General features: G+C 40.9%; 1 long non-coding RNA gene across 1 annotated transcript; it reads right to left on the minus strand.

The window, feature by feature from the left end:
* Positions 1-26945: 26945 nt before the first annotated feature.
* Positions 26946-31683, minus strand: LOC129059293 (uncharacterized). The gene is made up of 2 exons (XR_008525086.1): positions 31494-31683; positions 26946-27192 (listed from the first exon to the last, which is right to left on the minus strand). It is a non-coding gene; the product is annotated as an uncharacterized LOC129059293 (long non-coding RNA).
* Between the last annotated feature and the right edge of the window lie 40406 nt (positions 31684-72089).

Consider the following 72089-nt stretch of genomic DNA (forward strand, 5'->3'; position numbering starts at 1 on the left):
CAAGTGGAACCGGTTTTTTGCCCGGGTTTGGTGTTGAATACAGTGCCTACTTGGGATTGTGTTCAGAGTATTTCCTTACAGTTTCAAATGATCTCATAATTTGACCACAGAATCTAGATGGCCTTCCAAGGACTTAAAATGCCATATTAGCCTGGATAGTGTTTGCATCTACAGGCTTCTTTATCATGTGGTACAAGGGGAACCAGTTAATGGCAATAACCTACTTCTTCCTTGCTACCTCTTGGCCCCCTCCTAACTTGCATAATTTGCCCCCATGTGTTCATGGGTGTATGAAGAGCTGCCTGTTGTGCCTACAAATAATCCCCTCCCATTTTTCCCTTTTGTCTTCACACTCCTCAGTGATGTCCATCTTTGGTCATTATTGGCAGTGACCTTCATAAGAGTTCATCATGAATCTGTTATGTTTCAGTCAATGCGCCAGGGTTCCTAGCCTTATGGACATTCCAGTGAGGGGAGGCACACATTAAACAAACATATCCCTGAAGAAGTTTTCTCTTGAGATGCAGAAAGCTGCACATCCTCTCCATACCTGAATGGGGCTGTATTTCCTGCCTCAAATGTTCTATTTCCCTGCTACACTGCCTATTTTTGCCTGATCTCTAAATCAGCTTCATGCACTGTTTAAAAGCACTTCTAGCTTCTGCCATCTCCAGGTTGCTCAGACACTAATCCATGTCCAAGTCTGGGGTAGGTATGGAGGTAGGTGGAGGTCAAGGGTACAAAGACACCTACTGCCCTACTTGACTGAGTGTTTTCCTCTAGGTGCTCTCAAGCATCATAACTTCTAAGGTCCATTTCAAAGTCTTTGACAGCCATGCTTAGAAGTTGGGTTAAAATCGTGTACATATGTACATGTGTATATGTGTGTACATATGTATTGGTGTGTACATACACCTACATGTGTATATATGCATGTGTGTAGGCACACACACACACATATACATTGTCTTACTTTTTAAAGGTAAATTTCAGGGTTCTTCTGTGAAAAGAGACTCTGAAATGATTAAGGAACATCCTATGTGGAAGAGGCAAAATGAGGCTCTTGATAATTTGTTGATCTATCCCAAGAGTGTTCCTGGGCTCCAGGGGATTAGAGGAATAAGCAACTTTGATACTATAATTCCTGAAGTATTAATGAGCTGTGTATGGAGACTCCATCATGGAAACACTATTTCAAATAGAGGTGGTGGGGTTTCTCATGATGACATGCCTTCCACCCTGACTCTTTCTGTAGAACTTTGCACAATTGGATCCTTCTTATTAGATCTTAGTTCAAATGTCACTTCTTTGAAGCAGTTTTCTTTTACCCTCCAACTAAAGCTGTTCTCCCATTATACCCTAAAATCTCTATCATATTACTCTGTATCTCTTTTTTTTTTTTGAGATGGAGTTTCACTCTCATTGCCCAGGCTGGAGTTCAGTGGCACGATCTTGGCCCACTGCAACTTCTGCCTCCCAGGTTCAGGTGATTCTCCTGCCTCAGCCTCCCAAGTAGCTGGGATTACAGGTGTCCGCCACCACGCCTGCCTAACTTTTGTATTTTTAGTAGAGACTGGGTTTCACTATGTTGGCCAGGCTGGTTTTGAACTCCTGACCTCAGGTGATCTGCCCACCTCGGCCTCCCAAAGTGCTGGGATTACAGGCATGAGCCACCATGCTTGGCCCTACTCTGTATCATTTTTAATGACCTTGAGCATTGTCTGAAATTATCCTAGTTTTAAAATTAATTTCTCCATTTTTCTCTCCCTCTTGCCCCCCAGTGGATGTGTATGTATACACACACCCACACCTACACACAACCACACACACATGCATACACAACTATGTGCACATACACACATTCCCCAGAAAGAATACTCTGCAGTAGTGGAGCTCTTGTTGGTTAGGTTTCCACAGCCTGAAGCAATACCTGGTACATAGTTGGGGCCTGATAACTATTTGTTGAGTGAATAAATGAATGAACGTTTTTTTCCCCCCGATTATGTTTGCTGGATGACTGGCGGGTATTAGGCATCCAGCATCTGTCGTCTTCGACCAGTCTTCCCCATTTTTGGGAGAAAATAATTGGCTCATTAAGAACTGCATCTACATTGGCTTCACATTCTGTACTGCAGAGCCATGCCACCAGGCCTGAAATATTAATAACATGGGGAACTGGCCGTCCCTGTTTTGCAACTGCTTTAGCATCAATGACTCTTGAGTTGAGAAATGTTTGCCATTTGACTTCTCATCTGCCTCTTCATCGGGGATTGGGGAGGGCAGAAATGCCTTAGGAGCTCTTTGCTGTCCAGGAGACAGGGGCTGAACTTCCTGAGAACAGAAGCTTATGGAAGGTGTCTGTGAATTCAGGGAGGTTTCTGCTTCTGGCTCGAGCCTTGCCAAGTCTGTGCACATGACAGGTTAACTGAGTGACTAAGGCAGTGATACATAGACTCTGAGAGGACTGGAAATGTGTCCTCACAGGGTTGAAGGCTGTCATTTATCAGCGTCTGAGAAACATCAAGAAATAAATCTGATTTTTTCCCCTTTCCCTGCCTCTCTTTTCCTCTGATCACACTCTGCTTTACAGAAGGGCTGAAGTCACACTGAAAACTAAAACTTGACATATTCTTCACTGGTGTGAAAATCGGACAATATCCCTGGGTTTAGGTTAACTTCTCTGCAATAACTTTATAGAACAAGGGTGATTCCTGAGCACTTTACAGCTTCCATAGCTGTTCCATATTCATGATTGCTTTGAATTCTTAGAAGAACCCTGTGAAGCATATAGTGATTTTTATCCCCATCTTCAGGATAAGGACACTGAGATTCAGAGAGGACGACTTTCTCAAGGACAGGCAGCCAGAAAGAGGCAGGGCTGGAATTGAAACCCCAGTAATGAGAGTCCATGGCCAGTGTTCTTTTCGTTATGTCCTAGCTGCCTTCTAGAACTCAAGTTGGAATATACAGTTTTTAATATTGACCCATTAGGGAAGTGTGACTTTTGTAGTTTAAGCCATTTTAAAGACATAAGCAAATTATGAGAAAAAGCAACATTCAGAGAGCTCCCTAAATGGGCTGGGGAGGAACATGTGTGTGCATGCGCTTGTATGTATGTTTGTACATGCATGCATGTGTGTGTGTGTGTGCATGTATGTGGCAGAGGGAAATGAATAGGAGAGGGAAGCAGAAAGTATGGCTCTGGGAGTGTGCAGAGGGTCGGTAGTGGAGAGGACTCACATTCAGGAAAATGTGGTAAATTTTTTGGTACTGTAATTCTCAATAGGCCCCAGGCTTAGACATATTTACCATTTCTTTCCTAAAATGCTTCATCCTGCCTGTTGCTAATTTTAAAATAGAATTATATATGTGATAACTATCTTTGTGAATTGAATAGTTCAATTTACATTAGCCAAAGTAACTCAGCTCTATAAAACTATTCTGTTACTCCAAGGAAAATTCATTGTAGATTTATATCTTTGTGGCTGATGCTTTTTTTTTTTTTAGTGAAAATCTGTGAGTGGTCATTATGTGTTGTGTATTATGCTAGGTGCTTGAAGGGCTGCAAATATCAGGTAAGCATAATACTTACCTTCAAGGAGATTGCAATCTGTTAGAGGAATTAATGCAAGGATATAAATATGGTAATGTGTGATAGGATGAGTTAAGTTTCACAGGAATTTGCAAGGACCACCTAGGGTTCAGACATTAGCGTTATATCTGATGAGATGAGGAGGTTTTGAAATGAACCCAGAAGGAGGTACATTTATATAGTCAGATATAGGAAGGGTATCCTAGGCAGAGGAAGCCGAGTTAACAGAGGTAGAGAGGCAGAAAAGCATACAGGCTTATTCAGAGAAAACAGTGTCTTAGTTTGACTGGTATTTAGATTACTCCTAGAGCAGTGAACTCAAACTTTTTAAAACTAGGGACCATTTAGGCAAAATACCTCACAGTCCACCCATTGCCTATCCACAGGAATTTCACTTATCGACATGTGTGCATGTGGCTTTTGTACAATAGCCAGACTGTTTAGAATACTGCATTGGAGTTCTTGAGGAACTCTCTATGGTGTTCATGAGAGCTTATGACTACCTAATTTTGGTCCCCTTGCCAAATCCACTTAGTGGATTTTCAGTAAAAATGTTCAGTTATAGGTTTAAACAATCATCTGTGAAATTGCTCATAATTAGCTTTTGAGGTCTGAGGAAAAGACTAGCAATTTTGGATCAGTTTCTGGTCCTTATTTCCAAGGGCCATATTTTGAGAAGCTGTGGTCTGGGAGGATGATGGGAGACACAACAATCTGGAGACATATTGTAGAGATGCTTTCATGCCGGACTGAAGACCTGTCCTTAATTTGTACTTAATTGCCATTAAGGGTATTTAAACAGCAGTGGAACCTTTCGAGGTTTCCTTTTTCTCTCCTTTTTTTTTGAGACAGGGTTTTGTTTTGTCATTCAGGTTGGCAGGCAGTGACATGATTATGGCCCACTGCAGCCTTGACCTCCTGGGTTCAAGTGATCCTCTCCTGTCAGCCTCCTGAGTAGCTGGGACCACAGGCACGCACCACCACTTCCAGCTAATTTAAAAAAAATCTTCTGTAGAGATGGGATTTCCCTATGATGACCAGGCTGGTCTCAAACTCCTGGGCTCAAGAAATCCACCTACTTTTGCCTTCCAAAGTGCTGGGATTATAGGTATGAGCCACTGCACCCGGCCTAGGGTTTCCTTTTAAGGAGGAAACAATGTTTGTGAAGGATTGGAGGAGAGAGCGATTGGAGTCAAGGTCACCTGTTAAAAGAGAGATGATGCCTGTGAGGGTAGAAATGAGGAAACAGGTTATAGCAAACTTGCAGAGATAGAATCAACAGACTTGGCAAATTGAGGGGATTTAAACTATGGGAAATGGAGAGCAGAAGAGTGGGTGGCTCAGAGGGCTGGGAGCAGCACCAAATGAAAATATGCCATGAACACAAATTGGCAAGTGAGGAGAAATAACTCCTTTGTTAGGGAAGACAATACATTCTTTTAAAAAATGATTCCTGAGGAATTCAGAACTGAAAAAAGATTTCCAGAAACTTTTAGGTAATATGTGGTGAATCACAGGGAAAGAGTTTTAAATTTCCAACCATAACTCCATCACAACATATTTGTTAACCTTAAGAAACAGATGTCATAGAGCAAAAAAAACTTTGCTTTGATGAATGTGACTCATATTAGATACTAAGGGTATCAGAAGTCAGGATGGGTAGATGGGTCAGGGAGTACCCCGCCTTCTGGACTACATCACATATGGAAGTTTCATGTCCACTTGGTACTCTTAATTTTTCACTCAGAGATCTCTAGAAAATCTTCTGAAGTGTAGAAGAATCTCCATCAACAGCCCAGAGTGGGTTTACCTGCCCAACAGAGTAGGTGGAACTGGCTGCTAAGTTTTGAAAGAGCCTCTTGTTAACTGTGCTGTCTCCTCCTAACAGCATCACTCTGTGGCACACCTCCAGGAGCTCCATTCCCTTGGATGAATGGTGTGGCCCCTGGACTTGTGCAACATGGCAGCCTGGATTCCCATTGAACTGTCTCTTTCTTGGGTGGTGATAATTTGCTGTGGGCCCTTTTGCATTAAAAGCAAATGCAAGAGTTCTGAGGGGACAGTGCCATTTGTGCAGTTGGTGACCCCAACTCTGCTCTCCAGTGCTCTGCTGCCATCACTTTTATCGTCCTCACCCCATGGCATTGCAGTGTCTCTCTTTATAGGGCCTATTTTCCCAACTAGACTTCTCAAGAGTAGGGCAGAGCGGATGACAATGTGGGAGGACGTCCTCTTGTTTTTAGCAGGACACAGGCTGAATGGAAGAGTGGGGGGAAAAGGTCAGGTTTTCTCAAGTGGTTATTGTCTAAAAGCACAAAGCTGTATCCATGTGGCTGTGTTGGATGGATAAGTTTCTGCCTAGTAAACCATGGAGTATCCAAGGCTTTGTTAATAGAGGCAGAGAGGAATTACTCAGAAGGAAATGAAAAGGACACAGATTTCATGAACTGCATTTGACACGGACTGCTACCTAAAAGGACTTTCTTTTAACTTTCCAATGCCTTTGAGAATGTGTATAATCAAGCTCTTATCAGTAATTAAAGCCACGGTATGAATGAACTCATCAAACCACAGTCCTCTTTGCTTGCCACCTGGGAGCATGGCACTGAGGTGATAAGCGGGTGGGTTGGAAGACAAGGAGAGAGTTAACACATGTCGGGGTTTTAAATTGTCAGCAGAGAGCAGCAAAGGTGAGGAAGGCTGTGATTGCAAAGAAGGAAGGAGCTCAGGACATTCAGGTGCTGGGCGAGCCAAGGTGATGTTGTCTACTTTATAATTTGGGCAGGGCAGGAAGTGTTGATAACTCCTTTGCTGCCAGACAACTTGCACCTAGTACAGGCATGTATCGGACCCAGCCGAATGCCAACGCACTATTATACACATCATGAGGCTGCTTCCTGGGTAAAGACCCAGAAGGGCTGAAAATTTGCCTTTTTTAGATACAAAAAAATGGATAACCAGGTGATTCACTTACTCATGAGTAGCAGTGAGAAACAAAACCTGCCGATGTTCATGGATAGAAGGAAACTTTGTCAAATCAGGGCTGGGATAACCAGCTCCTGGAGATTTGCATGAATCTACCTGACTACAGAGTTGAAGCCACCAATTTTTGCCCTGCGTTTTGTGGTAGGCCATATGGTATTGGTATCTGACTAGTAGGAAATACAAGCCTCTGGTCTGTGGAAAAGAAGAAGGTGTTAAAGGAGTTTAGAGATTTTTCTAGAAGACACACCTTGAGAGAGTTCACCAACACTGTACAAGGATCAGGACAGGAAAAGTGGAAAGTGATGCCTTGGTTGGCAAGTGGCCCAATGCTGGAAGTGAGATGAACAAGCTCTTTCTGTAGAATAGCGAAAACCATTAGGTTAACCTGAGACAGAGGAGACGAGGCTTGGAACCTCTGCTCACCGGGTTGATGAAATCTTATCTTAACACGAGAGGACCAGGATCCCAATGACGAGTGAAGGGAATATGGCTGACAGCTGCTTACAACTCCAGTATGTGGAAAAGTCACCTCCACTCATATTTTTTTGGCTAACACTAGCCACATGGCCCCAGGACCTTCCTGTCTTTTGCCCAGAAGAAGAGAAATATTCTCTAAAATTCTCTAAAATTCCTGTAGCATTTCTTAAGTGATGATTATGTGGCCATTCCACTGACCTGAGATTAGAGACCTGAAAACTTGGACGTGCTGGGTAGTATTCCAATGGGAGAATCTGCCTGAGGAGGAATCAAATGTGGGCGAAAGTAAAGCTGGGAGAAGGACAGAAATAGAATTCTGATGGCATATTGTTGGAGGTGCTGGATCCAGTTGTGCCCGAAGCTACCCCTGAGCTTCGAAGGTATGTGAAATACTACAACCCACCTTTTTTGTTTTCTTAGGCCAGTTTGCATTGGGTTTCCGCCATTTGATACCTACAAGTTTCTTGACTAATACAGTGATGATAAGTGTCTTCATGTCTGAATTCTTGAATACTTATTGTTCCTTTAGCACATGCTGTGCTTTTCTGTTTTCACATTTGTACTATTCCTTCAGCTCAAAATACCTTCCATTTCTTTTTTCTTCCATCTGGTGGTCAAAATCTGACTTCTCTTTCAATGTACACTTGCTTACTGTCTCCTGTGCAAAATGCTTCCTGATCTACATCCCTTCCCTATCTTTAGTTAAAATCCATCTTTTTCTCCTATGTTTAGTAATAAACTTGAACTTCTCTTATAGCATTTGTCATATTCTGTCTTGTACTAGGCAGCGCTTATGGAGCCTATCAGGGCTCTGGACACATCACCCCAAAATATGACTGTAAGAGTCAAAATATGCCACCCCAAAATATACTTCTTTGGTATATTCTGAGCTGGTTATTCTGAGAAACTGTAGACACAAGAGTGGCTCTGAAAAGCTGCCCTGTCATAAAAGAAAATTTACCACTGTAAGAGAAATCTACATTAGTAACTGTATCTGTATTGGGAAAAGGGCTGCTTCAGGCAATCTTTATTACCTGAGAGACTTTTTATCTGCATAATGAGACAATCTTTATTCAACATACGTTTCCACCCTTGACCCTTCCATAACTTGTTGCTACCTGCTTCCAGAAGCCCCAGCCCCTGTTCGTTTGTGTGGGTAGCTCAGGATGCTATATAAGCTTCAATCATCTGACCCTTCTTCAAGTCTCATATTTTGTGGGACTCCATTGCATACATATGTAATTTAATATGGTTCTTCTCCTGTCTTATGTCAATTTAATTCGTAACCCAGCCAAAGAACCTAGCAGGAAGTAAGGAAGCCAATATTCACTCGCCTGCAAGTGCTTACTGGGTACTTTATATTCTTATAGGCATACATGCTTTTATTCTTCAAATAATCCTATGAAGTAGGTACTGTTATCCCCATTTTGCACATAAAGAAAGGGCAATTTAGAACAATTGAGTGATTTGGCTTAGATCCTATAACTGTGATCTGGGATGGGGAACCCAGGTGACCGGCTCCAGAGCTCACATCATTCACCTCTGTGGTTATTTGGAGGCCTGGCGTGTCTGTTCTTCTAGACTGTATCCTGTCTTCTAGGGAGCCTAGAGTCAAATTGAGGATCACACCTAGCAAGCTACAGAATCTTACAGGCTGTAATTTGGGTGTTAATTTCATTCCTAGCTTCACCTTATGTTTCTTGTCCTCATTTTATTTCTTTCCTGATTTCTTCACCAGCTTATTCTGAGTTTCATTTTATCTCATTTGTAGGATTTGCATTTCTGTAAGCCACCTCAATCCTTTTCAGGCTGAAAAGCAAATAAATAAATACATGAAAATAAAATTAAATGCTAGATTGTAAGTTCCTTCAAGGTAAGAACCAACTTTGTTTATCTAAGCATTTTCTGCAGGTCCCAGCTCTAGAACCCAGGAAAATGTATCTTAAATGTATTTGAAGTGAAATCTCCGGATCCTGAGGATTAAGAAGTGTCAGGCATAGGGAAGTGTTCGGTGGTGTGACTGTGCCCAAAATTTCTATGGAGGGGGTTGCAGCAGAAGGTGGTGGGGGTGGTCCCTGCTCTTTTCTTACCAGAGAGAATAAAATAAAACATTTTGCTGCAGCAGAAAAGAATTCACTTTTCGGTCCTGCTTTCTGGAGAGCTGAATATTTTACCTTCAGCAACATTCTGAATTTCTTGTGGAGACTCAAAATGGTGTCTGAAAAACTATTTTTGAGTCTTTTAGTTACCCAGGAAAAACCAAGGTGCTGACTGCCAAGAAGGGCTGGAGGTGTCTTTTATTACATCCTTTGTGGCTTACAGGTTTGTGGCTCCTTGGTGTGAAGGAACAGAATGCAGTGCAAGCCACCCTTTCAGCTTGCTCCATGCTGTGCCCTCCTCTGAGAATAATTTAGGACTTATTTTCTTCCATTGTTAAGCATTTCTTGGTCAAAGCAGACACAAATTGAGTTGAAATGCCTGCATTAATGCTCATTTACAGCTAGAATTAGGAAAGTAGCCAAGTTTGGTGGGCTGTAGAAGTAGCAGCTTCTGAGAGGGTGACTCTTCCGAAGGTGGCTGGAGAGAGAACAGGAAGGTGAGCACAGAAAGCCATCTGACAGCACATCCTGCATTGTCTCTTTTCTCTTAGAGCCCCTCCACCTTCTTCCATTCTTTCTCTGACATGATTCGACTGTTTTGCATTTGCAAAATCCTGCAGGCATTCATTTTTATCCAACACATGTCCTGAATGTGCACTGTGTACCAGGCACTGTGCTGGATCCTGGGGCAGTCATGAGACATAGGAAAGCTACTCTGATTGAGTAAATTTGTCATTTGGAGCATGACTGTTGCTAGTGTTTTGAGCACAGTTGGCTGACAGGGATCAGTAAACACCAAAATAGCCATACAGAGTAATTTGCATGGGGAATATTGATTTATTATGTATGTATATCTGGGTGAAGAGAGAGGAATACGGTGACCCACTTAACACCCTCTGTATTTAGTCTTATGCAGAATCAATGTCTCAGAAAATAAACAGTTGACTGAAATTCAGGTACAATTCCTGCCTATACACAGTCAGTATGGACTGGGCTGTCTCTTGTGGTTGTGCAAGTTTGTAGTTTTATGTGCAGTCTATCAAGCTGTCTTCCTCTCTCTGTTTTTTGGTCACTCTTCTCTGTCTCTCAGTCTCAGTCTTTTTTCCCACGTGTCCTTCAAGGAAGGCAATTCCTTTACGTATTTCCTCTTCTTTTGAGCTTCCTGTGTGGAGGAGTAGAGATAATCCCAAATGTGGTAGACAGGAACCATGGCAGTGAGTTCCAGCTGCCCAGACTGCCTACTTAAGGCTCAGATCAGTAAAGGATGTTTCCTTTGGCGTGGATGGAAAGAAGCTAGAATGTAGGATGGAAAAACTTGTAAGCTCTGACTAAAATCAAAAGAATATCTTTAAGTAGTGAGTTGCAAGTAATAGGTTGTAAAATCTGTTCTTTTAAAGGATATTATTTACACTATTAAAAATAATATCTACATAAGCTTTAATCACACAATAATCAGGAGTTTAATTCACACTGTTTGTTGATCAGTGTTTTGGCAGGAAAAAGATGAGACACTCAGAGTAATTCAGGTGAGCTGAAGAGATGGAACGGGTAAGGAAAACCAACAAGGGGTGGTATAGCACCTTAGGGTTAGTAAGAGTTAAGCGATATTACCACACTTAGCCCTACGAGGTCAAGAGGAAGAGGGAGTTACTGAAACCTAGAGAAAGTAGGGGCTATCCAGTAGGAACTGTGGCCTTTAAGAGAGAGAGATCTTGCAAGAAGGAGTCCAAAAAATACTCTGACCTCACTCTGATTTCTTGCTGGTGCTTCCTATTGACTGAATTCACTAGAAGCCAGAGGCCAAGGAATTCTGTGAATTCAACTGATAAAGTCATCCCCCTGGAGCACCAAACAGGACGGAGAAGAGTGGAGGATAGCTCTGGAGAGGCAAAGGGAAAAAGATCCAGTAGTTCATAAAGAAGCAAAGTGATATAGCAAAACGGCAATTGGATCATAACTGGGAAGATGTGAACTTTAGTATTGACTACCGTTTACCAGTCAGTTGACTTTGGGAAACACTTCATCCTTCTGAACCTCAGTTTTGTCAGCTATAACATGGCAATAAATAGCCCTTGGCTTGTTATACCAATTGAGTGATTAGGTAATACTTTTAGAACAATGCTGTTTGAAGAAAGAGGCCATTATGAGAATTCATTGTCAACACATCTGGCATTTAATCCTATTTATTCTGTGTTGTGTAGATATAAATCAAGTCATGGTGAGCTCCTCAGATTTTATCTGTGGCTTTCTTCCAAAGCAAAAAAACAAACAAACAAACAAAAAAAGTACATTGACCTCAAATGGGTGCTTCCATCTTTGCTGTAATTTGTGCTCCATAGGTAGTCAAAATACTTGTTTGATGTCAAAAGGAAGTACGCCAAACTGAGTCATTAAGGTAGAACTGAAAGGTTAACTCCACCGCATGCCTCTTTTGAGTACGTGAAAGACGGTTTTTGAAATGGGAGCATCATATACCTGTTGGCTCCATTAAGGCTGAGGAGAGAGTAAACCATGCATGGATAAGTCCTCTCTGTGTTTGTTAACATTTTAATTCAATAGTTGGGCTTCATCTCTAGGAATTAAAAACTTACTGTCATATCTTTATACCTCAGTGCATTAGAGACCTATTAGGGTATCTGTGCCACCTATGACCCTTCTCTGACTACTGCATCAGAATGCCATGACAGCCATGTTGTTACTATGTGACCCAATAGATAAAGATGGTGGATACCTGGCCCAATGGTCTCTCAGCTAGAAAGCCAATCCTTTGCTAGATGTTTGAGCTTAAGTCAAACTTGAGAGCTGGGGTGCAATAATCTTCCACTATATTTGTGGAGGAAAGGAGGAACCAGTCTACTAAAAGACAATGGGGCAGATGTAAAGGAGATGAGGTGGAAGAGACACCAGAAAACCCACAGTAGAGAGGGAAGGCACACAGTGTGAAGTAAGGGCATGAGAATGAGAGAGCCAATCTCCTGGTTCCTGAAGGCTTTCTATGTCTCGGTTCCTGTCGGTTTGCAAGGCCTGACCACAGTGAGATTAGCTCTTCCCCAGCAGAGCTGTGTAGATGGGTTTTCTGATATTTGTAGTTGAAAGAACCCTAAGAAACACAGGCTTATGGGTAATGGACACCCTTGGGAATGTGGAAACCAGCCTGGGAAAACAACCAATGGGCCTGTTTCTATCTAAAGAGCTTTCTTTATTTCCTTCTCTTGGTCCCTTCAGAGAAAACCCTGTACCCAGAAACTGGATAGTCATGGCCAGTGGCTGTAGTGCCAGGGGTGGAGGGGGCGTGGTGGTGGGGTTCGGGCTCTTCAGGGTTGTGAAGCAGGAAATACTCCCTGCTGGAAACACAGAAAACCTCCAGTCCAGTGATTCTTCTAGTTTCACAATTACATGAAATTACCAATAAAAAGCCTTCCTGCTATAAAACAGTGTGAACTTATCTACCTCCTGAGCATATTTACAATCAACAGCTTTAGAGTATCAATTACATTCTCCACACATTACTTCAGCCTCCCTTTTAAACATCCACACTTTATGACTTTGTACACTCAGAGAGCAACAACAGAAATTATCCTTTATTAAACAAGCCAACCCCATACCTTTCTCAAGCACATGTGCACATTGACACATGTCAATTGCAGAAAGGCCTTGTGGGGTTTGCACTTGCTCCAACACAAGTCATTTATTTGTTGCATCATTATTTTTCCTAATAACAATAACTATTCCTTATGTGTTTATATACTTTCTGGTTACAAAGCATTTTCTCAATCGACTTATATAATTGTACCACGAAGTGGAGGCAACTGAGATTCTTCATTCTCTTTGATATTCATCTTAGCAATAGGATCTTCCATTTAGAAAGGCCTTACACTATGATGGGCACTGTGCCAAGTCTTTTCCAGGCATTTTCTTTTTTAAGCTTCCCCAAGGCTGATGAAGTGGGTATTATTTGTCACATTTACAGATTAGAAAACTGGGGGTTGAGCAACTTGTCAAAAGGTCACATAGCTGGTTATTGGTGGGGTCAGGGCTCAAAGCTAGGCCTGAAGGATCCATTCTTTTAACCACTATTCACCAGGCCAACTTATTTTCCTTCAACTTACCATTTTCTAGTCTTCTTGGCTAAGCAAACATTTCATTAAAAATGATTTTCTCAATAATAATAGTTGCCACCTATTGATTATACACTCATTCATTTAACACATTTTTATTAAATGCCTTTTATTGAATTTGCATTGTGGAATATTTTTCCTATTTAACTTATAAGTTCTTACAACAAATTGCTAAGTGATTACTAGTCTCATTTTATAGAAAAAGAAAACAAACTGTCAAATATTGTCTTGCCCCAGGCTGCTAAGTAATGAGGAATATTGGATTTGAACCCCAGATTATACCATCTGACTTCACAGCCTGTGCTTTTTCCATCCTATTAAAAAAAAAAAAGAGAAACAGGAGTGGTTCACTGACTTACCTAGATCTTCTAGGACTCAAACCGGCTTCTCTCTAGTCCTTTTCCCATTAACTCCAGAAACTCCTCATTCTTATTTGTTAAATGAATAAGTCTCAGTCGGGGAAAAGCTAGAGGAGGTATTGTGGACCTTCTGTAAAGATACTACCTCTTTATTTTTATTTTCTGAGATGGAGTTTCGCTCTTGTTGCCCAGGGTGGAGTGCAATGGTGTGATCTCGGCTCACCACAACCTCCGCCTCCTGGGTTCAAGCAATTCTCCTGCCTCAGCCTCCCGAGTGGTTGGGATTACAGGTATGTGCCACCACGCCTGGCTAATTTTGTATTTTTAGCAGAGACAGGGTTTCTCCATGTTTGTCAGGTTGGTCTCGAACTCCTGACCTCAGGTGATCCACCCATCTCAGCCTCCCAAAGTGTTGGGATTACAGGTGTGAGCCACCACACCTGGCCTTATACTACCTCTTTAGAAATGAAATGAGATGGACCAATGGTGACACAAATACAGGGCTGTGTGTCCAGTGAGAGGACTCAAGAATGTTCTTGGATCGGAAAGGTGGGATGGTTGGGGGTGGAGGGGAAATGGGCAGAGATGGTCAAAGAGGTGAGAAAAAGGTATAAAAGTAACAAGAAGACAAGAATGGGAATGAAGTGTCTTGAAACATGCAGGCTAAGAACTGACAGTGAGTCAGCATGTATCAAAGAATAGGATTCAGGGTGACAGAGATTAGGTCAAACAAGCAATTTCTTCCATGGTTTCATTGGGGGCTAGAAATAAAAACCTCATCATTATCCAAACACAACACTAACATGAAAAGGTGAAATAATTTATCCTTAAATAACACGCTGACCTATTCAGAATTGTAATTTTAATGTAAGACTAACCTTTGAAAATAGATCAAGTGATATAAATTATTAAGGAAAAGACATTCATCAGATAGATGGTGTCTATTAGTAATTTTATGCATGAAGAGTTATCTCCTAAAAGTACAGTTGCAGCTGCCTCTGCACAGAAAAAAATGAAGAACCCAGTTACCCTTTTGTGACAAGTTCTGCTGATTTTAATCAGTATTTCTCCTGTCAAATGAAATGAAAAGACTGAAATATGATCTCTCCTGTGGATGTACATTCACTGCCTCCCACCTTCTTCGAGGCACCAGGAGTTTTCCGGGTGCTAAGGGACTGGAGACACACATTTCAAGCAGTTTTTTTTTCTTTCCTTCTGTAGGGAGAAAATATCTAAATCAGTTGGTAAAAGCACAAAACATTTACTGAGAATCTTCTAGCTACCTAGCACTAGGCTGACTGGGGGTGGGAGGAGGCAAAGTCTAAGACATTTCCTGTTCTCAAGGAGTTTAGTGTAAAGACCTGAAAGAAATCTGAATTACATGTAACTCTGCTATTCCATTCACAGCTAAATGAGTCTGGGCAATTCAGTGAGCTTCTCTGAGCCTCAGTTACCGTGTCTGTAAAATGAGGATGACATTGTTACCTATCTCAGGGGGTTGTTTTGAGGAGTCATGGAGTTATGTCTGAAAAGAACAGCTCTCAGTAACTGGCATATATTCAGCTATCTATAAAACTACATAAAAATATTGTTACCACTGTTTCTGTTTCACCGCCATCTGAAGTTGGTGTGAGGGTTGCTTTGTCTTTCACACCACCATCAGCTCTATTCCTTTAGGTATTTAGGGTTCATCCTTTCTCTCAAGAAGCTGTAGGCTGATGATGGGCATCCCAAGCTGTTGAGGAAGAGATTGTGCGTGTGAGTTGGATGGCGATTGAGCAATTTCTCAGAGCTCAGAGAGGTAATCCTCCTGCCGGCTGCACTAGTCAGTGGCAGTGCTCGGCCGGGGCTCCCCTAGATGAAGACTGGGAAGCCAATGGTGCTGGTTTGGCTCCCTCTGGGCCCCAGGGGCAGGAAGAAGATTGGTGCTTTCTCAAAGGGAGGCTTGGTCTCCACGATGCTGCAGCCAATCACCCTCAAGTGGTTCCTCCAGGCCCATTCCCTTCAAAATGCCAAGCTTCACTCACACCTGCCCCCCAACATACCATCCTCCCCTTTCCTCTTAGTCCATTTAATCCTTATTTAGAGGATCACTAGCTGTAGCAATTTCTCTTTCAAATCTATTTTGTTGGGGCACAAACTTTGTCCCTAATGCTTCAAGACTTAAATGCCTGAACATCAAAAATCCTGGCTCTTATGACTCAGAAGGTGGAAAAGAGAAACTCAGAAACAGGTTCTGTGCATTTCTGCCCTCTCAGCCATCCCTGAATGCAAAGCATACCTCAGGGTACGTGGTGTTGGTGGTGGAGTGATCATAGGGTGTGAAGAAATTGGGAGGGTACATTCTGTTTATACCTCAGAATATTATCCTCAAAAACTGGTGGTCCCTTCTCCTACTTCTTCGTCCTCTTCTCTTTTAATGATGATATTGATGATGATGAGGAAGAGGAGGTCCATTTTAAAAGAATAGTAAGTAGGTTTAGAAAAGTGAATACTGTGTCAATTGGGTGTTCCAGGAAAGAGATGTTGAGACTGAGATAGGAGCATGAGTGAGTGGTGACTCCTGCAAAATGTATAAGGAAAGGAACCTGATGGATCAGGGCAAGCTGTCAGACCAGCATGCCCATCTGACACCTATGGAAGGAAGACAGGGAGGGAGCAGGATTTGGGGGAGTGACAGTCTCAGACCACAGTGCATATCTGACAGGTGGAGAGCTCCAGAACAAAGATGGCCCAGTAGAGGAGCCCCATGTTGAGCAGAAATGGCGAGGCCCTAGGATCTGTGCCATGTTTGGTCACTGGCTTCCTACAAAAACATGGCCTCAGCTTCAAAGCTGAAGCAGATCCAGAGGTGCTGCCACTGCAGACTCAAATAACTGCATTCCTTATATCTCCTTTCCTGAAAGGGGATCCACATGGCACACCTCACGGCTGCTGTACGTGCCCATGGCCGTGTGAGCACCATGGAGGATGTCTGATGGAGGAAGAGCTCAGAGCTGGGCCTGGGGTCTGGTGTTCTGATTCCTACTCTAGGGTTCTCTTCACTCTCCCTTGAAACTCATGAGAAGTCAGAGACTACCATCAGATGGTGTATAATTAAGCATTAAATGTCATGGTGCAACCACAGAGAGCTGCTGAGTTTCAGAGACTGGAGGCAGCTGGGTGGATAACTCAACCAGATCCAGTTTCTTTTGGGATATATGCCACCTGGAGGCCAAGAAACCAAGTGACAAAGGAGCCACTGTACCTACAATTAGCTACAATTATTTATTTATTTATTTATTTAATTAATTTATTTTTTGAGACAGAGTCTCGCTGTCTCCCAGCCTGGAGTGCAGTGGCGTGATCTTGGCTCACTGCAAGCTCCGCCTCCCGGGTTCATGCCATTCTCCTGTCTCAGCCTCCTGAGTAACTGAGACTACAGGCGCATGCCACCATGCTTGGCTAATTTTTTGTATTTTCAGTAGAGACAGGGTTTCACCATGTTAGCCAGGATGGTCTCGATCTCCTGACCTCATGATCTGCCCGTCTCGGCTTCCCAAAGTGCTGGGATTACAGGCATGAGCCACTGCACCCGGCCTACAATTATTTATCTCACTTCTCTGGTAGTGCCAAATCCCATGCCATATTCCCTCTCTTGGGAGTTTTATACCCTCTGGTCAAAATCAGATTTCTGGCCAAGCAGATGCTGTTAGGTCATGAGGTTTGCCAGACTTACTCTTAGGCTGAAGACCTGTGGATGACAAAGCATGCTTTCTCTTAATCATTTGGCCAGAGTCCAAATGATAACGGATGGTCCTTGAGGGAGAACAGCCCTGACTCAACATGCAACAAAAGTATAAGCTTCTGGCAAGGTCAGCTTAAAGGTAATATGAAGGTTGTGCTGGAAAGTGGCTGGGCTCAGCAGCATTGAAACCTGCCCATCTGTTGGCACTCAAAGTTTCACATGAGTCAAATTGAGGCCAAGTCTTTATAATGTCAACATATGCTAGGGACTAGTCGGATATCCTCACATCCTTGCATTTTAGTAAGAACAGTGATGATTAAAAAAAAAAAAAGATTTGCTATTCATGGCTAAATCTTTATATTGCCAACATTTTCCAGGAAGCTTTGTGATATGGTCTTTGATGAGGACATTATTGCTCCTGTAGTTATACAGAAATTTAAACCTTATTAATAATGCTAATGAAAATAGTGATGGTTAATCTTTTCACTTCTCTCTTCATACTGGGCAAGGAACTATGCTAAGTGTATTTCCCCCCACTCACTTAACTCTTGTGATAGTTCTAAGAAGTAGGCAGTATTTATTTCACGTTACAGATGAAGAACTAAGACTTGTGAGGTTAAGCAACTTGTTCAAGGTCTCATCGATGGTGAATCACAGAGCTCTGGGTGTGGATGCGGCTCTTTCTGATTCCAAAGCCCATGGTTTTATTCCTTATGCTATATAACCTCTTAACTATTAGACTCCAATCAAAAATATATGGTCTTCTCAAGTCATTTTATAATTGGCAACCTGAGGCTCAAAGTTAGTTAGTGACAGTCTGAACTAGAACTTCTGCTCCCAGTTCCGAGTTCTCTCCCTTGATTAAACTGGTTAAGCCAAGCAATACTCATGACTAGTGTGTGTCTTTGATGTGCTTGGGAATACCAATAGGTCTTTTAATTCTTTGAGGCCTTGGTTCCAGCATGGCACAGTCTCCTTGCTTTCACTGCATTTCAAGATTGCTACTTATTCCTTCATCAAGGAGTTCCTGAGTCTCTTGTAAATTGCTTTGAAACTGAACAAAGAGAGAAAATTACCCAGATGAGGTATGCGTGTCAAACTGTCCTCATTGCCAGTATTTACTTTATTTTATTTTTAAATTTCCAAAGCATTTAGGAAGTAGCAGCTGTGGCTCACTGTGCCACCAGTGTAAGATTTTTTTTTTTTTTTTTTGTGATGGGCAAAAACACACTTTAATTAAGAAAAAGATTTCTAAAATGACCCTGAAGAGTGGTTCAAAACTTCTTGTATGCCAACACAGAAAACATTTGGTCAGGATCTCCTCTTTCCTTCCCTCCTATCCCTTTTAGCAGCTATGTAGTCTTTGCTTCTATGCATTGTTATTTTTATCTGTAATTTTTGGGAAAGTGAAGTATCAGCAGTTGAAGGATGACTTGGAAAGAGACATTTTTATTGCTTAAATGATTCCTTTCATGGAGACAACGGAAGCCAAAAAGGGATCATTGCAAACCTAAAGGAGCTTGAGAAAATTTACACCCTTTAAGGTATTTTAAGCCTTCAGAAGTATTTTGAGTAAAAAGGCTTATTTGGGGCTTGTGGAGAGTCCTGTTTCATAAGAGCAGACTTAGACTCCAGACAACTGTTGAGGTGGTTAGGAATGCTGGCTCTAGAGCTACACTGTCTGGGTTCAAATCCTGCCTCTACCAGCTGGGCAGGTTGATGTCACCTCCCTGGGCCTCAATTCCTCATCTAACAAATCGGGGGTGGGAGAGAAAACAATACGATATGAATAATACCTACCTCATGGTATTTTTGTGAGGATTAACTGAGGTATTTGTAAGTGCTTATATTGATTAAGGCTTCCTCCATTGAAAATGACCAACACCTGACCCAAATAAGCATAAGCAAAAAGGTAATTTATTGGTCACCAAAATGCAAAAGTCTGGGGCAACGGCTGGATTCCAGGCACAGACAATGTTGTCTGAACTTTGTACCTTTAATAAGATAGCAGTGGTAGTTCCAACCCCTGTTTCCTTTCAGGGAAAAAGTCATATCATTGGCTCTGATTGGTTATCATGTCCATCTCTGAACCAATATCGAGGCCAGTATTGGTTCATATATGATGCTCCAATTGTCATAGACCTGGGTCCCATAACTCACCCTAGGAGCTGGGCTTGTGTTCAGCTTTGAGAGAACCATGTAGCCTGAAAATGTGTGCATGTGATTACCCACAGGAGAATTGTGGTTGGTTACCAGAGGAGGTAATCAAAACAGATAATTCACCATGAGTGCTCAGCCTAGTGATTGGCTCAAGTTTAAATTGCTTGGTGAATGGTAGCTGGCACTATCATGATCATCATCATCATCATCAACTGCCCATGAAGAAGGAAGCCCAAAGCAAGTGTCTTTGTGACACTTCATCAGTGATTATATTCCATACTGGGAATTAAGAGACCAGGATCATACCTCACCCAAACAGCTATTTATTATCCACCTCCCATACTTCCAGTTTCTTTCGGGAGATATGCCACCTGGAGGCTGTTTTCCCAATCCTATGTTGCCTTCCTCACTCTCTTGCTAATTATTAAAATATAACCCATCCTCTGAAGGCCATGCCATCTATAGAATCTTAGGTGTTGTCTCCAGCCCCTTATCATTTCTTTCATCTCAGAAGTGCTACAGCTTTCACGGTCTGTACAGTAAAGCATTCTAAGTGTGAAATCACTTTGCAAATTATAAAGTGCTGAAAAGCACTATGTCTTCCGCTCAATATGTGACTCTAAAATATTTATGATATAATCATTTTATTATATTATGGTGATTGAGAATATGGAGCTTTGAGATCAGAACTGTCTCTTTCACTAATCTAATGTTGGAACCTGGGGCAGATCCTGAAACCTTAGCCTCAGTTTTTTTTTATCTGCAAAGGGAGGATGATACCGTTCACTGGTATTGAGATAATGCACATAAAGTGAGATAAGATCATGAGATAATGAGATAATGCATATAAAGTGTGTACCTAAAACTTACCGCACACTCACATGCACACACCCTCATCTTCTTGTAAGTAACTTGGAAGCAGGCGATATATACCCACCCCACCATCTTTATCTCTGTCTTTGCTCCTCTAAACATTAGCTATTTATATAATAATTTAAGCTGTAACAACAGGAATCACTGAGTTTACATAAATATTAAACATTAAAACTTTATAGCTAAATCAAAGGTTTGACCTAAAAAAATACAAAAGTTCTATGACTTTTTAAACTGTCAAGATCTTTACCTCTAGATCCAGGATTCTAAAAAATGTCAGATTAGGAAACGTTGGCCATGTTGGCTCAGTTTTTGTCCTGGCATCTCACTCCCTTTTCCATCTCTGAATGATGTGCCTAACCCTGCACCTCGGAAGTGGGTGAGGGAAGGTACACTGACAAATACCTGAGCGATTTGTCCATCCTGTGCTGTGGAGCAAAACGATGAGAAGTGATGTATTACAAAGGCTGCAAATGTTCTTCCCCTGGAAATGACATAAATATTAGATTTTGCTGAAAAACGACGTATGTGCATTGGAGCCATTAAGAATTCTCACAAAAGCAGGGAAGCAAAGAGGTCTGCTAACATCCTCTTAATAAAGTCTGTTTTTTGCTGACAGGACCCAAAGTAAACACACTTGGATGGGCGCTTACGACCCATTGGCAGGTTTTGGGAAGCAGCCAGCTATCTTTTTAAGAGATGCAAAATCTTTCCCCTCCAGGTTAAGTAAGGAAGTAGTGTGGAGAAGGAGTTAGATTGGCAATCAGCAGGACACAAGACCAACAATCCGAGTCCAGGCTGTGGATTCTAACAGTTGTGTGCCCTAGAGAAGGCATTAATATACCCATTTATATTTTAGTGATTTTTAGTTATGAGGGACACAAACTTACTGAAACCAGTTTTTTTTTTTTTTCAAAAGAATGGCATGTCACCACTATCTAGTTCCAGAACATTTTCATCACCCCAAAATGAATCCCCACATCCATTAAGCAGGTATTCCTCATTCCTCCTCATTCTACTACCTGGGAACCACTAATCTGCTTTCTGTCTTCTTGGATTTGCCTATTCTGGGTATTTCACGTAAAGGTCATCCTATTGCCTGTGGCATTTTGTGTTTGGCTTCTTTCACTTAGCATAATGTTTTCAGGGCTCATCTGTGTTATATTAGATTATCAGTACTTTATTCCTTTTCATGGCTGAGTAATATTCCATTATATGGATACAGCACATTTTGTTTGTCCATTCATCAGTTGATGAGTATTTGGGTTGTTTCCACATTTTGGCTATTATAAATAGACTATTGAATTTTGCTTCTTCACGAATGTGGGAGAAAGAGCTGTCTAGGTAGCTCTCCATAACATCTCAGCCCAGGTGGTCCATAGAGAGTAAAATAAGTGTCTGGTCTCAGTTCCCAGTTCCTAGGTAAGAGACTCTGATAGGTATGGTCATGTGGTGGCTGTCCTGTGCAGAGGCTGTGAGGCAGACTCTGTGGTGTGGGGGTGGGGCAGCTTCTCTTACAGGGATGCAGGAGGGCAGAGTAGACAGGTCAGGCATCTCTATCATCAAATAATTACGCCTGGCTATCCCTTATCCAGTGTCCAATCCAGTGCCTCATATGAGCTTTATTCCTGTTTTATGAATGAGTACATTGATGCCTGGGCCTCAGTTTCCTCAGCGCTGAAGTGTATATCCTATTGAACCTAATGAAATTACGAGATTCAATACAATGCTCAGAAGTGCTCCTAAGTTGTAAGGAACCAGCTGTAGGATCCCATATGCACTAGTTGCCCATCTCTGACCCTCCCCAGGCACATTAATTATCTCTTCCTCCAAGTCCCCACCCTATGTGGTTTGTCACCCTCCCACAGCCCTGGCTATGCTGTGCTCTCTGCAGTCTATTTTGTTGGCTGGTGTGTGAGTTCCCAGCTGCAAGGAGGGAAAGCAGTGCATCTGAGCACCCAGGACCCAGCTAGGGGGCCTGACACACAGAACTTGCTCGGTAAATGGGAAGCCAGTGAAAGGTAGAAGAACTTTTGATCTCTTCCACTGCCATAAACAAACCCCTCATGACTCACAATTTCATTTCTCAGTCTGAGGGAGTGATGCCACACTATCTAGGCAGAAGTGACTGATAGTTTTCTCTCAGTCCCAGCTTTGTTTTCCCCATGGTGAGGCTACCCCTCTCCCATACGGTGTGAGGATTGCCAGTCCCTTTGGAAACCAGATCAATGGACTGACAAGCACTCTGGCCTCAATATATGATGGTGGCCTCAATGGTTGCAGGGCCAGGAGATGCTGTGAAGTGCAGGAAGCAGGAGGATGTCTGCTCTGGCTGCCCAGCCCTGGCAGCAGCTGGACACTGAAGCGCTACCCTTCCACGTGTCTGCATGAAGCTCCCTCACCTCACAGGAGCACCTTAGGTCATGGCCACTTGGGCCTTGGAGCACTGTGATCCTGGCAGGGCTGTCATGAACCATGGTTACCGCATATTTAGAAGTGATATTTATCAGAGTGTCTAATGGGTAATTCTCAAGTCCCTCTATAGCTGTTTCCTCTTTTAATGACTGTCCAGGTTCCAGTCTTTTTGCAATTCCACGGTTTGCTTATTTTGGCAAACAAATGGAAATGGGGTCAGCTGATTTCTGTCAGAGCTGAGTGTGAAGTATCAAGAGTGTGTCTGCAAAACTGAACAGGAGAATGTGCTATTAAAAGCTGGTGTTTGGCTGCCAGTGAGCCTGCAGCTTTGCAAACAACTCACTGGAGACCAATGCTTCACACAGTTCCTACTATCTGGGGTTTTTGTCCCCACCCTGTTCCAGCACACCTTTGCTGTGGTCGCCTTTCCCACCAGCTTTTCTCCCTCAAAGCCTAGCAAAGATATGACATCTCAAAGTAGCCAAGGTGAGCAGACACTAATAACAATGGACATTGCATTTGGGTTTAAATATTCTGGAACTACTTGAAGGAGGAGGCCACTGGGAGTTAACAGGGATGAATGAAATATGACAGAGAAGGCTGGGCACAGTGGCTCATGCCTGTAATCCCAGCACTTTGGGAGGTTGAGGCGGATGGATCACCTGAGGTCAGGAGTTTGAGACCAGCCTGGCCAACATGTTGAAACCCCATCTCTACTAAAAATACAAAAAATTAGCCGGGCGTGGTAGCAGGCGCCTGTAATCCCAGCTACTTGGGAGGCCGAGGCAGGAGAATCACTTGAACCTGGGACGCGGAGGTTGTAGTGAGCCGAGATTGCACCACCTCACTCCAGCCTGGGCAACAAGAGTGAAGCTCCATCTCAAAAAAAAAACAAAAAAAACAAAAAAAACATATATATATATAAATAAATGACAGAGAATTTTCCACTGTGGTGAAATCTGAGGACCAGGACCTGGGCCCAAGGGGATATTCGACAGAGCATAGTTTAGAGCTGTACTGTCCATTATGGTGGTCACTAGCTACCTGTGACTGCTGAGCATTTTTAGGTGGGCTAGTCTGAATTGAGACGTGCGGAAAATGTAAAACGCTCACCAAATTTCCAAAACTTAGTACAAAAAAAGTTTAAAAGAACCCTCATTTTTGATTGATTTAATTTCAGAATTAATTTTTACATATTGAAATAATATTTTTGATATGTTGGGTGAAATAAAATGTATTAAAATTAATATTTTTTAACTTTTAAGTTGAGGGGCACATGTGCAGGATGTGCAGGTTTGTTACATAGATAAGCGTGTCTCACTAGGGTTTGTTGTATAGATTATTTCATCACCCAGGTATTAAGCCTAATATCCATTAGTTATTTTTTCTGATCCTTTCCCTCCTCCCACCCTGTACACTTTAATAGGCCCCAGTGTGTGTTGTTCCCCTCTATGTGTCCATGTGTTCTTATCATTAAAATTAATTTTAATAGTTAATATTTATTTATTTGTTGAGATAGAGTCTTGCTCTGTCACCAGGCTGGAGTGCAGTGGTATGATCTCCGCTCACTGCAAGCTCCGCCTCCCGGATTCGAGTGATTCTCCTGCCTCAGACTCCCAAATAGCTGGGACTATAGGCGCGTACCAGCACCCCAGGCTAATTTTTGTATTTTTAGTAGAGACGGGGTTTCACCATGTTGACCAGGATGGCCTCAATCTCTTGACCTCATGATCCGCCCCCTCGGCCTCCCAAAGTTCTGGGACTATAGGCATGAGCCACAGCCCCTGGCCTTAATAGTTAATTTTTAACGTGGCTTTTAAAAGTTCTTAGATGTGGCTACTAGAACATTTTTCATTACATGTATAGATTTACTTTATATATCTACTGTACAGCACTGGTTTAGAGGTGAAGAGTGTGGGCTCTGGAGATAGTCTATCTAGATTTGAACCCTGGCTGCGAATCACTGGCTGTGTGACCCCTGGCAAAGTGGCTTTCAGACCTTCCACAGAGACCCACTGTAATCATTTCATTTTATAACATTTTACACTCACATACACATAGAGATAAAACGGATGAAATAATACCCTTACCACATGTGATGCATTCTGATATGTTCTGTTTCATTTCATTCCCCTCCCGCCTCCTATAGTCTTTCCTCTCTCATCTATTTATTTAAAACAATGCTTGTCACGACCTCCTGAATTAATTTCAAAACCCAGAAATGGGTCACAAACTCTGGTTTGAAATTCCAGTCTTAACCTTTCTGTGTTAACTCTCATCTGTAAAATGGAACAAACACTTCCATGATCTCTTAAAGTCATTTTGAGACTATATGTAAGATAGTGTATGTAAAGCCCTTAGAACAATACCTGGTATATAATGAAACGCTTGATGAATGGAAGAAAGTATTATTATTCCAAATGGGTCTTCAGTTTTCCCTGGAACACTTAGCAGTGTCTGTTACATAGGAAAACACACTAAATATTAGCTGCTCTTCTTATTGATGTTGTTTTAAATAGACCTGCAAGTTTCATACTATTTTTTTTACCCCCAAAGAGAAGTCACTTGGCGTGAGCAAATGCAGCGTTTCCATAGTGGGAAAAGAGACTTCCAGCCTCCTTGTATGTTGCTTTATAAGATCTCTTAAGTTGTTTTTCCCTGTGTGTGTTCTCTCTTCTCTATGTAGGCTGTAAATTCTCAGCAGACAAACTTTGTGCCATCTGTTGTCTTGGATCCCCCTCCGTCATACCCAGGACACAAAGGGAACATTTGTAGCACAGGCTTTGGAGCCACAAAATCTGGGGTTCACACCCTAGCTGTGCTACTCAGTGTGTTCTTTGACTTTCATCTTCCTCCAAAACGAAGGCCTTGTGGCCTCTGAATCCTCATCTGTGACACAGGAATAATGATACCCTCCTCTCAGCTCTGCCATGAAGCTTAAATGGCAGCCGGGCATGACGGTTCATGCCTGTAATCCCAGCACTTTGGGAGGCCAAGGCAGGAGGATTACTTGAGGCCAGAGTTTGAGACCAGCCTGGGCAATAAAGTGAGACCTTTTCTCTACCAAAATAAATAAATAAATAAATAAATAAATAAATAAATAAATGAATAAAAATAAAAATAAAAATACAAATTAGCCGAGCTTGGTGGTGCACACTTGTGATCCCAGCTACATGGGAAGCTGAGGCAGGAAGATTACTTGATGATCCCAGGAGGTTGAGGCCACAGTGAGCTATGATTGCACCACTGCACTCCAGCCTGGGCAATAGAGCCGAGACCCTGTCTCAAAACAACAAAAAAAATAGACATAAAAAATTAAATGGCATATTGTACACACTGAGACTTCTACAGAGCTGGATGCAGGAAGTGGAGGTCATGGTTGTTGCTGCATGATTTTTATGGTATGAGCTTGGTAAGGGCTGATTAGATCCCAAATTCCCTGGTGTCACTCCTGGTGTACAATCAAGGCACCTCGGATTCAAAGCACTTCATCCTGATGCTTTGCACATTGGCCAACCCTCTTAGAACTCACCATGTACTACTTCTGGAATTATGAGAATATACACAAAGGTCATATGCCTTGAACAGAGCTTCCTGGAGATGAAATTTTTCATTGCATTGGGCCCAACTGCTCATATTTGCACTTGCTTAGGCAGAAAAGGAAGGTGGTTTGAAACCATCCTGGGCAACTTCCTGTAGCCACTGAGCCCCTGAACTGGAGTGCATTTGGTGTGACAGGGTTGCCCACAGAGCTAATGGGTCTGCCTCCAGGGTCCTGTTTACCAGCAAGGGAAACTCTGTGTTCTCCGCTGACATTGTCCTTCAGCTGTGGGCCGACAACAGGCCCAGCAACTCATGTCAACCCTCCAGTCTCAGTTCCTCCATTGGTCAAAAAAAGAGCTGGGAGGGTTGTTATAAGGTTTTGAAGCAACTCAATCCCATGTGTCTTTAATTCACTGTTGCCATGCTGTGGGGCTGTGCCAGGCTATGGAGAGGACAATGAGCAAGATGGACAGAATGTTCCTCTCATGGGGCTCATCATCTAGGGTGTTTTAATCCACTCCTCTTCACCCCAGTGGAAGGATTCCCACCCTAGGGCTATGGAGATGACTGAATGCATAACACCGGACACTGGACAAATAGCATCAACAGCATTTTATTAGTCATATATACTCATCTATGGGGTTGTAGTTGGCAAAAGAGTGAACAACCAGGGTCTGTGAGAGGTGGGCTTTGTAGTATCAAGAAGGTGTGGTGCCCCTTGGTTCCCATAGGAGGATATGATTGGCTTATTTGAATAATTCCATGGGCTGGCCAGGAACTGGAAGCTACTACTCAGGAATCAGGAAGAACAGCATCTGGTCTCTCTTGATCAGTAGGACCTTACCTGTGGGGGCAGAGTTGGGAGAGTAATTTGTGATTGGTCATTTGAAGCCCTCCTGGTTTCAGATGTCAAAGGGGCACATAATATTGGACCTTAATTTTAAGCCTAACATTGTATAGAGGAGGAAACACATAAAACAAGTCTTTATAATGCAGTGTGATGCTGGTTTTGGAGGGGAGAGCACATCTAACTCCAAGTTCAGGAGGAGTTTGGAGAGAAGATTCCTGGTTTGGTCAGAGGACAGGGGCTGGGTCAAAAAGTACTTCACCTGTACAGGGGGTGATGTCAGAGCCTCAAACTGCCTTGTGCTATGAAGTATCTTATAAAGTGTGTGCCACAGAGCAGCTGCTGTCTAAGTATTTCCATCTCTTTCCTCCCCATTTTCATCTCCATTGCATTTCATCTTCCTCCCACTTGCACATTCATCTTTCATGCCAGGCTTCCTGGATCACCTGTTCTTAAAGTGTGATTCTTGGACCAGTAACATCATTTTCTTCTGAGAACTTGTAAGAAAGGCAGATTCTTGGGTCCCATCCTAGATCTATTGGGTTCAGAAACTCTGGGGATGGGGTCCAGTAGTCTGAACTTTGACAAGTCCTGCAGATAATTGTGATGAGGGCCAAAGCCTGCCCTGGATGACTCCATATTTGTTCAATGGATATGGCCCTCTCCACCTGTTGCAAACCCTCCTCTGCTTGGAATGCTTTATGCTGACAGGCTTGCTACCCTTGGCGTAATTCAAGGTCCTGAACAAAGGTCATTTCTCAATGCAGCCTTTCATAATGGCCTTCGTTAAATGTATCTCCCCCTGCCCCTTAGGCTTCTGCAACCCATGATATTTCCATTATAAGACCCTGCATCCTCTTCTTTGTACTCAGCTATTTGTCTAGTTGGTGTGGTGTGTAGAGTATGACCTTCGACTAGATGAATTTGAGTTCTGGGTTTGTGTCCTGTTTCTACTACTTACCAGCTATGTAACCTTGAGTGGGGCACCAAAGTTTCTGAACTTAGCTTAGTTATCTGTAAAATGGATATCATGACAACAGCTACCTCCTAGGTTTGTCATAAGGATTAAATGAAATGTTGAACTGAAGGTATTTGCATCATCTGGCATTTAGTTAGTGCCCAATAAATGTTAGTGATTATTATTGTGTTTCTAGGGTTTGCATCCCATCTTTACCATCTATTAGCTATGAGGGCTAAGAAAGTTACCTTCTTCCTGTCTCAGGTTCCTCATCTGTGAAGTGGGGATAATAATAGTAAAAGAATTCTTGTAAGAACTAAATGAGATGATGAATTCAAAGTGTAGGCACAAAGGGATTACACAGTAAAGGTTAACTAGTACTATTATAATCCATAGTCCTTTTATGGAAACTACTTCTTGGCGCCCTACCATACTATCACTTGGGAAGTGCAGCTGAGATAGAAAGATTTGTCTTAAGGAGTTGGGTGCTACCAGTCCATAAGGAGCCCCACCTCACTGGGGAAGTGCCTCTAGGCATCTGTTCTTGTCTTTTATCTTTCCTTCTCCTTTAGTGTCTCTGTGTCTCCATAGAGAATGCTCTGGCGAGGTCAGTTGCTTACAATTTTAAGCAATACACTTTTTTTAAGTTGGATTTTAAACAAAAGAGCATCTTCGGAGTTTGTTTCTCTTCTCCTCCCCTCCTGCTGCCCCCCTCCTTCCCCTGGGCATCTGGAGCTTACAGGAGTTCATGCATTTTAATTAGAAGAGAAATCCACTGATAAGGTGGGAACATTCATCTACCTCAGGCAAGCCTGAGATGCTTCAGACCCACAGATACCTTGACTCAGTGTGGGGGAGGCTCCATCTACCCATCTCTAAGCTGCCTGCCTTCTCCAGAGGAATGATTTTAAAGTAATTGTCTTGCATCTTGGGCTGCATATAAAAAGTTAGTCTTCATTGGCCAGGTGCGGTGGCTCACGCCTGTAATCCCAGCACTTTGGGAGGCCGAGGCGGGTAGATCACGAGGTCAGGAAATCGAGACCATCCTGGCTAACACGGTGAAACTCCGTCTCTACTAAAAATACAAAAAATTAGCCGGGTGTGGTGGCGGGCGCCTGTAGTCCCAGCTACTCGGGAGACTGAGGCAGGAGAATGGCGTGAACCCGGGAGGCGGAGCTTGCAGTGAGCCGAGACCGCGCCACTGTACTCCAGCCTGCGTGACAGACTGAGACTCCATCTCAAAAAAAAGAAAAAAAAAAAAGTTAGTCTTCATTGTTCAGGGTTCAGGTTTCTTTCTGTGTGCTTACTCTGTCAACGTCTTATTATGATTTTTTTTTTTAAAATTAGCCACTCCTGTGAGAAGGAAAGAGAAGGTCGCACTTATTTATGGAATGTCTACTCTGTACCAAGCTCTCTACCAGCTTGACAAATGCTCCTTAACTTGATCTTTACCCAACCTTAACAAGTGGTTTGTGTTATGCCCATTTTGTAGATGAAAAGACTGAGGTCCAAAGAGGGTGTGCAGGGAAGGGCATGCTATTGGCAAAGCAATGAAGAAGGTGATGCTTTTCTGATTTGTGCCTCCCTCTTTGGGCCCATCTCCAGCTTCCCAGTGTTGTTCTGTCATCTAAGACTACTTATGGCCGGTGCCTAGGCCTGCTCTCCCCAGCAGTGGACCACATTTTAGTCCTCTGAATTTTCATTAAAACTTGCCTGTTCTTGGTTTCATTTATTCAACCTCATAGGTTTTTCAAAGCTAATCTTATAAATGAATCCCAGGTAGAGTGCTGATGGCTTAATATGAATTATCTTGTATGAAATTATTATCTCTCCTGAAAACTCTGTACTTTGGCTTTTATAATGCTGTTTACCAGCAATGAAAGGGATGAGGAAATAGAGGTTTAGAGTTGGAGGGTCACCTGGGCTAGTTGGCCACCATTTATCAGAGCGGGGGCACCATCCTTGGACTCTGGCATAGAGTGTGGTGGCTTTAATCTCGGGTTGTGAATGCTGTTGGAGTATGGGGTATTGTGGCTAAGACTTCAGGAAATGTATTTTCAGGTAGATGGGAGGGGAGGTGGTGGTGGTAGAGGGTGTCATAGTCCCTGCGTGGTTAACTCTGACCCTATCTGAGCTGCTTTTCCAGCTCTGCCTGCTTTGTTTTCTACTATGAGCCTGTGGTGATCCCTTTATGCCGTCTGGTGTTTTAGTAAAATGGGAGATGTGGGGGAAGACTTCCCTCTCCTGGTACACCCCATAGGGTGTATAAAGGCAACCTTTCCCAGAGATGCTGCTCTGCACATGCTGGCTTGGAAACTGACTTCACTTATTTAGCTGATCATCAAATCTCCTTTCCCTACCCTAGCCTCTAATACACTGTGACCCTTTGAGTTCTACATCAATGCACCATCTGCATTTGGCATGGGGTATGGCAGATTTCTTCCAAGGACTGCCATGGCTTTCTGGTATTTCCTTATGCTTGTTGCTACTTGCAGATTTCTTTCTAGTAAGTGCAGATTACCTGACACCTGCACTGTATGCTAACGACTAATTAGAGCATAACCACACTATCGCAGAGCTGTGCGCCTTCTCAAGCTGAAAGCCAAGGTTTAAATCCTCTCTTGGCTGTAATTTCAATGGTGCATGCAGTGGGTTTTATGAGGGCATTCTGTTTAAGTATCACATCCCAGCCAGGCCTATCTTGCGATTTCGGCCCTTAGCATCTTCAGTATGCTAAGTCCTGGGAGGCATCTGACAGGGGAGAATTGTTCCTGCTTGTTGAATCTGGAGTTCAGCCACAGTTTGGAAAGGTCACTGACAGGCATAAGGCAACTCAGGGGGATAAAGGGTAGTTCCCTTGGCTGCGCATGGAGGCACATGGCCACTGGATTAACTCTCACCTCAGGGAGGTCTCCACGGCTGGTTATCTTTCCTAGCCTGACCTCAGTGGATTTTTCTCTTAGTACTTCATCCTTCCTCTCCCTCCTTGCCTCCTCCCCCTTCAAGATTGCCCACTCTATTTATTTAGTCAACAAATATTTGTGGAGCGTGTACTGTGGGCCTGGCACCATTTTGAAGCTGGGGATACAAAAGTGAACAAGCTAGAGAAGGTCCCTGACTTCACTGAGCTTATTCTATAGTTGGTGATGAGGGAATAAAATAAATTAAAACATATTATTTGAGGGAATGGAGGAAACATAAGACAGGTAAGGAGTGTTGCAGGGAGGGGGCTGCTCTGTTGGATAGGATGACTGGTCAGGGAAGCTTCTTTGATGAGGTGACATTTGAGAAGAGACATAAGTAAAGCAAGAGCAAAGACCATCTGGTTTGTTTCACTCACCAGTGTCCCCAAGTCACTGGAAAAAGGCTCAATAAATATCTATGAAATGGGGAAATGAAGGAATAAATGAACGCACAGAAGAAAATGGAATTTACATCTGTAGTTTTTCTTCTTGTGTCGTTCTAGCTCCCCCAGGATGGGCACCAGTCCACTTTGCTTTGAAAAGCTCCCCTTGCTCTGTTGACATCAGGGTGACACTGTGACAGGAGGATGGTGGGAAATGGAACTTTGGACTTGTGGCTGAATGACCTGGATTTTGTTTCCATGGTGATTTACCATACCTTTGCCTTAGTGTCTTCATCTGTGAAGTGGAGTAGTAGTTTGATGACTGATTCCATACAGTATTGTATGGCAATGGAAAAAGCAATAAATTAATGAATAAACACATAAATACATACATAGATATGGAAATAAAGAACACCTAATAAGTTGGGAACTTCTACCACACCAGTTGCTTTGTTATTGTTTGATTTTTATAACAACCCCACGATATTGGTACCATTAAAAATCCCGTTATACAGATGAGAAAATGGTAGCTCTAAAGAGTTAAGTAATTTCTTCAAGGTGTAAATGAAAAGGCCAGAATTCAAACTCAGTACTGTCTGATTCTGGAGTCTGAGCTTTTAGCAGCATTTGAGTCCTGCCTCTCTGCCTGGAAATGTCTTTATGCTGTCTTACTCTCTATAGTTCATTCTCTACAGCTTAAATAGAAAGATACTCTTTTTTTTTTTTTTTTTTTTTTAAGATGAGGTTCTTCCACTGTTGCCCAGGCTGGAGTGCAGTGGCATGATCATGGCTCATTGCAGCCTCGACTTCTTGGACTCAAGCAATCCTCCCACCTCAGCCTTCCGTGTAGCTGGGGCCTCAGGTACATGTCACCATGCCTGGCTAATTATAATATATATATTTATATATATTATATTTTTTGTAGAGACAAGGTCTTGCTGTGTTGCTCAGGCTGGTCTTGAACGCCTGTGCTCAAGCAGTTCTCTTGCCTCTGCCTTTCAAAGTGCTGGGATTACAGGTGAGAGCCACCATGATTCATTAAATATGTTCTTTAAGTAGATTTCTTCAACAGTGGCAATTAATAATTTAGTAATAACGTTAATGAAGTGAAACAACACTGGTATGTTTTTTCCCTGGGATTCTCCCTAACTGCTTCACTAGCTTATTTGATTTGCTAATATAAGTATTTATGGAATGGAAAAGACTTCCCATGACACATTCAGAAAACAGAGAGAGCAGGTCATTTATCTTTATGTTGCTTTAAAGACTGCCATTTGGAAGAATGAAGAACATCAGATCTGCTCTCTCACCCCCTAGACCAAACTTTCTAACTCAGTCTCTCATGAAGGGACACCATCTGGCAGTTCTTTTTTTTTTTTTGCTTAAATGTGAAGGCTTAGTGGATGCCTGATTCCCATTTCATTATTATTAATGTGCATTCAATATTTAGCAGTATTTTGTAAACAGTTTAGGAGTTAGGTCTCAATTCACCTTGTGATCTGAGAGGAAGACTGATTTGACTCCCATTTGCAGAAGAGAAAACAGATTGGTGACATCTTAAATGAATGTTTCTTGAAGAGTTGTCTGTGGACCTCCCATATCCAAATTGGCTGAGTAACTTATTAAAATGCAGACTCCTAAAATCCACTGCATACTCATGAAATCAGAAGCTCTGTGGGTGGAGTCCCCCAAGGTACATTCGTAACAAGTGCCCCAGGTGATTTTAATGTTCACTAAAGCTGAAGAATTAGAATTCATATCAAGATTTACTTGTACAGCTTTTAACAGATGATCCTGAGGGATGATTCTGGAGTATGTCCAGGAAGAATGACCAGGACTGTGAGAGGGACTCCAAACTCAAATGTCTGGGTGTTAGTTTAAAGAATTTTTGGTGTTTACCCTGGAGAAGAGAAGATTTGCCTTCTTTAAATATTTGAAGGGCTGCCATGTGGGAAGGATTAGACTTGTTCTGTGTAGTTCTAGAAAACAGAGCTAGGACCAGGGAGTCAGTGGAACTTATAGTTATTCAAATTTCAGCTCATCATAAGCAAGAACCTGCTAACGCTCAGAGTAGCCTGAGCATAGAAAAGGTTGCTTTTGGAGGTTTAAGTTCTCCGTCAGTCACTGAAGATGTACAAGTTGGACATGAATTATTGGGTTGGATACAGAAGGAATTAGTGTACATATAGAAAAAGGTTAGCTTTTAACAAGGTATTATACTTTCTAATGCTGAGATTTTATTGTTTTATAATTCCTTTCTTTCCTTTTGAAAAGTTGTAATAAGGTGTATATGTGCCTACACACTCATATGCATGTGTATGTGTATACTCTCTGTCTCTCTCTCTCTCTCACACACACATACACACTTGTGGGTGTACCTTAAGGGGAATTATGATTTACTTTGGGGAAAAATTAGAAGTTAATTTATTCATTATTCAACAAATACTTTTTCAGTGCTTCCAGTATATCAATTGCTGTGCTGGACACTGGCGATTCAGAATTGCCTAAGATGTGGTTCTTGCCCAGAAAGAGATCTCAGTCTAGTGGAGGAGACTGGCTTGTAAACAGAAAAATTATAATGACCCATGGCAAATGCAATGAGAGCAGCAGGTATAGAGTATCATAGAGCACTAAGAAGGGGAACTTACCCAGCCTGTGGATGTGTGGAGCAAAGAGGAGTCAGGGTAGGATTCAGAGGAGACGGGTATGACTTTGACCACTGAGGGTGATGTGGGGTGGCCAAGTAGAAGGAAGACAATGAATAAAGACAAATCACTGGGAGATGAGTGGAAATGTTGAGAAAGCCTGTGCTTTTGGAGATATGAGTGTGAGACTATGCAGGTGAGAAACAAGGCTGAGTGTAGAGGTCCCATGTCACCAAGGGCCTGGTGTCCCATGCTAAGAAATGTTGCCTCTATCCTGTAGGAGGTGGGCATTCCTTGAGAACTTTCAACAGTGAAGTGATATGGAGTCATCCGCTCATAAGGAAGATCACTCTGGTGACATTTTGGAATTGCATTATCAGTGTAACGTGATTTTGAGCAAACGTTGAGATAGCACTTATGATCTCATTGGCTGATAACCATGGTACAGTGGAGTGACATCAGAAAGGATCTGTGAACTCAGAAGGCACAAATATCGTTGCCTCACAAACTCCTCTTATCTGGAGTACCTGCTTCTTGATGTTTTCCCCAACTTTCTGCCATGCTTCCTCATCACCACTACTAATGACCTAGTGACTCATGAAGGCCATTTAGCAACTTTGGATGCAGACCTAAAACACAGGGAGCATCCTCAGCATGTTTTCCTTAATTCCAAGCACTGTATTGGTACCATCAGATAGATTAACTCTCACCTTAGCGAGGTCTCCACGGCTGGTGCCCAGAATACATATGAACATTTTGCTTTCGTATTCCATAGCTTGATGCCAAGGCATAGAGAAAAGATCACATTTAAAAATTTATTCCAGATATTTTTTCTCTTTTTAAGACCCCAGTATTTTGTATGGATGAGTGGAGATGAAAAATTAACTGAGGAATTCAGATATATGGCGGATTTGCCAGACCCTACTTGCATACATGGGCTCTGTTGGCCGCCTCTTTGTATGCAGACATTGCTGTCAACACCAGCAGAGGAAACATATGAGTGGTGGCAATTCTTTGTTTATTTTGCTTATCAGTAACACACTTGTTGCAAGTAAGTAAGTATGACAAAAGCCCAATTCTTTCCTGCTTCTTTTTGCTTGTGGAGGTGTTTTGTCATGTTGCTAAGTTACCATGCCGAAGGGTTGTACTTTGGGGAATGGAAGTTATTTTAAAACATCTAGTGAACATCCTACCAGAAAACTTCTTCACAGTTTGGTGAGGGTCTGGAGTATGCTGGAGAATAGGGATGGATGAAGAAGGAGCCAAAAGGTATTGGAGCCATATTTTATAGAAACTACAAAAAGCATTCTAATCACAAGGCATAGTTAAAAATTGAGTAAATCACCAAGAAGGAGTTAGGTTAGGAAGCTGGAGTATTTAGCCAAAAAATTGTCAGATGCTATCATGACAATCTCATAAAGTAGACTAGAATAAAGAGAAGAAATGGGTAGTCTTCCTCAAAGAATAAATGGGGATAATTCAGATGCCTGCTGGGCCTTTTGCTTCTTTTCTGCAGGGCCAGTACCTGCTGAGGTATTTAGGATTCCTAAGACGTTTATGCATTCATTTACCAAATAATTATCAAGCTAAACACTTGTAAACTGAAGAATGATGAAGTTCATACATTTGGAAACGAGAGCTTTATTTCTCATAAAGGGTTGCAGCCTGCAGGTGGCCATTTCTGAGAGGCTGGGAAGCATAGCCTCCAGCCAGAAGCTGGAAACAGACACTTCAAGGGAGGGGCAAATGGAACAGGAATGTATGCTGAGCAGGATGGCCAGATACATATATTCAATAACCTATAGGAAGATCTATGAATATTTATGAAAGCAGAAATGTATGCATGTGCAATTGAGCCTCATACCTCATACCTCTTCATTGGACCCAGGTTCAAAAAATGACAGTGTTAGCATAATCCAAGGGGAGAGTTTTTGGCCCCCTGATGTCAAAAAGTGAAGCAGAGGACTGGAAACTCTTACCATGCATCCTCCATCAGCTGGCCAGAACCATTCCATGGTTGGTGGTCTCTTACCAGAAAGAAATGCTGTGTGTTATTTTGTTGAAACCACAAAAGGGAGGGACAAGAGTCAGGTGGTAGGTTGATATCAGTGTTGCTGGAGTCTGTTGACAGGGTTGGTTTCTGTTGAGCGCTTAGAGAAGAAAGCCTAATGCTGCTTAGCAAGGGAGAAGATATAATGAGGCGTGTCTGACTTCCCATCCCATCACGGCCAACAACTCAGTGTTCAAGGCTACTCTGGGGTTCCTTTGGCCAAGAAGGGGTCCATTCAGCCAGCTGGGGGGCTTGGGATTTCATTTTTATTTCTCACACTGGAGATATAGCAACAACAAGACAGATATGGTTCATATTCTAATGGAGTACGTTTTCTGTTTTTGTTAGACATTCTATCTGTTTTTGTCAGGATTCTTTCTGTGTAAGTGACAGAAGCCTGAGTTATACTGGCTTAAGTGAGAAGAGAATGAATGACTCTAGAAACTGGAAAATCCAGCTGGGAAGAACAGGGTTGGAGAAGGTTGTGGTCATACCTAGATTTAGTGGCTCAAATGATGCCAGGGAGACTATCTTTCTCCCACAGTCTCATGGCTTTACTTTCTTTCATATAGTCAGGAAAGATGGTTGCTACCAGATCCAGGCTTGAATGGTCCTAATTTAGGACTCCCTGAAGGCTTGGAGCTTAGATTTTTTTATGGACAATTTGGTGAGCAGGGGCTAGGGAATGAGTGCTACTGATTGGTTAGGGATGAAATCATAAAGGCATAGAAAACAATCCTCATGCACTGAGTCTGCATTTGGGTGGGGCCGCAGGATCAGTTGAGTCATGAGTCAGAAATCCAGGTGGGGTGAATCTGAAAAACATCTCAAAAGAAACCAGTCTTAGGTTCTACAAGAGTGATGTTATCTATAGGAGCATACGACCCCTGAGCAATAAGAGATTATAGAAACTACACCTATCTTGTGACCTCTCATTAGTCTCACAAAGGTGGTTTCAGCACCCAAATAGGGAGGGGATTAGTTTTAGGTCTAATTAGTGCTTCACCATTTGACATCAGAGGGCTGAAAACTCTACCCTGGATCATATTAACACTTCCATTTTTGGGGCATGGGTCCCACGAAGAGGCATGAAGCTCAGTTGCACATGCATTGATTTCTACTTTCATAAATATTCATGGATTCTCCTGTAGCTTGTCATTCTTGCTTTCAGGTTAAACTATAAATGAAATTATTCCCCAAGTTAGCTTGGCTTATGACCAGGAATGACCAAGGACAGTTTGGAGATCAGAAACAATATGGAACCAACTATGTCAGATTTATCTTACTGTCATAATTTTGCAAAGTTGGTTTCAATCTTAGGAATCCTTTAAAGCTTGTTATTGTAAGGCCTACACCAGCACTTTCCAGACATAACTGTTCCTATTTCCTCTTTCCTTGGTCTCACTCAAGTAAAAGTGAATTCCTAGGAGAAGGGCCTCCTAGAATTATCAGGGGCAGAAAATTAACCTTTTCTTTCCTCTTTTTTTTTTAACCAGAAGTTCCAACCTAGGTATAGTGGTTTCATTATGTTTTCTTGACTCATGATAGGACCAATAAAAGCTAATAAAACTACCAAAAGTTTGGCAAGACACAACACAAATAGTGTCATTTTCAAGTGACCCATCAGCAAGTCCTCACTAAGCTGCAGTTATATTTCATAAGCCTTAGTAGGCAAAAGGGAACACAAAGCAGGAAAATGCGGTCCCTTTTCCTCGGTGAGCTTACAATCAATTTAAAGAGAAAAGATACACACGACAGTTGAACGGTGAACTCTAGAACATGATAAATGTATTTGTTAACATCCAGTGATGATGTAATAAAGCACTGAGTTATAGTTATCATCACAGAATAGAATAGTAAAGAATAAGGGGCCAACTGAGCCCATTTCTAAGAGTTTTCATGGTCTATTCTGGCTGGTGTTATGCCTGTGGTCATTAAGGAAGGCTTTCTGGAAAAGATGGAACTTAAAGTGGGTCTTAAAAGATAAACTGAAGAGATTATGTGCAGAGGATAGTGTTCTTCCCTTGTATCAGCCATGATTCACTTAGCTTTCTCCCATATAAGCTTTAGGATACGATGTTATTGCCCTTTATATCAAGAAAGTCACTCAGAAGACCTGAAAGAGCTGGCCACTTTTTGAGAAGAGAGTTTATCAATGTTGAAGAGTAGAGGGGTATTTGGAACATTTAGCATAAGTATATGATTCCCAAACATAAAGATTATTCAAGGAAACTGGGATCTTTTGGGGGCCATTCCTAGCCTTTGAAGTTGATGTTAAAACTTCACAGTTTATAATTAAATTATTAACTTCAAAGTTAATAATTTTCTTCCAAAGTTGTAGAATCAGAGTTGCCATAGCCACTTCCTACAAGGATGACAACCAATATCTGAATATTGCAGTTGACTATTTATGAAATACCAGGCTGTCCCCGTATGGCCCCAAACTAGTCTAAGGATAAATTTCCCATGGAAAAACTGGCTTATATTCAAATCATCTAAAAACTAAGAGCTTACCCTTCAAAGTTTTTATTCTATCCTCAAAGACCCTACATTCCCCAAATTGGATTTTCACAATCTCTGGATGTTCTCAAATTTTATTATGCTCTTCTGAAATTGGGACCCAGGTCGTGCTCAGAAAGTCTACTTCCTTGAGCTGTTCCATGTGATGATCTGAGCTCATGCTAGGGGTGGCGTGTTAATGGCTGAGGTGAATGAGATCTGCCTATTGCCAGGCAGTGACCCAGCTCTTGGGTGATGCCAACACACTTCATTCTTACTCTTCCCATCTTGTGGGAGAATCTCTTTCCTGTTGGATTCTGAATCGATCCTGAACCTCTTGGAGAGGGGCTTCCCTCTGGAGGGTGTCAGCAGTGAGTCCAGAAATGAAGGCTTCCTTCATTTTCAGAAGGACAACTTGCAATAAAATCCAAGAGAAAAACAAGTTTAGAGAAAGATGCATCTTACTCTTGACATCATCCTGAAGTAGATTTGAAACCCAGTTCTTTCAGTAATGAGCTGTATATCCTTAGGTAGCAAATGGCTTTACCTCTTTGAGTTTGGTTTCTTTAGGTGTAAAGTGGATTATTGGTTTAAACAAGATCACTAGAATAATAATAAAATTGTTAGTATCTATGAAGGTTTCTTTGCATCCCGTGTTGCCTGAGGGGCTTCAATCCTGTGATTCTCCTGTGCATAGAGGTATTATTATTGTAATCATTTGATAGATAAGGAAACTGTGATTCAGAAAAGTTAAGCAATTTGCTCAAGGTCACCTGGCTAGTAAAAGGCAGAGTCAGCTTTCCAATCTGGGCAGTCTAACCCCAGAGGCAGTGCTCTTAAAAGCCAATAAGTCGTGTGCCTGGGATAGAGTGGATACTCCACGAATGATAGCAATGAACAATACTTGGGAATAAGTGAAGGCTATGGAGAGACTGGTTGGTCATGGAAATGTGTGAGGTGTTGGTGGGCTTTAGTATTGGGATACGAGTTGGGCAGGAAGACCACCACCCACCTGCCTATCCCAGCCAGACACCCTGTTGCCGTGACTGGCTCTACTCACAGTACTGGGTCTGAGTCAAAGGCAACTTTTTCTAAAGGCTTTGGATCGCATGACAACTTTGTTAGGCTGAGATAAATGCAGGGGCTTTCTGCAGAGGAATCTGTCAAAGGAAAGTTAGTTTCTGGGGAATTAATTGGAATTCCCTTAATGTTCCCCTGACATCGGCCTGAACACTGTGTTCATCCCCAGTAGATTATCATTAATCGGGTGAGCAAGGAGACAGAAACAGCCTCTGATAGCTAATTTATTAACTTCTCCAATTTGAAGGAGTGGAGCAGGCTGAGGTGCTTGGATTTGTTTTGAAGGATTTGGTGTAGAAAGCTCAGTGGTGAATGGTATTACAACCCTGATCTAAATAGAAGGATTAATGATTTCTCTTGGTCTCAACAAAAGTTAGAGCGGGAGTGCTCTTTTCTAATAGGTTTATTGAAGTATAATTGATATACAAAGAAGTTTACATATTTAATGTGTACAATCTGATGAATTTCAAAATATGCAAACGCCAGTGATACCATCACCACAATCAAAGTAATAGATATGTCCAACACCTCTAACCAAAGTTTCTTAGTATCCCTTCAGCTTATTTATGTTTTTTTGATGATAAGAAAAGTTAACATGAGATCTACCCTCTTAACAAATTTTGAAGTGCCCTAAGTTCTATAAATCCACTGTAAAATATAGTGCCTATAATTAGCAATACAGTATTGTGGACTTCAAAATTTATTAAAAGGATATAATTTTTCTGAGATCCATAATTTTTATTACTATTTTTTCTTTCTTAGCTTTGGGTTTCCATTTCCTTTCACAAATCTCCCATAAGAAAATCTCCTAATTGTGTGTTTGTTCTCTTCCAATTGGTGCACTTTGGGGAGACTGGTTTTCCTGTAGCCAGCCACAAGCCATTGTTTTGTGTAGTTGATGTCACTTCTGACACTTTATACTCTTCTATTTTCTCTTCCATGCCTATTCTACCACTCTTTCGTATTCAATGTGGCCTCCAGAGGTTAAGTTGCCTGCGGCTAGTTTCGTACTGCCCAGGATTATTAGGGGGCGTTGGCACTGGTAGACTTAGATTCAAATGCCAATCTAGTCAATTTCTAGCTCTGTGGCTCTTAGCAAGTTACTTAACATCTCTGAGCATTGCTAAGTGGGGATAATCTTAACTACAGCACAGGGTTGCCATGAGGATTAGATGTGGTCCTGTGTGTTATGTCCAGAGCATAGCAGGTACTTCCTGCCTGCTTGTTTCTTCTCCATTTTTCTTCACTGGAGAAGAGAAGGAAGGACTCCATGCTAGGTGTGAGTGAGAATCCTGACTGCGACTTAGCATGGGGCTTAAGGAGTGGCACAAGCTAATGCCTTCTAGAGGCTTGCTCTTGGTAGGCATGTTTCTCTCATTATGCTGGCCTGGAAGAGTTTGCTCGCTTCAGCTCTGGTTAATGGGCCTCAAGCAGTAAGATATTGCATAGAAAAGTCATCAAAACCCTGCTAGACTAGCTTACCCTGCATGATTTTCCAAGATAGAGGTCACTGCTATCTCTTCCCCTGGCCTCCTTATCCACTCACTTCACTCTGTAGATACCTCTTTATTGTCTTTTCTTGAGGTCCAAGTGATTTTGGGGTAAATGTTCACCTATGGTCACTTTTGTATCCCTTTGTTCTACTTCCCTTACTCTCACTGAAGGTGATAGGCTTGTGTTAGGAGTGATTCTGAAGTCAGACTAGTGGGTTTGATATATGATTTAATTTTGCATATTTTAAAACTTTATATAATTGAAATCATTCTATATTTATTATTTTAAAACTTGCTTTTACAACTTGTAGAATATTATGTTTCTGAGGCTTACACATATTGTGTCTTGCATCTTTAATTCCTTTTTTCCCACTACATAATATTCCACTGGATAAATATGCCACACATGATCAACTGTATAGTTGGTAGACATTTAGGTTGTTTCCAGATTTTCTATTACTATGAGTAGTCCTGCTATAAACATGTATTGAGTGTTGGTGCACATTTGCTAGAATTTCCTAAGAGCAGACATCTAAAGTTGGAGCTTGAAAATGATTGAGTTATGGGCTACACCTATTTTCAAATTTATCACCTAATGCCAAATAATATTTTTAAATGATTATAACAAAATTCACTCCCATTAGTGTGGGTAACTAGTCCATTGCTTTATATTCTTGCCACCACTTGATATTGCTAGACTTTTTTTTTTCTTTTTTTTTTTTTGCCATTCTGATGTATGCAAAATAGTATCTTGGGATTTTAGTTTGCATTTCTCCAATTTCTAATGAAGATAAGCATCTTTTCTTATATTTATTAGCCATTTGGATTTTCTCTTCATAAAATGTTCAAGGCTTTTGTCCATTTTACTATTAGAGCACTTGTCTTTTTCTTATTTATTTGCAGGATATTTTTAATATATTCTGCATATTATTTTTTGTTGTTATTACATTTGTTGCAAATAGCATCGCCACATTGGTGGCTTGTCATTTACTCTCTTGATGGTGTCTATTGATGGGAAGTTCTCAATTTTAAAGCAGTCTAGTTTATAAGAAGTAAGAAATCTAACTGAAGCTTAGTGTATTTTAGTGTCTTATGTAAGGCCTTTTTGTAGATGGTAGTTGAGAAAGATTTGAATCCAGATCTGAAAGAAAACATTGATCTCTTTCTACCAGGTTGCACTGTCTCTATGCAGCAGTGTCTACAAAGGTCAGACATAGAATAGAAGTTCATGAAAGTTTTGTTGGATTGCATTTTCAGGTAATTAAAGGGCACTTTATTCCCTGCCCCTACCAGAATGATTGTTCAAATAAAATAAGGTTTTATGATAGAATTTAGACACATCCCTTTATACCTTCTTTCATGTCTAACCTCTTCTTTTTCCCCATGGCAGTAGGATTTTTGTTAAAGCTCTGGTTATATAGCTCATAAAAAACAATTTCACCAAAATTCAGTTAGAATCACTTGTATGTCTCCATGTTGTGTGTAATCCTGGCTGATAACAACCCAGATAAAGAAAAATCAGGTTGTCTCTCTAAATGAGCACAAGGAGATTTGGGCATCTGTTCCTTTTAAACTAAGCATATTTTCAGTGTCATAAAACATTTGATACCGAGCTGGTGAATGAAAATACAAAAGAATTAAGAGTGCAGTGTTTCAGTGAATATCTCCTTAATCACAGAGAATGGGACTTCTTAATTTAAATTCTTGATTAGGCATGTTGGGCGCGGACAGCACCACTCTGATCTCATTAGCCCAAGTGATAATGTACACTAATTATCCCTCTTCCAAAGTCAGGGGCTCATTTATTACCTATATGAATGATCCTTTCTTTCATCCTCAGCATCAGAGTTAAAAATGAACTTGGAAAAGTGATGGAGACGCCCGGGAGGAGTAGGTTAAATGGCTTCAGGTTTCAGAGGAAGGAGCAGAGCCAGACAATTTGTGCTAAAGCCAAGCAAGATAATACTGACTTCTAGGTTTTACCTATGGCTTGAAGTGATGTGCAATCCCTACCATGTTCTTTCTCTCTAGTAAGTTAGTTTCTCCTTGGCCAGTTAACATGAAAATATAATACAAATGCTAAAGTCTATGAAACAACTTAACACTTGGGATTTGGGATGATAGTGATAGAAACATCACTCAACTTGGGGTACCCTGACCTGCTCTACTCCTGACCTCACCCCCTGGCCCCTGTAGCTATCTGAGGTTGGAGCCCTGGAGTTTGATGAGCCATTTTAGTAATACTGTGTGGGTGGTTGGGGAGGGGGAGAAGTGGAACCAGAAAGTATTCCCTATTGCTTCTAAACATGGGGAACCCTGTGAGGCACGTTTGGAGTTCAGCTGAATTCCTTCAGAACGCTAGTGTTATGATCTTAAAGGAGTGATTTCCAAATTGGTTTCTAATACTCTCTACCTTCTCTTCATAGACATGGAATCTTAGAGATGTTCTAATTTTATAACAAAGAAAACCAAAGCTCTTAGGAAAGAAGTTATTTGCCTGGATTATACTTTCAAAAATGTCCTTTTCATCATTTTTAGCACATGATAGGAGTATATATTAGTAAAATTTTTCAAGGGTAGTTCGACATATCTATTAAAACTAAGTAGGTGCATGCACATTGACCAAAAAATCTCACCCAGGAAATCTAGACTATGGAATATTTGCATAACATTTGAAGATATATATGTATGTCCTCTGTGTCCATATAATGATTATATATAATATATATCCATATAATGATTATATATATAATCTCATCTGTATCTACATCTATGTCACCCATGCCACCATCTACATCATCATGTACACCTCTAGAGAGACATGACCTTATTTATGTATTTATTTTTGAGACAGGGTCTTGTTCTGTCCCCGAGGCTGGAGTGTAGTGGTGTCATCTTAGCTCATTGCAACCTCCACCTCCCGGGCTCAAGTGGTCCTTCCACCTCAGCCTCCCAAGTAGCTGGGACGACAGGCATGCACCATCATGCCCAGCTAATTTTTTGTGTTTTTTGTAGAGATGGGGTTCTGCCATGTTGCCCAGGCTGGTCTCGAACTCCTGAGCTTAAGTGATATCCTGCCTTGGCCTTCCAAAGTGCTGAGATTACTGGCGTGAGCCACCCTGCCCAGCCAACCTTATTTTTAATAGAAAGGAAAGTAGAGCCAACTCTAATAACTACCAGTAGGCAATTGGTTGAATAAACAATGGTACATTTCCATAGGGAAATATAAAAATAATGAAAAAGTTTTTGAACTGGCACAAGAAGGTGTCCAAAATTGGCAAATGAGGAAAGCTGGTTTTAGGATTGTATATAAGTGTAGTATCCCATCTGTGTAAAAGACTACACATGTATTAGTATTTATGCCAATGGTTCTTTGTGGTTATTTCCAAGGGAGGGGTGGAATGGAAGCTGGGAAAGAGAGCCAGGGGAACTTCCACTTTATAAAGTATACATTTCAGCATCATTTGGAATCTTGCAATGAGCTGACTTTATGTTGGTAATCAGCAAAAACAGTAACAATAAAAACTCTTGCTATACAGTGCCGGTAAAGATGGGTTCTGCTATCCTGAGGCCAAGCACTGATAGGCTGTCAAAATTGCAACGCAATTGGAAATCACAGCCCTAAGCACACTAAATGGGTCTAACTCAGTGACTGTTAAATAACAGCATTTCTCACAGAGCAAAATTGTCCCAGCTATTAGATAATATCCCTAAAAGAGTTGTGCTCATAGTAGATAGGAGGCATAATCTGTATCAGACACTATTTCAGGTTAATGCAATTCCTCTACTGTTTGCAGTTTAGAGCCCACCTGGTGACAGAGCTCCAGTACGTATGTGTGGATTCATTGGGTTTACTTTTGCGTGTACACGCTGGATTGTAGCACTGTGATACACCCTCCCCCATCTCCTTGTTCATCGAGTCACTTTTTTTTCCTTCTTTGCTTCCTTCCTTGTTTTTTCTCCTCTCTCTCCTTCCTCTTCCCTTCAGCAAACCTTTACCTAGTCTGTGCCATGCACTGAGCTGGGTGTGGTGGGAAATGAAGCTCTCAATTAGGATTCTTGCTCCAAGGAGTTAGTTCATAATCTACCAGGAAAGACTACCATGAAGTGCAAATGATAAATTCTGATAAGGAAGGGGGCTTAAAAGCCAGGTTGGATTAAATGGTTTACAGTGTACAGTCTTTGCTCTGCAGTATATTTTCCCCATGGCCTTGAGAAGGTTACTAAACAACTCTAAGCCTGCTTCTTCATCTGTCATTTGGAAATAATAGTGTGTACCTCACAATAATACTGACAGGAAATAAGGAATGTGGTGCCTTTTTCTTCCCCTTCTTTTCTTCCTTCTCCCCTTTTTTAAAAATATGAGTAATGATGATAAAAGGATGTAAAAGTGCTACGGGAGCAGGAATGGGTGAGCTATGTGGGAAGCGTGGGAAGATACACAAACAGATGTTCAAGCAGGGCACTGGAGGATGAGCAGAACAAATTTTCATGGTAAAGACTAGGGAGGGAGAGGGTCCCAGGTAAAGGGAACATTGTAGGAAGACCCAGAGGCAAGGTACTGAGTCCTGAGGTTGAGGTGAGGGAGGGAGGGTGCTTGAGGCCTTATCTGTGAACTGAGTGTTATCCTACCCCTTCCCCTTCTTCTGGGGGAGCCCTAGTCCCATGTTTACTCTTCAATTTATAATGACAATCAGGAAATGCTTTGATATTAGCTCTAATGAGAATTGAGTTCATTACATTTCTTTTTGTGTGAGGTTTTGCACATAAGGTTCGTCTGTCATTGTGGAATGAAAGTTCTTTTTTCCCTCTTAGAGGAGTTTGAGGCTTCCTAGAACAGGAAGAGTTGGCTCTCCCCTTCCTTTTTTTCCCAGGGAAGAACCTTTCCTACCCACTGAAATCCCATCTCCTAGCAACTGCCTACAGCACTGCAGGGATGAGCCTGACTCTGCTTTTGAACTTCCAAGATCAGGAGAAAGGATATCTTGCAGGCACATCTCTGAGAGACACATGTTTAAGAAAGCCACTAAATCATGGCCCAAGCCAGGATTTTCATTAAAATGTAGTAGGGTGAATACTTTACAAGGAGAGGAAGCAGGTAAAAGATGAACAAGGCAGCTGCTGTCACTCACTTAATGCTCTGTTCACATTCAATATCCCACCCATTTATCACTCACCGTTGGCTATACTTCCTTCCTCCTAGTGGAAACTAGTTTTATGGTTGGGATCAGTAAAGCTCCCCACAAGAAGTCACCACTTGAGGAGTCCCATCAAGATTTATTCTAAGAGGGAGAAGACACACTGTTTGTTACTTCTCCAGTCAAGGACTAAAAGTCAAGTTGATTGATGCCCGTGATGAAATTGCGAAAGAAGTACAATGTGTGCTGTGGTGGTTGTGAGTGTGGAGTCAGAAAGCCTGGGTTTGAACGTTGGCTCTGCAACTTTCTTAATCCGTTGGTGCCTCACTTTTCTGTCTTCAAAATGAAAATAGTGATAGTAATCCAATCAAGGTCTTGATATGAGGATTAATGGAGTAAATACACAGAGCACTCAGCACTCAGCACAGTGCCTGGGATGTGGTAAGTGCTCACTACGTGTTAGCTTTTTTTTTTTTTCTAACTAAAAATGAATGCTGACCTTTGACCAAAATCTAGGGTCTGTGGATCCTTAATTGGGGCTTGGAAGCAGTTGCTGGGAACACACGACTATCTATTATTTATAAGAAAGGCAGTAAATGTGGTAGGCAAGCCAAACAGTGCCAAATGTGACTCTTAACTTTTTCAGCTCATTCAGTCAACACATTTCTGTCCAGTGCCCACTACATACTGGTCACTTGCTATGGTCTGAATGTTAGTTTCCCCACCCCCTCCCCAATTCATATTTTGGAACTTAATACCCGATGTGATGGTTTCAAGAGGTGGGCTTTTGGGAAGTGACTAAGTCATGAGGGCTCAACCCTTATAAATGAGATTAAAAATACCCTTGTAAAAGAGGCTTGGATGAGCTCCCTCACCCATCTTTTCTGCCATGTGAGGACACAGCAACAAGGCACCATCTCTGAAGCAGAGAGTGAGCCCTCACCAGACACTGAATCTGCTGGCATTTTGACCCTGGACTTCCCAACCTCCAGAACTGTGAAGCGTAAATTTCTGTTGTTCATAAATTACCCAGTCTAAGGAATTTTTTAAATAACAGTCTGAATGGACTAAGACATCACTCATCTAGATGCTGAAGTGGTGAGCCATTGACAAGGCCCTCTTGCCATATGCTGGCTGTGTAATCTTGGATGTTATTTACCCTCTCTGAGCTTTACTTTCCACATCTGTGAAATGGAACTGTTAATAATAGCTGCTTCATAAGGTGATAGCTATTGTTGGTAGTTACCCATTACTTATACAATTGGGTAGGGATAGATCTTATATCACTCCAGCTGAATATAGGAGCAAACACACTATAACTACGTATAGTAACGAATGCATTAACTAGGTGATGGGGGTAGAGGATATTTTTCATCCTGGTATTTAGGCTTTCATGAACCAACTTATTCTTTGACTGTAAGCTAACATACCTTATTCATTAATTACTTGCCATAGTTAGCTTCTTGACCCTGAAAAGCACCAGGATCTCTCTCGGTCATCATGTCACCCAAACTCCTTTGCCAATTATGACTTTGAAAACTTTTCTGACGCTAGAGAGATTTTATTTTTCAAATATTTCAATAACTTGAGGTTTGTTGTAGGGTCCCAGGAAAAGAAATAAGCCATAACTTTGTCCTGTACTTTCTCCACCTATTCTAGTTGTTTTATGAGTCCTTACTCTAATTTGTTGGCTTTTTTTCCCTGCTTCTGTGCTCTCTTGACAATTTGCTTGCACCTTTACTAGAACGCTCACTCCATCTTGTCCTTGATTATAGTTACCTGCTTACTGTATCTGTATATATATTTGTTGCCTCACTGCTTATAACATTTATAACATACATGAATATATAAATTCATATTTATTGAGGATTCACTGTGCCTGGGACACTGTGCAATGTGCTTTAGATACATTATCTTCTATTATTATTTTTTATATTCTCCACTTTAAAACTTTTAATTAAAAAGTGAACTTTAATGTCAAAAATGCAAACTTGGGGAGGGCAGAAAGATCACACACAAGGCCATCGCTTCACACTTGGAAGGTTGCACAGTGGCCAGGCAGGTGCTCCTCAGTTCCCAGGCGGTGCGGGGGGTGGGCCAGAGGTGCTCCTCACTTCCCAGATGGTGCAGCGGCTGGGCAGAGGTGCTTCTCACTTCCCAGACAGGGCGGCGGCCAGGGAGAGGCAGTTCTCACATCCCAGACGGTGGGGCATTATCTTCTATAATTATCATCCCCATTTTACAGATGAGGGAATGGAGACCTAGAAACATAAAGTATTTTTTTTTTGTAAATTTGCTTTTTTGTGTGTGTGTGTGTTTTTTTGTAAGTATTTTTTTTTTTTTTTTGTAAATTTGCTTAAATTCCTTCTAGATTCTGGATATTAGACCTTTGTCAGATGAATATATTGCAAAATTTTTCTCCCATTTGATAGGTTGTCTGTTTGCTCTGATGATAGTTTCTTTTGCTGTGCAGAAGCTCTTTAGTTTAATTATATGCCATTTGTCAATTTTTGCTATTGTTGCAGTTGCTTTTGGCAATTTCATCATAAAATCTTTGCCCATGCCTGTGTCCTGAATGAAACAACTTCATTAAAAAGTGGGCAAAGAATATGAACAGACATTTCTCAAAAAAAGACACACATACAGCCAAAAACATGAAAAAAGCTCAACATCACTGATCATTAGAGAAATGCAAATTGAAACCACAGTGAGATACCATCTCACACCAGTAAGAATGGTGGTTATTAAAAAGTCAGGAAACAACAGATGCTCAAATAGGAATGCTTTTTTTTTTTTTTTTTTTTTGAGACAGAGTCTCCCTCTGTTGTCAGGCCGGAGTACAGTGGTGTGATCTCGGCTCACTGCAACCTCCGCCTCCCGGGTTTAAGCGATTCTCCTGCCTCAGCCTCCCAAGTAGTTGGGACTACAGGTGCCCGCCACCATGCCCGGCTAATTTTTGTATTTTTAGTAGAGATGGGGCTACACCATATTGGCCAGGCTGGTGTCAAACTCCTGACCTTGTGATCCACCGGCCTCGGCCTCCCAAAGTGCTGGGATTACAGGTGTGAGCCACTGTGCCCCGCCAGGAATGCTTTTACACTGTTGATGGGAATGTAAATTAGTTCAACCATTGTGGAAGACAATGTGGTGACTCCTCAAGGATTTAGAATGGGAAATATCATTTCACCCAGCAATCCCATTACTGGGTATATTCCCAAAGGAATATAAATCATTCTATTATAAAGATACATGCACGCATATGTTCATTGCAGCATTATTCACAATAGCAAAGACATGGAATCAATCCAAATACCCGTCAATGATAGACTGGATAAAGCAAATGTGGTACATATACACCATGGAATACTATGCAGCCATAAAAAGGGAAGAGATCATGCCCTTTGCAGGGACATGGATGAAGCTGGAAGCTGTTATCCTCAGCAAACTCACACAGGAAACCAAAACCAAACACAGAAACCAACACCACATGTTCTCACTTATAAGTGGGAGCTGAACAACGAGAACACATGAACACAGGGAGGGGAATAACACATTCTAGTGCCTGTTGGGGGAGGGTGAGGAGGGATAGGGGAGCATTAGGGAACAGAGCTAATGCATGCTGGGCTTAATACCTAGGTGATGGGTAGAACAGAAAACCAAACACCACATGTTCTCACTTCTAAGTGGGAGCTGGACAACGAGAACACATGAACACAGGGAGGGGAATAACACATTCTAGTGCCTGTTGGGGGAGGGTGAGGAGGGATAGGGGAGCATTAGGGAACAGAGCTAATGCATGCCGGGCTTAATACCTAGGTGATGGGTAGATAGGTGCAGCAAACCGCCATGGCACACATTTACTTATGTAACAAACCTGCACATCCTGAACGTGTATCCCAGAACATAAAAAAAAAAAAACAAAAAAAAAAAAACAAAAAAAACCCCAAAACCAAACAAACAAAAGAAACATGAAGTAACTTGGCTAAACTTATGAAACTGGTGGGGGTAGAGTCAGTAAGGAATGCAAAACCTGTTCTCTTAATGGCTAAACTTGTCTTTACTGTGAACCCAGGGATGAGCACAATTGTTGTACAATTTTGGTGTCCTCCAAAGCTTTGAGCACAGAGCTTTATGGAGTTTAGAAACCGAATAAAATCTGCTAAATCAAGTGGCTTTCAAGACCTAGTCCTATTCCGAATTTGGGGAATAGTTCTCTCATACATTTGACTATGTTATGAGAAACATTGTTTTGGGGCTGGTTATAAGATTTTCCATAAGCTTTTAAATGCCTCTTCTACATGCCAATCTTCATAATGTTTTGGATTATGATATTGTCACTGCTTTTGTCTGGCCCAATCCTCTTTCTTATTCCATGGGGAAGGCCAAGTGTTCATGGTTTGAGCTTTATTGGCCAAGAGATCTCAGGTCCAGTTGTTCTAGACTTTGGATGTAAGTGCATTTTTGCAAAAGCTAGTGGTCATGCTTACAGGAATAAGAAGATACATTTTTAAAAATAAGGACTAATGATACAGAATCAGAATATTGGAAGTGGGAAGAACTAGTAAACTCTTAGGATCATCGGGATCATCCAATCCCCTTGGTGTTCAGATATAAAAATGAAGGCTCAGAGAATAAAATGGAGTTTTCTGAAGTCTATGAAAGGGTTGCAATTCACATTAGGTGGGTCTTAATAATCAAGATTCCTTCTGATACACCAGTCTGATGCTTTATGGATTGCATTCATGACAATTGAGAATCATTATTATTCATATCCTGGATTCATTGCAGATTAGAAAAAGAGAAGAGAAAAGGATAAAAAAAAAAAAAAAGAGTACTCCCAGCCTTTCTCTTTTCTGTATACCTTTTATTTTTGTAAAGGACAAATTATGTTCATCTCTACTCAAGTACATGATAGACTGAAGATCTCCTCTATTCAACCAACAATGTCTTCATGGCAAGGAACAACATACTAAAAGCTTTTATCTATTTTTTCAAATGAGGAAAAATTTTTCTTTTGGTTCTGTGGATTTGGTAGAAGTTTGTGGGAAGGGCTCTGAATTTTTTTTTTTCTTTTAAACGGAGTGTTGCTCTGTCACCTAGGTTGGAGTACAGCGGCTTGATCTAGGCTCACTGCAACCTCTGCCCCTGGGTTCACATGATTCTGATGCTTCAGCCTTCCTAGTAGCCGGGATTACAGGTGCGTGCCACCAGACGAGGCTAATTTTTGTATATTTTTGGTAAAGATAGGGTTTTGCCATGTTGGCTAGGCTGGTCTCGAACTCCTGACCACAAGTAATCTGCCCACCTTGGGCTCCCAAAATGCTGGGATTATAGGGGTGAGCCACCATGCCCAGCCAAGGACTCTGAATTTAAGATGGAGTCTTTTCTGAAAATTTCACTTATGTGTCTTTGGAATTTCATACATGTGAGTAGGTTTTGTTTGTTTTTTGCCAGACTTCAGTCATGCTTCTGGTTTCCATGTGAAACCCTCGCCTGACTGCTCTGCTTGCAGGAGAGTACTGAGCTAGAAGTCAGAAATGCTCACTCTGCTGCTGTCCAATGGGGTCATTTCTCCACGTCATTTCACCTCCTCATTCTGGAAAGGGTGAACCGGGTTAAGCCTAAGAACTCTTCTGACTCTAAACTTATTAATGCTCACCAATACTTCTAGAAGATAATGGTTAAAAAAAAGAGAAAAAGAAGAACTTGATGAATAGGCCCCAAGGTTGGGAGTAATTGATTGCCTGTTTGGGGGAAATCTCAGAGGCAGCAGGAATGTTCCTTGCCTGAGACAGCTCTTCCCCTTGTGCATTAGTCCCCCCTTATCCACAGAAGATTCGTTCCAAGACCCCTGGATCCAAGATCCGTGGATGTCTGAAACTGTGGATAGCACCACACTCTCTATATTCTAGGTTTTTCTTTATACATACATACCTATAATAAAGTTTAATTTATAAATTAGGCATAGTAAGAGATTAACAACAATAATATACTTGAATAATTATAGCAATATGCTAGATCATGGGTAAAAAAAACTGCAGAAAGCAAAACCAAAGATAAGGGGGGATTTTTGCGCTTAAAAATTCCACTCTAGTACTTCATTTCTTTGAATTATGTCATGTCCCTTTTTTTGTTTCCTTTTTGAAAACCTGGATATTCTCACCAACCAGCCTCATTCTCCTCAGATGTTTTCTTCCATGTGTTTAGAGTGCTTTTTTGAAGTTTTGGGGTGGAGGGTGGAGGAGAGGCTGGCTGTCAGCTCCTCATTTTTGCCCCTTCTCCTGGCTCCTCATCTTCTGCTCTTCTTACCTCCCCTTACCTGCAGCCATCTCTGAACACTCAGCCAAGCTCTAAGCTGCGGCTTCCTCCTTCCTGCTCATCATCTAGTACTTGTTCATCTCTTTTTGCGTTTATGGAAGTTGTCAAAATATTCTTTGATTGTCCTTTCTTTTTCTCTCACTATCGTGGATTGTAACTTAAAAATTTTTTAAATTACCATGGTGATGGTGTCTCTGAATGGGAAGTCGATAACTATTGATAGATTTTTTAAATATCCAGGAAACTCCTTTGCATGAAGATTCACTCTGATTTGTATTTAGTGTAAAACCCAATTTAAAAAATCTTATCAACTTAGTAATAACTATTCCTCTACTCCTCTAAACGTTTGTATAGTACTTACACAAGTGGTAAATCAATACTTATTAATTTAACAAATTATATCTCCCCAAATACTTAAACATTGGTTGCAAACTTATTTAATAAACTCTTTAATAAACTCTTAGGAAGTTTATTACAAGTTTGCTATAGTAGAATATCTTCAATGCTGTAAGTACATAAAATGTAGAAAACAACATATGCAAAATTATTTAATGATTACTAAACTGATTATTAGACTGTTTGAAAAAATCCAACCTAGAGTGTGAATATCATAGATTTCTCCTTCTTTTTAAAAAAATTCTCTTACTATTACACCAGTTTAAATTGTGTTTTATTTTTTATAAACTATAACTAGTTGGCTAAGTTTAACCCCCCCCAAAAAAAGTAATAAAAAATGTCTTCTGATGATTACTTTCTTAAGTTTGCTATAGTTTTACCAGATATTATTTTACATCTCCCTAGGGTATATTCATATTTATCAGACTCAAAAAAATACCCTTTTAAGTCAGTAGAAGTTTTAGGATTTGGGTTGGTACACAATTGGTTAAGATATGGGCCTTGGTTATGACGTCCAATGTGATTCAAACTCAAGCCACTCGTCATTAGGCCAAATCCCCTCTTACGATCAAGGTTTATTTGTCACGGTTCTCTGTATTTCATATGGATTAAAAATTTCATTTTAAATCTGGCATCTTTTCCAGAAATGATGTAAGTTTTAAGTTTTGCTGGGCTGGCATTATCTATTCCGTTGTCCTGCCATCACAATATATTGTCCTGATAGGTTAAAATTATTGGAAATTTATGTATGCTTAATCAGGACTTCATTATTAATAGGGTTAGTTTGAGCTTTATTCTTCTAAGATATAAGGAGTCAAGTCCACTTAGTTCCCTTTAGTCTTTGGAATACAACTAGTTTATCATCTTGGAGCACAATGCTAGACTTTTGTTTAAATTAGTTATTGTGTATGATCATTGGTACCAACGAGCAGCAGGGATCTCCTTCCACTTGGTTATTGTAAATAAATTGTGGTACTAGTCACTCTTCCTGAAATAGTCTCTACCTCTTTGGGGACCATTTTTCTCACATTCTGGGGGGATTTGTACACTAAAAAATATATATTCATTTAAACCAAAATGCTCTTAAAATATTGAAATATGTAATAACACACTGCTACTTATTAAAATCAGTAAAATTAATTATGTTCTATTCTTGTTTTGTATTACAATTATCTTTTTGTATATTTTGTAATCTCTTTTGTGTACCATTATGCAGTCATGGCCTTATGGAGTTTTTCAATTAACTGGTGATCCATACCAATTATGATTTTTTTTTCCTATGGCAAAAAGCAAAGGAGTTGGCTTAAATGGAGTCCCACTGCCCAATTTGAGCATCAAAAATGAAATAATCATAGTTAATATACTTGAAGGCTGAAGCAGGAGAATCACTTGAACCCGGGAGGCGGAGGTTTCAGTGAGCCAAAATCATGCCACTGCATTCCAAATCAGTCTCCCCAAGCATTCAGGGATCAGGTTTTTTTTTTTTTCGAGACAGAATTTCGCTCTGTCACCCAGGCTGGAGTGCAGTAGCACAATCTTGGCTCACTGCAACCTCCACATCCCAGGTTCAAACATTTCTCCTGACTCAGCCTCCCAGATAGCTGGGATTACAGGTACACGCCACCACATCCAGGCGTGAGCCACTGCGTCTGGCCTAGAGATCAGAGTTTATTTATTTATTTATTTATTTTTGAGACGGAGTCTTGCTCTGTCATCCAGGCTAGAGTGCAGTGGCTCAATCTCGGCTCACTGCAACCTCTGCCTCCCAGGTTCAAGCAATTCTCCTGCCTCAGCCTCCCAAGTAGCTGGGATTACAGGTGTGTGCCACCATGCCAGCTAATTTTTGTATTTTTAGTAGAGATGGGGTTTCACCATGTTGGCCAGGCTGGTCTCGAACTCCTGTCCTCAGGTGATCTGCCCACCTCTGTCTCCCAAAGTGCTGGGATTACAGGCGTGAGCCACCACACCCAGCAGAAGTCAGTTCCTGGGTGGGGTCAGAAGATCAGATATGCCATTTTATCAGTCTAGGTCGTGCCAGCTAATCCATCAAGTGCAGGGTCTGCAAAATATCTAAAGCACTGAGTTTTGGCTTTACAATAGTGATGCTATCCCCAGGAGCAATTTGGGGAGGGTCAGAATCTTGTAGCCTCCAGCTGCCTGGCTCCTAAACCATAATTCCTAATCTTTTGGCTAAAATTTGTTAGTCCTACAAAGGCAGTCTAGTTGCCAGGCAACAAGGAGGTTTATTTTGGAAACAGGCTGTTATCATCTTTGTTTTAAACTATAAACTAAGTTCCTCCCAAAGTTAGTTCAGCCTATGCCCAGGAATTAACAAAGGCTTGGAGGTTAGAAGCAAGATGAAATTGGTTAGGTCAGATCTCTTTCATTGTCTCAGTTATAATTTTGCAATGGCCGTTTCAAGGTCTTTTGTGGTAAGTATTGCTTTCTAAGGGGAAATTCTTAGTATTTGAATTACTGGATCAAAGGGTATGAACTTTTTTTTTGGAGACAGAGTCTTGCTCTGTCTCCAGGCTGGAGTGCAGTGATGCAATCTCGGCTCACTGAAACCTCCACCTCCCGGGTTCAAGTGATTCTCCTGCCTCAGCCTCCAAAGTAGCTGGGACTACAGGTGTGCGCCAGCACGCCCAGCTAATTTTTGTATTTTTAGTAGAGATGGGGCTTCACCATGTTGCCCAGGATGTTCTTGATCTCCTGACCTCATGATCCACCCACCTCGGCCTCCCAAAGTGCTGGGATTACAGGCATGAGCCATCGCACCCAGCCCAGGTATGAACATTTTTAACTCTTTATGTGAAAATAAGAAGAGTAATAATAATACCTAGTTCATAGGGTTGTAAGGATGAAATGGGCCAATGTGTAAGGCACTTAGGATTGTTTCTAGCTCAGAGTAAGTATTCAGTCACTGTTGGCTGTGGCATTAGGGAATACTGAATTGCCTCCACAGTGGCTCTACCCACTTACTCTACTACAAGCAGTGTTGGAGACAGCCAAGCAGGCAGCTTCTGAGCACAGAAGCTTTCCAGGAAGTCTGGGTTTTTACTGCGAACAAATATCTCCCCAGCTGGCCAGTGAAGGTGGTTGCTACTGTGAAGGTTGGCTGCTCACCAAGAGGGACTGAGAGTTCCTATTCGAAACTGCTGAAGTCTGACTCTCTCTCAGCTGCTATAGTGGTGGGTAAGGATAGAAGTCAGCTTGGGGACCACAGACAGGCCTTAATGCAACACATTGAGGGACTGAGTTTCCTGAATTTCTAGTAGGCAGCTAAAATTATGAGAGGCTGTGCTTCTGTAGGAAGATCTTCACATCCATTTCCAAGATGGCTCCCCAATATCCTGAAAGCAGGAGGAACAGTGGATTTCAGCTCTGCAGGCCCTGTGCTAAGGGATGTGGGAAGTTGGAGAAAAAATCATAAGGACTGAATCATAGGACCTTATGATCCTATGGACTCTATACTATAGAAAGGACTGTCATTGTTGTCCTCTAGTACACCTATCCCCAGGAGCTGTGAGTATTGTGGCTCATCACTTTTCTTTCCTATCCTCTCACTTCCTCCCAGCAGCAGCCAGTGACTGACTGATGTGGTCCTCAGGTGCAACAGATGCCTCAGAGCACTGCACTCCACCCTAGCCTAAGGCTAAACTTTACTGGATACTACATTCCAGTTGAGCAATTTCCTTGCCCTATCCTGCTTCCTTCTCTCACATCTATCCCACCCTGCCACTCAGCATGCCTTGGATAAATCAGGTACACCCAAACTTCTCTGTTTTTAGGAAACCTAACCTAAGATTGAGAGACAAGATTAGTCAACAAAGTAGACTATTCTTTGATATGCGTAAGCTACATCTATATAAGATACAGCTTACATCTGTATCAAAGACCTAGTTGTGTCTAAGGGATGGGAGGAGGAGAGGGGAGAAGGTTACTTGCTGGAGATGCTAACCTTTGAGCTGAGTGTATGTGTATAAAGACATTGTATATATATATTTATAACATAGATATATACTTAAAAGTAAGATGATTTCTTATAATAGCAATTGTTATTAAAAAACTATAATGTTAGATTTTAGGGGGATGCGATATAATACAATGATGTAGGATAATTATTTTGACTTTTTATGTCTGTTCAGTTTGGTCTGCACAGCTCTCTCAACATTGTCTGTATAACTAAAGGTCAGCAGTCTGGTCCTCTTGCTCATATGCTGGTACCCTGATTCTACAATTCAAGCTGTCATTTATTTAATACATAGGTCTTGAGCATTTACTGTGTGCCAGGCATTGTATTATGCACTAGAATTTTTTTTTTAAGAAAAGGATTAAGTTGATCCACTGCTCTACTGTTCACCTCTCTAATTGACTCATGGGTAAAATGGAGGTGATAAAATCCAGCTGGGCCCGGTGGCTCATGACTACAATCCAAACACTTTGGGAGGCCGAGGCAGGAGGATTGCTTGAGTCCAGGAGTTTGATAGCAGACTGGGCAATATAGCAAAATCACGTTGCTACAAAAATTAGCTAGGCCTGTAGTCCCAGCTACTTGGGAGGCTGAGTTGGGAAGATCGCTTGAGCCCAGGAAGCAGAGAATGCAGTGAGCTGAGATCACACTACTGCACTCCAGCCTGGGTGACAAAGCAAGACCTTGTCTCAAAAAAAAAAAAAAAAAAAATCCAGCAGTCTTGGAAAAGTCTGAATCATTCCTCCCCTTCCTTGTAGCTTTTTCAGCTTTCAGTTCACAAAGAGGAAACTTGTTTAATGTCTTTATTTATCTGCTCTTATGTTATTAGGCAGCAGAAAAGGCCCTAGTGTGAGGATTTTTGTAGAGACTTAACAATTTTATTATGACATGAAAGAATAATCATGTTTTATCAAAGTCATCCTGCCTGTTAGCTACACATTAGAAGAGGGAATTGGAAACTCCAGAACTTCATGCTGTTTTCCCTTCCAGAACTAGAAAGACCATGGAAAAGCTATGAGAAGTGTTTTGAAAAGTTGCACAGTATAATGGATAATAAACTCAGAGCCCTGAGATATATAAACTATACAATTCAATAGAATTTGCTTTTTCAAAAGCAGCTGCAAGAAAAAAACCCAGAAAAACACATTAGACAACAGTAATCTTACACATAGCTAAAAATCCATCCCATGTTGTAGAAGAGGAAATCAATAAACACTTTCCAAGAATTGAAATTCTCTCCTCCCAGAGCGTAGAAAGGGATCATTTTAGTGATCTCAAGATGGCAGCTCCAAAATGTATTTGCTCTACAATTAATTTTAAGAAAAAAGTTAAAACATCTATAATTGATGTGTTAAATGGGGTGAGACACACTAAAAAAACTTTACTTTTTCACTGTCTCCCACCTAACTTTTTGCTCAAGTATACACAAGTACACATGTGTATTCTCTCTCTGTCTCTCTGTCTCTCTCTCTTTTTCAGGGCCAATAATTCTTCCTGGGCCTATTGGTGTAAATAGGCAGGTCCTGTAGCTTATCTTCAAGTTCTTAGGTGATAAAAAAATCCACTAGACTTTTTAATTGCTCAAGGAGTCTCAGTTTAGTAATTGTCTTGTTCCACGTAACAGGAAGGGCTTGAAACCTCAGTTAACCCTTCTCCTTTCACTAGCCCTGGCCTTGGCTGGCTTCTCTATTTCTCCACCTTTTCACTTATCCTCCTACTCCCTGTTTGGTTCCTAGCTAGGTAGTCTGGGAGAGATGGAGTAGGGGACAGGATGGAGTAAAGATGATCAGAACACGCCACCCCAAAATATGCCACTTTGGCATAAGGATTATTTTGAGCTGAAAGCAATTGAGAATCGACACATACAGGAAGAGTTCGCTGCCCTCCCCTTATCTGCCTAAAAGCAGGGCATACATTTTCCCTTGAGAAAGGTACCCCTATTGTGCCAGAACAAAAAGAGAGACACTTATCATTGAAGGCAGAAAGTCAACACCAAGATGAATTTGCATAAACCGACGCCTTACCAAAATAGCCTTTATCGTCCATTAGTCCCCCTCATATATTTGTTAGTCATATCCCCACAATTTATCATCCCTTGAAGCCTGAACACCCTCTCCTTTGTTAAAAGGGTATATAAACCCCCAAGTTCAACTGCTTCTTTGAGTTTCACTTCTTTTCTGTGAACGCCCATGCACATAAATATTGATAAAAATTGTGTGCCTTTATCTGTCTTTTGTTAGTTTAATTCATAGGCCAGGTTCTGAACATAGGAGGGTAGAAGAAAACATTTTTCTTCCCTAATGTAGAAAAGGGCAAGAAAGGATTTAGGAGACTGGCACTGGTTTCTTTTTTCTTCTGTGTTTGGCCAGTGTTTAAAGCTGATTTTCACTTGGGCTTAGTGAACAATCAAAGCTGACTGCTTTCTTGGGAATCAGTGGTGGATTCTTTAGAGGTCCTACCTTACAGGGATAATTTTTCTTGTGTTCCCTGCAAAGCAGATGATTCTATTTAATCTGTTGGCCTTTTTTATTTTCTCTGTCACTCCGAAGGAATACATGGTTCATTCTGACTCTCTGCTGTCTTCTTATCCCTCCAGACAGTGCTCTAAGCTAGGATTGAGAGAATGTGTCTAGCAGCCAAGAGACCTTTAAGTATACTTACCCCCTGCCCTTTGTGGATAGGTGGCTGAATCCCAATACAGATGGGTCTCTTTCTGCCCTGCTGCCCTCAGGTTCATAGCCAAATCCTCTGACCTTCAGATTTCTTAGGGTTCAGTCAGACGTTGGTCCATGATTTCTCCAGCTCTCCGGGATACTCATACCAATCTCTTGGGGGCAGCTAGGTGATACAGGGGAATAAAGAAAATTAAAAAATACTATAGAATAATAATGACCTTTTCATAAAAATACTTTTACCAGTCTCCCACCTTTCCAGCTGAATTTTTAGCCACAGCATAAATAGCTTAGGGTCAAGAGATGGGTGAAGATGACTCTCCTCTGAAGCCAGGTCTGATGGTCAGAGTTGCTGTTAAAGTACCAGTCTCATGGATTGCAATGGGGGTGATAGGGCCCAGGAACAAGAGTAGACAGGTGGATGCAATTATCATAATGAGTGGCAGGGTCAGAGTGGCAGCAGAGCGGGCCTGACCGACAGAGTTGAGATGTGCTTAATGAAACGCAGAGTGCCTAGGGGTAAAGGAGACGGCTGCCAATAGGTGTACTATGCTGTCAGCAAGGGTATCATGAAAAGAATCCCCAGGAGTCTGAGGACGGTTGCTCTAATATAAAATCTTGATTATTTGTCCAGTTTTCAGACCTGATTTGGTTTTCAAACTCCGAATGCATTGATTCACAAGGGGGCTGGGTCCTCAGGAGGAAGGACCCTGCAATGCTGTGGCAAGGATACACAGTAATGGTTTTCCCAGTGCTTCCACAATGGGACCTATGGCCATGTACTCTTGTAATTATGTGCTGGAGAAAAGAGGAAGACCAAACTTTTGAGGACTCTTGGACACAGGGCCCAACTTAACACTTGATGGTTGGAGACCTGGTGCTTATATTGACATTTGGAGACTTAGAGTGAAGTGAATATGGGATCCAGGTAATAAACAGAGTCCTGACCAAAGTCTAGTTTACAGTGGTCTGTTTAAGTTATAGACCCACCAAATAGTCATTTCCTCTCTCTCTTAATGTAAAATTGGGTTTATCATACTTAGTAGCTGCCATGAGCCCCACATTGGACAACCCATGGGGTAAGGGATGTCATAGTGGGGAAAACTAAGTGAAAGCTCTGAAAGTGTAACCCCCGTCACACCCCTCAACAAAATAGAGCAAATCAAAAACAATATTGCATTCCAGGACAGTTGGAGGAGGAATGGCTAAAATTAGTGCCACTTTTAAGCATTAAAATGATGCAGGAGTGGCATCCCCTATATCTTCATTTAATTTACCACTCTGACCCCTGGAGAAACCTCATGTGCCCTGGAAAATAAAAAAAAGATCTTCAGAAAACCAACCATGCAGAAGCCCCAGTCATGGCTGCTGTTCCAGATGCAGTATTTTGCAAGGATAGATTAACATGACCTCAGAAACATGACATGTGACCACTGATTTGGCAAACACATTCTTTTCTATTCCAATGAGAAAAGAAAATCAGAAATAGTTTACATTCATATATAGTGGTTAGTAATATACATTTACAATTTTGCCTGAGAGCTTTGTTAACTCTCTTGCCCTCCGAAGAGAACTGGACCATCTGGTCATTAGGCAGAACATCACATTGATCTACTGCATTGATTTCATTATGCTAATCAGGCCCAATGAACAAGAAGTGGCTAGCATGCTAGAGATTTTGGCAAGACACATGCTCTACAGGGAAGAGATGATAAATCCTGTAAAGATTCAGGGACACACACATCAGTAAAATATTTAGGGGTTCAGTAGGGGGAAAGGCAGCCCAGGTCACCCTCTCCAAAGTAAAAGAGAAATTATATGTCTTGTACTTTCCTTCAATAAAAGAAACACAAAGTCTGGTAGGCTTCTTTGTGTTCTGAAAGCAACCTATCTCTGCATCTGAGAATATTGCTCCAGTCCATTTACCAAATCATTCAAAAGGCTGCCAGGTCTGACTGGGACCCAGAGCGGAAAAAGGCTTTGTAGCAGGTCCAGGCTATGGTGAAAGCAACCTGCTATTTTGGCTACACAACCTTGAAGACCCCATGGTATTAGAGGTAACAGTAATAGAAAAAGATGCCATGTGGATCTATGTCAAGCCTCAGTGGGAAAAGCACAACATAGGCTCTTTGTTGTTTTAGATCAAGAATAATATGCCTTTATGCACCCTTTGGAAAACAACTCCTGCCATGCTACTAGACCTTGGTAGAGATCGAGCATCATGAGTTACTGGGATACCATGTGTCTGGAATTGCCTATAATTAGCTGTCCCTATACTCACCAAGTAATAAGATTAGATGTGCTCAGGAATACATTGTAAGGTGGACAAGGTATATCTGGGGTTGAGCATGAGTAGGACTAGGGTACAAGCTAGGTGCCCAAGTAGATATTGAGAAATCAGTGTCATCCTCTGTTGCATGAAAGCCTTTCCCTCTGCATATACCTCTGGCTGTATGAGCTACCCTTTAGGACCAGCTGAGAGAGGAGAGAAAAACTCAAACCTGGTTTATGGATGGGTTAACATGGTATGTGGGGGCAGGCTGAAAATGATAACTGCTTTGCAGTCTGGAGACCTTGAAAGACAGTGAAAGGCGTAATTCTCTCATTGGGCAGAACTTAGGGTAGTACACCTGATTGACCATTTTGTGTGTAAGGGGAAGTGGCCAGTGGTTAAAATATATATGGAATTATGGGCAGTAATAAATGGCCTGGCCCTCAGTGGGGGACATATATATTTCCTACTTTCTGTCTTTATCCCCCTCTCATGTCTTTCTTGCTCTTTCTCCTTCGTTTTAGTATAGTATTTGGAATGTATAAGTGCTCATTCATCCAAACATCCATTCATGCCTGTTCTGTGCCAGGCATTGTTCTAGGTGGTTGGAGGAATTCAAATGAATCAGAAAGTTTCATCAGTTTTTCATCCTCTTTCTCCACCTCACTTGCACTTACCATGTGCTTTCTACATGCCTGGCACTGCACTCAGTGCTTTCTAGGTGTACTATCTCATTTAATCCTCAGAAAACCCCATGAAGAAGACTGGTGGTGCTATGAGATGAACCCAACACAGATGCTCACATAACTTGTCCAAGCCTCACAGTCAATAAGTGCCTTGCTGGAATTTGAACCCAGGCAGATGCCTTGTTTTGAGAAAAGAATCAATGCCAATATTCCATGAGGGTTCACACATGAAAGGCCAGTCATTAACACCATTAACATAAGCAAGGTCTATTTTCTTGTTTGTATTCTTCTTATGTATTTTAATGTTGACATGGATAAGTTGTCCTTAAATTGCCTTTGGATCTCCATTGTTCCAAGGGGTCATGATACAATATAGTATTCTTCACTGGCCATTCTTTACACCTTGTGAGACAGATCCTCTTTGACCACTGCAACCTGACACTTTCTAGTTCTTTATGAGAAAGTCTTTTGTAGGTTTTCTTAAAGAAGCCTGCTTCCAAAAAGTTACTGGGAATGTAGCAGTCACTACCTTAGCTGTGTGATTGACACATGGAAAGGTCAAATAGCTTGCCCAAGGTAATTCTGCAGGCTAGTGGCGATGCCAGCTCATGATCTGTAGATCCAGCTCTGTGCCCTTAGCTGTGACCATTGGATCAAAGAGTCACCTTAAAATCAGGGGGCACCTGTAAGCAGCTTCACTGTGCAAGTGCATTGCATACTGTCGGTATTTCAACCACTATTCGTATGATCAGCAGTTTTGCTGTGTTTTCAGCGGCCTCAGTAATTGCCTGTTGATGGTAAGCACTTGGCATTTTTGCTTAGTTTTATTTTTTTACTTTTTATTCTTTAATTCATTTTAATGTTGATGTCATCATTGGTAATAATATAGTATTGGGGAACTTCAAAAGAATAGCATTGGTATGTGAACAAAACTCTTGTTTTACTCGATGAATGTGCCTTAAATCAACCTTGTGAAATCTTCCTTGTGACACAAATCACAGGGTGGATGTTGATCATGGAAGCTGCCAGCAAGTATGAGACTTTACTTAAAACTAAATGATTTTCCATAATTAGTTGAGGGCCACAAAAATTACCTCATAAACTGGCACATTTTAAGAGATGACTTTATAAGCTGGGAAATGTATGTTGTCTCAGCAATTAGACAACGAATTAACAAATCCATGCTTGTCATATAAAATCCCTTCCCACTCAGGAATAGGCCAAGAACTGTAGAAAGTTATAAAAGTTCTCCAAAGATGTATGTCAGACAGGTTTGGTCATTTGCTTTCTTCTTCATTTAAATTCTCATAGTTACTTATAATATGACTCTAAGTTACTCTAAGTAACTTATAGTTACTTATATAGTTACTATATTGTTACTTATAGGACAAGGACTAGGGTGACATGAATGAGGTACTCGCCTCAGGAACAAAATGAAAAAGGGTGCCAAAAACTCAAGAATCAAGATAAAGCATTTTAATGCAATATTTTTAAAACATCAAAATTATGACTAAAAATCCTTGGTGAACAAAATATCAACATTTTAAATAAAGTTTGACCATGGCTAGCATGACCCATCTTAACCCAATTCCCGGTCCTGTCTGCTTATCTAAATACTTCCTGTATCCCAGGCCACCCCCTCCCTGACCTCCATCACCCCACTGTAAGCTGCAGGAGGAAGAAACCACCCTACCTTTTTCACCATGGTACCTGCGGGGCCTGTCACGTTGGATGTGCTCAGTACATCTTTTTTTTTTTTCCCCGTGAATGAATTAAAAAGTATTTTTTCCGGTGGAAGGAGGACTAGGCTGTGAATCTACAGATAGCCCATGCCAGCTACTCACTGTGTGACCTTAATTAAGTCACTTCTGTCAGCCTCATCTTTGAAAAGAGGGCATTGAACACTATGAGTCTTGTGGGTCTTTCCAGCCTTTACATAGTAAGATTTGTACCTGATATTAGGACAGGCTGTCATCATGGGGATTCATCCAGCCAATCATCTAAGAGTATTGACCACTTGCCATCCTAGTACCTAACAGTGGGCTCGATGCTGGAGAAAGGGAGATCGGAAACAAGGGTCTCTGACCTTCATGAGCCCACAGTGCAGCAGGAAGGCAGACATGTGGGCAGGCATGGGGAAATGTAATTAGAGCTTAATAGATTCTAGAAGAAACATTAGGGAGGAATCCCCGAGTCTCCCAGGGGCATTCCACATTTTCACAGAGGATTTGAGCAGAGAGAGAAGGATGAGGAGAGGTTTGTCAGCTGAAGAAGAAAGGGTGGGGGCTTTCCGGCTTAGGGTAGAGCATGTGTGTGACTAGATGTGTTTTCTTCCCCTTTCCAGAGAGTACCATATGGAAGGCAATGGATGCTAAGAATAGAATGGGGCCTTTTAAAATTAAACTCGAGGGTGAAGGGGGAGACAGTGATTTTTTTTTTTTTAGTATAGTAAGTAGAGGAGTTATACTACTGGGGGTTCATCTCTGCAGTGCAAAGTTGTAGGGTTTTTTTGTTTGTTTTGTTTTTTAGAAATGGGGTCTTGCTATGTTGCCCAGGCTGGAGTGCAGTGGCTATTTACAGGTGCCATCATAGCCCACGTCTGCTCCAAATTCCTGGCCTCAGGTGATCCTCCTGCCTCAGTCTTACACGTAGCTGGGACTACAGGCATGCACCATCATGCCCAGTTACAGTGCAAAGTTTTGGTTGTCCTTAAAATAATACATACTGAAGCCAGACTCCTCCCTCTCTTGAGGGGCTCTGTGCCCTCTCTTTGTCTGCCCTCACCACCTGAAACTTCTCCCCATCCTACCTGAGAAAATGATGGCCCCATCTTGGCTGGAGGTGGGATATATGAAACTGGACAAGGTAGAGGTGTGTGTGTGTGTGTGTGTGTGTGTACTTTTACATGGTCAAGTGTCATGAGAGAGTGTGGTTTGTGGGGTTAGAGAATTATATGCTGGAATAAGTGAATTTGCCCCCAGTGGAAAGGATTATTGCCATTGTTGGAGGGAATAGCAATAATCAGGGAATCCCCATTCTCCTGATTTCACAAAGGAAATAACCTTAGCTAAAGGTCAGGTGATGTTTGCAGATCATCCAGTTGCATTCTCTTCCTACTGGGATCCCATTCTCTAGCTGGGTAACTCAGGTACCATCGTTTAGATGATCTCCAGGTTATGAGAATTCATTTGATTGGTTTAAAATGCCAGAAAGTGTGGACTTGGCTAATCATATAAATGCTTAGGTTAAAAAGAGAAGAATAATAAACATTTTTCTTCTTTATACTGGAAAAATTCCCTTGGTGGTGGTTAAATTTTATGATATATGTCCTTTCATTTACTGTCTTACTACTATATATACTTCAACAGACAACCCTTATAGCAGCACCCAAGAATAAGATGCCAAAAACAAAAATAAATGGGGAGAGGGGACTCAAATGATCTCAGATTGGGTTTTTAACAACTGTGATCAAGGTTGACCCCTTATATAGTAGTTGATTATCTTACAAATCAGCATTTCGGTCAAGAAAACTGAGCCCCAGCACAAAAAGAAACTCCCTTCCAGGGCTCCTGGATTGAAACCTCTGTTTCAGGACAGCCCTCTGGGGAGCTCCTCTCCACGGGAAGCTGATGCTGAGGTGAAAAATAAGGTCTCAATGTAGTTAGAGGCTTCACTGCCTGGCAGTCATTTGGGAACTCCTTTGCTTTTTTTCAGAGAGCATTTGAGGTTGATGAGTTCTGGTGACTGTGACCTGAGGCTTCACAGGCCAAAGGGAAAGACAACAGAAGCCGATGTTTACTCCCTCCCTCCCTCCTGATTTCACAAAAGGAATAACCTTTGCTAAAAGTTTGCAGATCATCTGATTACACTCTTCTTCCCACTGGGATCCCATTCTCTAACTGGGTGATGCAGGTACCATTGTTTAGATTATCTCCTGCATTTTAGGTAGTGTCTCTTTCCTTTTGTCCTACCCTGTGAGAGGAGAATTTTCCAACAATGATTATGAGCCTGGCTCTGAGCTACAAACCCCGACAAAGAATAGCATTTGTACTCAGTTGCAAATTGTATTGGTTCAAATGCAAAGCAACATTAAATATTACATACTTTTTTCCTCTTGTCATGACCTAAAAATTGTAATCTATGTGAAGAAAAATAAGGAGGCTTTGTCTTATGGGCCAAAAGTAATCAATTGCTTGTGGGAGTGGTGTGTTGAGAAGGATACCGAGGCTGCTTTTAAGCTCAGTAAGAATTCTGTGATCAACTAGGCATGTCTGATGAGTGTGGGAAAGGGAAGTACTGGCACATGTGCCAGAAATTTGCATCATCTTGATCTTACTTTCTAAACTCTCTCTCTCTTTTGCAATCACAGGGACTCTTTTTGCATCCTTTAAGCCTAGCCTCCCAAGTTTCACATGTTGGTATCTTATGCAATTAGATATACTCTGAACTCACAAAGTGTGTCTTTCTCTGCTAGTAATTCTATAATCTCTACCTCTCATTAATATTTTTTATACTTAGCTCTTATGGTAGCAATCAAAGGATTACTAATTTTAAATCAGAGTATAATTTTTACCTATTAATTTGGAAAACATTTTGAAAATTGTATTAGCTGGTGTTAGTGATAATAGAGAATAAAATGGGCACTCTAATACACAACTAGTGGAAATGCAGTTTGCTAAATCTTTTTGGAGGACAACTTGAAAATGTATATTAAGGGTCTTAAAATGTGAACATATCCTTTGATACAGGAATGATTTTTCTTGGCATTTAATGTCAAGAAATAATCATGAATGAACAAGTATTTATGTTCATGTGTATACATTGAAGTGTTACGTATAATAGAAAGAAGTGAGAAACAGATATAGTTAGCAAAAGTTAAATAACTATGATGTAATACTAATAAAAATAGCAGCTTCCTTTTCTTGATTATCTATGTGCCAGATACTTTACATATTTTACCTTATTAATTTTCTATGTCAGATAAGGAAACTGAGGTTGAGAAAGGTAGAAGAACTTCCAATCCTAGTGATATGTGTAGATTAGTTCATCTGAAAGCCTCCTATTATAAAACATGTAGAATTGCTGGAGAAAATATAACGATACTTAAATGACCTATTTAAATGAATAGTTGCACTGGCAAGAATGTAAGGGAAATCCCTAGGAGCCAGAAATGAAGAGGATGTTGAAACAGTGAATGTCAAGCAGAAGTGTTGACTGCTCTCAGGGTAGAGCTGGAGTTGGGGATTTCTGGTCTCTGTAACCATGGGGCTTAGATGTTAATATCTATCTGAAGTTGAAGATGAGGTATACCCTAGGTGAGGTGTGGGATCTCACACTGAATAAAGTTGGATTTCAGTGAGTAGGTGGACAAGGAAAAATGTTCACACATTGTCAAAGTGGGTCAGCAAGGCAGTTCTTCCCTCTCTAAGCATTGACTGAAAAATAAAATCAAGTAAAAAGTTTCTAATGGGATATCATAATCACTGGCCTACTCCAATTGAAATGGAGAGTTGAATGTAAACAACCCAAATGATCTAGGAATTCATAAGCCTTAAAGTCATCCTGAGCTGGTAATACTTTGGGAATACTCAACAGAAGCAATTGTAGAACTTCTTTGAAACGACACACCTAAAATCTAGATTAAACATTATTCTCACTGACAAACCCAAAATATAAAGTTTTATATAAAATTATATATTTATTTAAATTTACTACAAACTACAAAATAGATGAAGACAAAGAAAATGCAACGCAAGAAAGAGCAGAAACACAAATGAGAGAATTCAGATCTTAAAGCACTTTAAACAATAGGATTATCAAATGAAGACTACAAAATAAGCATGTTATGAAGAAGAAAATCTTAATGCAGAAAAAGCAGTCAACTTTCAACATCTATTCATGAGCAAATTTTAGCAAACTAGAAATGGATTAAGGGAACAGCCTCTCTTGATAAAGGGAATACAATAAACATCATACTTAATGGTACTATGTTGAACTCTTTCCTTCTGAGATTGGGAGTAAGTAGGGATATCCTTTAAATTCTATTAAAATATATATTGAAGAAACTAGCCAGCTAAATATAGCATGAAAAATAACAAAAGCGTAAAGTTTAGATATTCTTATTTGTAGATTATACGATTGGGTATGAAGAAAATATAAAAGAATGTGCAGGTGATTTATTAGGTATATTAAATAATTTGGCAAGGTTTTCAGATACAAAGTTGACAGCCAAAAATCAATTGCATTTCTATCAGTCAGCAACAAAAGAATAGGAAGTAAAATAAATAAATATACTATTTAAAATTTTATGAAAAAGTTATATGTTCAGGCATAAATCTAACTGAAGTACAAATCCTGTGTCTGGATAGACGTAAAATATTATTGAAAGAACAGCTACACAGAGAAATATACCATGTTCACAGATTGAAAGACTAAATATTGGTAAGATAGTAATACTCCTCAAGTTGATATATCAAAACTAAGCATGCCCAGTAAAAATCTTCACAGCTTTATATCTGTATCTATTATATCTATATCTATGTCTATGAATGTGTATGTATTTTGAAACAATCAAAATTACAGAAAAGTTGGAAACGTATTCAAAGAAATTTTTTTCCTTATCCATTTGAGAGTAAGTTGCTGACCTAATGCCTTACTACTACCAAATAGTTTATGTCTACAAAGACATTTTCCTTAATTACCACCAAAACAGAAACCCTATATTGCTGTATCAATATCATATAATCCTCAGACCTCATTTAAGTTTCACTAGTTGTCTCAATAATGTCTTTCATAGAAAATGATCCCTTTAGAATCAGACTTAGTTGTCATTTGTCTTTAGTATTCTTGAGTATGAAGCATTTCCTAGTTTCTTTGTCTTTCATGACCTTGACACTTTTGAGGATTACGGGTCAATTATTTTGTATAATGTCTCTCAAGCCAGGTTTGTGTGGTGTTTCCTCATGATTAGATTCAGACTGTACATCTTTTGGAGGAATATGACAGAAGTTATGCTGGATTCTTAATGAATCCTATCAGATGCTGCACAATTTCAGTTTGTCCCATTATCAGTAATGATCTCTTTGATCACTTGATTAAGGTGGTATCTTGCCAAGCTCCTTCACTATAAATTTACTATTTTCCCCTTTGTAATTAATAAGTATTTTGTGGGAAGGTACTTTGGAAATATGTAAATGTCAAATGGTTTTCTATTTTATCCAATAGCCTATACTATACTTTTGTCATTGTTTATTTTGATGTTCAAATTGTCCCCAATTTGGCCAGTGGAAGCTTGTTCAAGCTGACTTGATGTACTCTCATTACTCTTTGAGCACAAAAGACGTTCCAGGTCCATCTTGTACATTCTCTGTCTTTTCCCAGCAATCGGTCATCTCTCCAAGGAGTTTTGATTCGTTTTAGTGAAAAATGGAGTCACGACCTGGAAGCAATGTGTGCACATTGATATTAGAATATTAATTACTTTTAGACTTTCTCAATGTACAAAAGGAATACATATATTTATATATACAAAATCTAACTATGTATTTAAAAATCTGACCTTATACTAGTACCTTCAATTCCAGTCCAACACAAGAGAACACATTCTAGTTTTGTCCTTTTCTGTGTATGTAATTCACTACTCTGACAGTGAAAATCCTGGCTTCTATTATCTTTAGTATATTTACTTATTTAATCCATAGCTCTTTATATCACCAATTCACTTCCCCATATGGATGCTCTCATTACCATGTGTTGGCTCTGAGGCCCCATGTCATACTGCCCCCACCCTCCATCTTCTGCATGGGCTTCCTATCCACTTTCTTGAGCTCTGACATTCTTCTCTAAGCCACCAAAGCTAGCCTGCTTCATCCACTGTGGATACCTCTCTTCTTCTTTCTAGTGATTTAAGATTAAATTGTTTGGGAAGGGAAGGAAAAGGAGAAGAAGAAAGCACAGAAGAGTTTTCTGTGTGTTTGTTTTTTCAGTGATGGGGATTATCAAATAGATAATAAAACATGTATGGAAATGCAACAGAATGGGAATGGTGAAAATGATCTTGAAGATGAAAAAAGTTCTAGACTTTACTGAATATAAAGGCTTGTAATTAAGACACTATGATGTTTGGGCAAGGATAGACAAATAAACTAGTGAAATAGGATGAATAATCCATGTAAAAAGTAAAGTAGAGGTTCCTCTTCAAAGAAACTCTCCTCTCCATCTAATTAGGAATAAACAGTAACTTCTCTTAGAAGCAAAATGTATTCAAAGACCTGTGCTAACATTATTAAATATCTGCTAGCCATAATAAAGAAATCCATGTACTTTATGTTCTTAGCTCCCACAGTTTAGCCTAAATATTTGCCCTGGCATGCTTATACTGGTCCAAGAGGGCATTAGGTCATAGCCTGTTCCTCTTCCTTATTTAGAGGTGTTTTTCCCTTTCTCAACATTCCACAAGTTACTTCCTCCTTCCTTTGTTCTCCTCTGCCTTTGCTTGTTTTAAAAAGTTCTAAGTTGCTAGCCAATCGGGACAAATACAGAATGTGAGGTCCTGTTCCAGCCAATGGAAACTGGACACAGCAGTAGGGTGGACACATCAGGTTGTAAATGACCCTGTCTCCTTTGTTCAGTGTACTCTCATGGCAAAACTGCTGGTGAGTGTACCCTTTCTGCAGAAAGTAAAAATGGCCTTGCTGAGGAAATTAAATTTATGTTCAAGTGCTATTTCTTTACAGCACCAGGGAACAAGCATTTCTAACTCCAGAAAGGTCTTACATAAATAGATATTTGATTGATGACAAAAGTGGTACTACAGAGCAGCGGGGAAAATAATGGTTTTCAATACATTATCCTGAGTCAATTAAAAGTCCTTAACAAAATGGATCTAGACTCTTATATCATACCATATATACAAATAAATTCCAGTAAAGCTTTATCAGATTGTAGAAGGGAATTTCTTCATGACCTTCAAGTAGAACAAATTTTAGATAGGACACAAAAAGATTTTTTACCACAAAGGAAAGAAAGATAATTTGAACCACCTTCAAATTAGGACTTTTTTTTTTTTTTATCAGAAGATCTTGTGAAAGAGTGAAAAGACAAATCTACAATGGCAAAGATGGTTTTAATAAATATAACTGAAAGGTTGGAGTTTTGTATGTGTGTGTGTATTTATATATCTATATCTCTCTATATATCCCCTACAAATCAGTAAGAAAAATGCACAAGAAAGCTAAGAAAATTGCACAAGATACTTAACATATAATTTACAAATTAAAACACTCAAAAGGCTTATGAAAAGGTGCTTAAATTTATTAGTAATTAGGGAAAATACAAAATAAGGCCATGATGAAATACAACAGAAAGGC

This window comes from Pongo abelii, chromosome 4, assembly GCF_028885655.2.
Source record: "Pongo abelii isolate AG06213 chromosome 4, NHGRI_mPonAbe1-v2.0_pri, whole genome shotgun sequence".
Classification (NCBI taxonomy): domain Eukaryota; kingdom Metazoa; phylum Chordata; class Mammalia; order Primates; family Hominidae; genus Pongo; species Pongo abelii.